The following is a 72,089-nucleotide window of genomic DNA, read 5'->3' on the forward strand; positions in this document are numbered from 1 at the left end:
AGAATATCGAAGTTGTATTCAAATCACATATTAAATCTCTCAGACAAATGTGTGATAAAACTATGTACAATGGATATATGGATGGTGAAACAAAGAATAAATGTTAGGCTGAGATAAATATTATCGATGAAATATAGAAAGATAACTTTAGATGATTTGAACATGTGGAACAAATAAGTGAGGAAAGAAGAGTGAGATAAATTTATGCAACGAATGCAGTTAGAAATAGGAGCAAAAGACTACCGACAAAGATTGGCAAAGTCAAGAATTTCAAATACTTGAAAGTAGTCAAGAGTCGGAATAATTGGTGGGTATGCAAGATGAGATTCATGAAAGAGTTGAAGAATATTTAAAATGAAAGAGTGTTGTGGCGTTCTATTCTCTTTGCCTACCCTTGCGGTGGCGCAATGGTTAGTTAGTTGAAATATCTTAACAGGTATCAAGAGCTACGAAATATGTTTTCATGTTATTAATGTTTACGATTTTAATTTTAATTTAGTCAGTTTCGATAATTGTTAGGTAAAATGTCCAAAATAAAACAAGGTTTGTTGGATTAAACTCTACATTTATTAATATATTATTAGATTAAAACCAATATTTTTAGCTTTTCCACTTTATTTTAATTTGACCAGTGACCGGGTTTCGTCGTTACCGACATCATCAGACTGGTTACCGATATCATCACCAGTCTGATGATGTCGGTAACGACGAAACCCGGTCGCTGGTCAAATAAAAATAAAGTGGAAAAGCTAAAAATATTGGTTTTAATCTAAAAATATATTAAAAATGCAATTCCATCACGAAGTGTCAGTGGATAATATAAATCTATATTTACAATATTTATGTATATTTTAATACGTGACGCGTTTCGTCTTCTTAGGACATTATCAAACACATGAGTGTTTGATAATGTCCTAAGAACACGAAACGCGTCTCGTATAAACATAGACATAGATATATAACCCAACAATTCAATACGGAATTCTACCAACTGTCTGCAGTTACAATATGTAAATAAGTTTCGATAATATTTAATAAATAATATAAGATACATTTACGTCGTAAAAAAATAAAATCTTAAAAATAATTTTAAAATAAGTTTATCTTATTTACGTATTGAATATATATTGCTGGTTCACCTTATGAAAAGTAATAAATAATTTTTAGATTTAAAATATTTATTCACACTAGAAAAAAAACAATTAAAAAAATATCATAAGGAGAATGTAATTTTGATATTATATTTTCCCAACCACTTGCGCATGGCGCGTTAGAGAAATCCCAGACAACCGTTCTCTCCCCGCCTGAATCCGTAACCTACCCGTTAGCAGCTATTCCGTACTCGGTGCCCGCCAGTCGTTACGCGGGCGCCGGCCTGTGATGACGCGTCGCGACGCTCAGTTGCCGCTTTCGCTGTTTCGATATTTTCGCGCCGAAAACATCGTGTCACTTCAGCGTGCTTCAGCTTGATACTTCAACGTACTTTGTTTTTTTTTTCATACCGCTCATATGATACATAACTAAAAAATAGCATTATTTTTTTTACTGAAAAATTATATTTAATTAAAAAAATATTGAAAGTCACAAAAACAAATAATTATATGAAGGGTCTATTTCTAATTTAAACTTAATCTTCTTTTGGTATTTTTAAGAAAAAAAATACATAACAATTATATATCATTAATCAAAAAATTTATGTTTTAAATTAAGGCATTATTTTGTTTCAAGGGTCCTGTAAAGGAATTATTATATTATAATTTCAATATTAAGATAATTTTTGTAAAAAAAATTCTCTCTGATAATTTAAAATTAAAACCTTATAAGTAAGCCTATAAGAGATACGTAGAAGCAATACATAGTTTAAATAAAAAGTAATCATAGTCTCGTGCGAAATAGATACATTTTTATTACCTGTTGTCACGATAGTTTTAAAATAATTGTTACTCGTTCCAGTAAACAAAGATTAACCATAAAATTAACAAAGGAATTTAGTCTTTCGTCATGAAATTAGTTTGATTAATTATATCTACACGTGAATACTAAATATTGAGCCTTGTCAAATATTTTTATGACAATCAGCAACTTTTTTTTCTTTAAAAGTTATTTATTTTTATTTTTTACATTAGTATGATGTTTTTACACCATTAAAATTATTACCTTACTTTTTAGGCCACTTTTTTAACTCAATAAATGTACGATACGTCATTCCAGGGCTCACAAAGAGCTTTAAATTTGCAAAGTTTGTCTTAAGTTGGAAGTATCAACCTCAAAATTCGCTGTAAACTTTTTTCGTTCTTTACAATTCAGAGAAGCGCCACTTGTATAAGAAGCAAATTGAAAAATTGAGTTTGATTAATTGTGTTTGAAAGTTTGAAGGCAGGCTTTAAAATAAGGATATTGTGAAATTTGTGCCAAATATTAAAAAGTTCTTCGGAATATGAGTTAGTGGGACTGTGAAGGGATGAAGAGACTGAAAAGAGGGGTCTGAAGATGTCTCGTTATGTGGTGATTCTCCTTCTTGGAAGCATTTTTACGAAATGTTTTGGTAAGCATTGGTTTTTCGTTATTTAATAAAATAAACACTGGTCTCATTTTTTTAAAAAAAAAAAAAAAACGATATAAAAACTTTTATTTGTTTAAAATGTTTTATTGACATTATGTTTCTTATTCAAATATCAAATATCGACCGTAATATATGTAAATGTCGTCTACTCTATTGTTAATAAACTATGTACATACTGTATATATTAAAAAAAAACAATTATGAAATAAACTCAAAAATTTATTTTATTTGATTGTTTATGTGCTTTGAATACCTTAAAATATCCTTTTCTTAATACCATTAACACATTTTGTCGGTAAAATTTTATATTTATTAGTGGGTTGATTATTTGAGTGCTTAGAATATATAAAAATATATAACTATTCATGTTTACGAATTATATATTCTTACTTGATTTTTTAGAAATACCATTATTCGTTTATGATATATAATTATTTGCCTATCGTCACCGAAAGTTTGTCCAGATAAATATTGATATTTATTGAAAAAAAATGGAAATATATTTTATCCCAAAACATTTTTTGATTTTTCTCTTTTGAAATTATTTTAATGTATAATGTATGTAAGTGTTAATACAAACTCAATTATCACCTATCTAGAAAACATCTGTAGTTTTGTAAACTAGTCGTGTAAAATGAAATAAAATTCAATAAGTGTTCAATTTTTAATAATTTAAACTTGGTTTGCCATTTTTTTGTCTTAATTACAAATGGCGATTATACCCCTTCTAGGGTATATTATCGTGCTTGTATTATAGATATGTAAAAAAAAAACATTTTACAATATTAAATATTTGAAAATACATTTCTTGGTAGTACTGAATTTTTAAATAATAACTGTAGTTTTTTTTTCACAAATATTTTATTTGACCAGTGTTCGGATTTTGTCGTTGCCGACAAATACTGAAAACTCTGGTCATCACTAGTGAAATGAAATATATGGGGAAAAAACTACTGTTTTTTGTTTTATTTTAACAATCTTTTTTTGTTGATGTTGAATAGTTAGATTATTTAAAGGTATTATAATTTGGATATCTTGATATTTACCGAGATAAAAACCTGTCATTGATTAGTTTATATAATAAGTTTTTTTTTCAATTTTATGGCATACACCCACAATTAACAACCACAAAATTAGTTACATTATTTTTGAAAATAATATTTATTTTCACTGAAAGAATCACCAACTGTTTTTTTAATCATTTTAGAAATGTCAGGTTCACCGTCTTAATAGGTTTAAAATTAAACACTTTAAGATATTTGTTTAATTTAAAGTAACAAAATGTGTTTAAAAATGTTTACATATGTTTTTTTTATGATTTTCAAAATGGTCTAAAAAACAACCATGCGAAAAAATGTGCACGAGAAAATAGTAAATTGGCAATAAAAATTGAAGCGTTATAAATTTTCACAGAACACTTTGTCACTGATGTCGGTTTTTATTTGAAATTACCTCTATTCCAAACCCACCTGCTGCTGAAACCTTTCCTTAGTCGTGTTTGAAATGAGATCCTCAGGAGTTTTCCGGCTTTTACACGCTTAATGCACCCCCCTTCCCCGGCTATCCATCCCTTTAGAACGGAACTAGATACCCCACCCGCCACATTACATTTTAAAGCTGTAAACATCGATTTCCGGTTATTTGTTATATCGACAACAAAGGATGTTCGCTTTCCGCGCTTTATTTTCTCCGCTTTCTGGAATTACGGGATGTCTTCTTGAGTCAGTGGTCCAACTGAAAGAAACATTTACGTCTTTGCAATAAACGACTCGCAACTTTTATGTATTTAAGGTAAACACTGCTTTTGTGCAACTAATGAGATAGTATCTTGAAACGGGTTTATTTCCATACAAAATGAGAACTCAGGACGTAAAGATGTTTGAATTCATTTTTTTGTTGACAAAACGATGCAAAATTTGTGTAAATTTTTACCCATTGCGCAATTGAAGATTACATGTGGTACTCTCATTTTTCTTCTGTGACCTCTATCTGCACTAAACTGGTATCTAATATACATGTCGGATCAACACAAGGTTAACTTGATTGTTGAAAACATGAGGGAAATATCTAAGAGAATAGTAAAATATCTTTCAAAAGACACATGGTTCAAATGTTGGATCTCAATTTAAGACATTGCTACTATTTAAGAGAAAAAATGAAGGAACAATATTAGGTAAAAAAAGAAAAGTTAGAAAAATCGTGAAATCTATAAGTAGCTCTTGAGATTACTCGAAAAATAAAAATATTGTAAGTGAACTGTTTTATTTTTTATTATTTATAATCATATAACCACGATATTCTTCGGTGAAATATTTTAGTAATAAATTATCTCTTTAATATTCGAGGACCGAATTGTTTATTTTTAAGAATGGTAAAAGTGCAAACCGTACCATTTTCGAATTAACAAAATAACGTTAATATTTAAAAATTATGTTTCTACATAAAATTAAAATAAATAAATGTCATCGTTGCTTTCATTAAATACAAAACAATTTTTCCCCAACTACGTCTAAGACTTTATATGTGTATGTGTATTATTGAGTGAAGATATTGAGAAAAATATTCTGAACACACCCCATGCCCTCGTGTGGTTTTAGGAGACCTGCTTTACGCTTTCCGTCGACACAGTATTACTTTACATGTAACCTTTTGTGTTATAGTGAGCATAAAGCTCTATTCATGCTTCGTGAATTGAGTTATCAGTTTACATTGTTTCGAGAAGAGCTCGTTTTCAAAACGGTTAACAATTTTCAGGGCTTTCAGTGATGTTTTTCATTGAATTTTGACGGGTTTTAGGGCGAAAATTATTTATCACGTTCAAAATTCATGTCTGTCAGTATTTTGCGAAATCGTTTAAATTATTTTGTTTCGTTCTTAAAAAATATATTGTTTTATAAAACAGGGTGAACAACGTCTGTTTTCAAACTTATAAAATATGTTAAATATCTTCCCACATTTCTTTCGGTAAAAGATTTTTTCGTTGTTCTTTTTTATAATAGTGATAAATACTTACGTAAATCGTTTGCATGATTTTATTTTTATTTGAAATTTATACAAGTCTGGTAAGAACGCTGAAAATATACTCCATTTTTATGAGCACTTCGCAAGAATTACATAAAACCTATAAAGTAATATATTTAAGGCAAAATAATAAAACTCCGCTTTGATTTTATGAATTCATTTTTGTTTAGCTTATTATTTATGTACATATTATGTTTCTGGAAGCTTAATATTTTTAAAAGTATGTTTTTATGATTTTGTAACAAGTTGCTATTTAGGATGAAATAATATTTATATTTCAAGAGGCACTAGTCTCTTGGCTTTAATAAATCAATAAATAAATTGTTATACAAAAATAAGGAAAAGGAATAAAATCACGTTTGTTTTTTTTTTCTCTCCCTCTTTATACTCGTATTTCTTAAAATTTTATGGTTCAAAATTATCGTCAGAGAAATTAGCAAATTTATTTAAACTAACATTTTTTAATGTTTGAAGCACTTGTTTTATTTTGTGCTCGTATGAGAATCAATTTATTCTGTTTTTTTTTATATTTATTCATTTCATTTACGTTATGGTTAAAAATATTTTGATTTTACTTAAATATGAACATACATATATTTATGCATGAATAAATAAGATCCAGTTTATGTTTTTGTACACCTCCATAGTGTATTGCTATCAGGGGATAAAAATTTTTTTTAGGGCTTTTACCCTTGTATTGTAACAATATAACCCTGGACTAGTACAATCGCAGAACTGATCATCTAGGCTTTATAAAAGTAACGATTAACTTAATATTGCATTGAATTGCACTTTGATTCAGCGTATTATAAGGTGTGGATAAAGATAAAAAGGAAATTTGAAAATTATCCGTTACAGCAATCAATTAATCAACACACATATTTTACAAATAAAAAAGAGATTTGAACTTTTAATTTAATACTATTAAAAATGAAATATTTTGTTAGAAACTGCAATTTTTTATAACACGCATTATTTTAAACCAATTTAATAATGAATATTGGTGTTTAACATAAACAATATCGAGTTTCCATAGAACCCACCTGCTTTGGAAGTCATTTTATTTTGAAATACTGCAAACCACATCCATCAGCTTTATTAAAAATAAATAAAGCTTTTCGTGAATACGGGAGTACTTCTACTGACTTGATGTAATCGATTATTCAAAACATTTTGGTTTTGAATATATAACGTTGGTATTTTTATTTTTATTTGCAGATCATAAATAACAAAGGAATATTATGAAGAGTTGCGTGATTGCTGGGTTTTACAACTGAAATTTTAAAAATAACAAAGTAAATTATTGTTTTGTTTTTTGTTGTTGGTAGATATTAACGAAAGGAAATAAAATATTGAAGTCACTTTACCATTTAAAAATTATTTGACTAATATTTAAACAAAACATAAATCAGATTTAATAAAAATTTCTCAAATATTTATGTAACGCTTTTGTTTTCAATTACATTGTAAATTAATTAAAATGATAACATTGTATTTAAATTTGTGTAATTTATACAAAACAAATTACAATGTCTGAAATATATAAGGATATTTTCAATCATATAAATTGTCATTCACTTAAGGTTTAAATACTCGAATATGTTGGAAGAGCATGTTGAAGAAAATTGTTTAGCATCTTCGAACGTTAGTGAATACGACCAACGTAGTGGTTGGGGTATTTGGACGAAACTGTCCAATACCAGTTGATCGCACAAAATGACGATGTTATTGTGATTCAGATGGTTGTGAATCCAAAATTCTGCGGAGGAGTTAAAGTTTTTTTCCCGATAAACCCAACACCTTGAAGCAAGTATAATTGTTTTAAAGGGTCCACTTATGCTCGAATATGTTTGGGTTGTCAAAAGAACCTCGAATCCAATGTGGAGCTAAATAATGCTCGCGATTTATAATTCACGTCCGAATGTGTCAGTTTTTCATTGCTAACAAGTCCAGTTACTTAGCATGTCATGAGTCTGAATAAAATTTCATCACTACCAAATATGATTTTTTTTAAACTCTTTCACTAGTAGATTGTTTTTTATTCCTATGTTCTTAAGTGTCTGAATATATGAATTCAGTCTAAAACTCTTTAATGTCACTAAGCCATCCGATTCTTAGGAAAATTTACAAATATTTTTTAAAGACCCAAATTACAGTTATTTGACCATTGTCTATATTTGACACAAATGGATATGAACCGCAATATTCTGTGATTGAATTCTGTTAGAAACCTAAACTCTGTATTTAGGTCCCCAACTACTAACTTTATGCGTCGCATCTACCTCTAAGGATATTGGCGTTAACTTTATTGGCCAACATATTCGTATTCAAGGAAAGATAGGGGGAGGGGTGGTTTAGTTGTAGTTGGTACTATATGTTCTAACTGATTTCTTGAGTTTAAATTTTTAATGAAAATAACAAAAAAACTTTTTAGATCATTTTCAATTCTTAAATTATTGTGATAATATAATATCGGTGTTTCATAAAATCAATTACAACAGTAGACATTAGATTTATTTGATGCTAGAAATATTAAGTCACAACAATATTAGCTACATATTCGTTAAATCACATTGTAAATCCGTTTCATTTTTGAAATTGTTTAAATAAAATTGTTTATCTCATTATTTTACGTTAAGTTATGTTTTATCTCTTAAAGGTAAAGGATAAATTGCAAAATATTTACGAAATTTCAACCATGTCTTTTGATGTCTAATTGTAAATACACTAATCGGATTGTCGGTTTACAATATTTGTTGAATTTAACATAGAAATGATCTCATATTTTAATTTCCGTTAACATTTAAGCCTTAAATGGCAGTTATAATAAAAGTCGATTTAATCCCAAAAAGCAAAATTACATTTTGACATTCAAGATTATTGCGCATTCTCACAATTTAAGAAACAATTTCAGACAATTGAAAAAAGTCTGAAATCTCTTTCAGTTATCTGACGTCACAATGCCTCTTCCAGTCTACTGCAAATGTCGTCTTTCTTTAATATTTTGGACACAAGTTTCCAACAAAGGAGGATTAAAGGAGACAAAATATTTATTTTTATATCGCGACAACTGCCTCTTCTCGCAGCGGGAGGGAAACTCCGAATCACGAATGTGATTGTATCGGTTTTTCCGACTGAGTGTAATTTTTCTTTGAACCTCTCATTTGTTCCCTTTGACATTTAAAGATTTTATGAATGTGTCATACTTTGAAGAAAACTTTAAGACAATTTCAGTGTTTAAAAATATGAAATACATAATGTTAAATCGATTGAATTTTAACATTTAAATATAATAAAATATTGTATAAGTAGATTGTCTAGTTAATAAACATACGTAAAATTAATTTTGTAACAAAATTTAAAAAAAAAAATTAAAAAAAAATTAAATTACTCATTCACGATTAGCTACACTACTTACTACGAGGGTGTTAAGTTATTATATTAAAATAAATATATCAAGACGAACAACCTTAACCTAACAGAGGAAGCCAAACAAGTAGTCGACAACGGAATCTTGGTACCAACCCTAACGTGTAGAAGTGACATTTAGATTTGGAAAAAAGGAGACTGAAAGACTGAAACTGATAGAAATGCGACGACTCAGACGAATGTGAGGCAAAACGTGAATGAAACGAAAAAATGTAAAGCTGAGATATAAACTATAAATTATGTGTGGAAGGAATGCGCGACGACAGAATATTAAAAAATGAAAAAAAAAATGAAACAAATAAAATTTGAAATTGAGGCAAAAGAAGACCGAAGAAAACTTGCCATGTTCGATTATTTCTAATGCTTGGGCGTGGATAAGTCAGTCAGAATAATCGGCGGATATGTATAAGAATATGCGTGAATGTAAAATAGGCGAGGAATGTTTCCATAGATGGTGTGGTGTAGCGTTCTTTTTTCTTAGCTACGGAAAGCGTCATCATTGTAAGATATTAAGTATTATTTTATTATCATTTATTAAATCTATTTTTTGTCGGTTGTTAATGTTTTATTATAATTTTATTTCATAACCATGGATTATTCTGGATTTTAATACATACTACGTACTACGACTGTATGGTTTACCAACGTTATTAAATATTTCAGATATTTAAAAATCTTGAGGTTTGTTTATTGCTCTTACGAGTATGTTTTAAAAAAAAAAGATCCAATACATATTTTTGTTTAACTTTTTTCTATACATACGAGTATGTTGTCTGTGTCGTAATTTTAATATATTTGAAATCATAAAAATTCTTGACTGCATACTACAGGGTAGTAGATACGGTGTAAGGCTGTACTGTGTAAATTTACTACCAGAGTAAATTTAGCAGCGTTATAGAAACAGTAATATAGTATCGATCCGAAGGTTCCGACTTCAGCACGGAAGACAAATATGCAACTATAATTGCGAGCTACGTGAGCCGGTAAATTTCGCAAATACATACAGGATGATACAATTTAAATTTGAATACTCTTCTGGTTTATCAGACAAAAATATTAAATGTGCGAAAATTTCATTGAAAGTCATTTTGTTAAAAACGAGTAAATATATTATATGAGAAATAGCATCGGAAATTCGAGAAAACTGTTTTTTTACCAAATTTTGAAGTGAATAAAAATATTAAACACTTGGCTATTAAATGTTTAAATCAATTAATAATGTACACATACGAGTAAAAAACATGCTATTACTGATAAAAAATTAAAAGTAAACATAATTTGGCAGAAAGTAAGCATAACATTATATTTGATATAAAGTACAGAATTTTACCATATCGATGAATACACAAATAAAGTATTGTTAATTTGTATCGTGATTTTATGATTTTGTGATAATACTAAAATTAAAATTTTTTGAATAACTCAATGTTTAAAAATATGTAAATTGAATAAAGAATTTCGTTTCATAGTTGACTGTAAATTATTTTTTTCGACAATAAACAGTAACAAATCAAACATTCAAACGGTAAATAATATTTTTTCGGCCCGTCAAATTACATAAGAGGTAGATCTCAAGGAGAAAGACATCATTGATTTTTTGGGAATTGAAATGAAGATGGATTGGTAAGTATTATAATAAAAAAGGAGAATACCAATAGTGACTAAGTCACACTCATTATTAAATATTCGAACTCGTACCAGCTTGTATAAATTCTACACTGTTAATACGACCAAGTCTCTTGAGAAGAATTTTATATATTTATAAACATAAAAGAAAAACTTCATATATTTTTATAAGTTTAAAGGCTTGAACAAAATCCGTTAACGAATGCTGCCATGATTTATCAAAAATATCGCAGTACCGACGAAGTAATTGCATCTTTTTTCTAAACCTTATCCGCACCCAATGGTGCATAGGACACTGCATCGTATTGACCCAGTGTTCTCTTGATCGTTACTTGAAGGAAAGGTGATACATTTGAGCTTCAGGGACTAGTCCAGGGTAATATTAAATAAATGTTGGTGTTAAAAAATCACTTAAATTTATTTTTACCCCCTAGGAATCGAGCCTGGGACCTCCATCGTGGTAGCTAAACACGCTAACCATTACACCACGGAGGCGAAGGATAGAAAATTATTTTATGTTGTTTAATCCAAATCTAAATATCTGTTTTCATTTCATTAAAGAAACATCCTGTGACGCAGCAATCTATCGTAGTACTGCACAAGACCCGTGCAAATGATGATGTTGGCGATTTGTATGCAGTGTAATTTAAAATAAAATTATGCGCCACCTGTGAAACAACTATTCAACTTTACTGCACTTGAAAAAAGCTAAAGTCGTGCTGCGAATGCGAAACACACGAAAGCCTAAAGAAAATTTATTAATGTGTTACTTCACTACGTATTCCGGTACCTGCAGCCGCGTTCTGTAAATAACTCGGAAAGTTGGTGACGTTGAAAGCTAGAAAAGAAGTAGAATGATTTAATATTGTACATGTTTGTATGGTATTTGACACAAGTGTTTATTTTTATACGACACATAAAAAAATTAAATGCTCTTTGATTATATGCAGATTTAAAGTAAATTTATTTGTGATATTATAATGAATTTTAATTCCTACGAAATATGTTTGATTAAATAATTGACTGATAAAATATTTTTACTTATATCTATACAGAATTATATAATCTTTTCATCGAAGGGAATATAGAACTCTTGGCGTTCTAAGGAGGAACAATATGTAGGTAATTGGCTGGCGAACGCTGCAGAATATTTACCGATTCTATATTTTATCATTATTCATAACAATAATGACAATTATAATAAAGATAATTTCCATTCAGTGCATTATACACCCAATGGTGCATAGGGCACTGAATCGTATTGACGCAGTGTTATCTTGATCATTACTTACATGAAAGCAAAGTGATTACTCCTGGGCTTCAAGGACCATTCAACTACGGAGGCGGACATATTGTCAAGCAATCAAAATATGAAATTAAACATACGTTTTGCTTTAATTTTTGAAAGTCGTGTGTATATCGTATTATAAGAATCGTATTTAACAATATTGAATTCATTAAACATTTCCCTAGACCACTTCAGAGTACCTGTAGCGTCAGATATTTATGTGATTTATACTATAATATAATGGAAGATTATATTATTTATTGATTCGGCTTCGTGGAATGACATGTTGAATACTTCATTTAAAATTAAACACTTGTTTAATACCACTTAAAAAGTTTTATTTCACACACGACTAGTTTCGAAAATAAACAGATGTTTTCATCTACAAGTAACAGTAAAATATATATTATAAGTGTTACTTTTCACCTGTATATGAAAACATCAACAACTGTGGTATTTGTAAATGCAATTGTAAAACATGGGTTATAACATTCTTTTCCACATTATTAAGACAATCACATATATCTTTTATAATTCTTCATATTTGTTTTGACTACTGGCGCCAGCTCCAAGACTGATTTGATATCAAAAATCAAAGAGACATAGACGGTTTGAATTATTGATTCTACCTGCATTATGTAGGCAATGACTGTTTCGCATTATTTTCCTACTAAAATAAGCCCGAGTCATGCACATTTCCTCTTCGTTATTAATATTGATGCTCCCATTATAGGGCACTCCTTGTTTGTTTCACATAAATCACTCCGGCCGGATTTTTGTGAAAAGATACCATAATTTCCTCGGTATATTTTTTATATCACCTCAAAGAATCTGGAAAAAAATATTTCCCTTTACTTTGCTGGGCTGTTAATTTTTCCTGTTGTCTGAAATAAAAAGATGTAAAATCGTGCTCTTAAAATTATTATCGAGGATTTTTATTATTTATTGTTAAAAGTTTCATCTTTCTGCTAAAAGTCCATAAAATAGAGCTTTATCTCTTTTAAACAAATTATTGACATTCTGTTTTAAATCTTTTATCTTAAGTTTTAAATAACTGATTTTATTTATCAGTATGGTTTACAAAAAAAAAACAACTTGTAAACATAAAAAAAGTATAAATATCAAAAAGGCTATAAAAAGAATATTAAAAATTCAGAATACTTAACTTGTTTTTAATTTTTAATTTGCCATGACTCAAACATAAAAATGACTCAAATATTTTTTTATAGATTACCATTTATCGAATGAAATTATCCACCAATAAGCACGTGCATAAATTATACAATGAAAAATCAAGTAAAACCACGATTCCTTTGTACCAGCAAAGGGAAGAACCCGACATCCCTCAGAGCCTAGCACGCGGTACACACCCCCAGAAATGGTTCGTTTACTCAGAATCAATCCATATCACCCCCGAAGCCACCTATACCTTACCCCTGGTGTTTCAAAACAGGGTTTACACATCGTCGTGATTGTATTATATTTTGTGTTATATTCAATTATGACATGAACTTTAAATTTAAATACAACTTTATACTTGCATCTCCCACAATCAACGTTTTTTTTTAAATCTCCCACACTTTACGATTTTTAAAAATGATTATTAACGCATACCTAACTCTTGTTTTTAAGTCGAATGTGAATCAAAAAGTAGGTAAATAATAATTTGCATGAAAAGCTTAGAAAAATTAAATTATGTACCCATGTGAGAATATCATTTCAACTCATTTATGCCCTGTTAAAATTTGTTTAAATAAAAAAAATATGAATCTGATTTAAACACAAATAATAATTTTAAACCAGCTATACGTTTTACGAAAAGCTGTTCTCAATGTAAGATTTTGTAATTAAAATCATTAATATTGTATTGTTCTAACATTCTATTCCATCATCGACTGAATAAAATAATAACCTTTCATTAATTTATTTGGCAGTTAATTTGAAGTAATATCTATCCATTTTCAATTCAATGTTTTCTTGGTTAAAACCACTTTTTTCCGATATTTTTAGGAAAAAATTATAAACACTGAGTATACTTTAATTGAAAACTACCATCAGCTTATATAATAGCTAATAATTTCCATCAGCTCTTGATAGTAAATCTTTTCTTTGAATCGCAAATTCACTTGAAAAAAGGCATTAAGATGATGTTGGGATGATATTTCTAATGTCAAGTCAGTGATAGTCATTTTCATTAATTAAACATAATATTACGGTTCTTTTAAATATGTTCAATTCAAGAGATTCCCTTTTTTCGTGTGGCAACCATTTTCTGTGCAAACGCAGGCTGTGTTAGCTTATTCCAGACACGTAACCGTCCACTAAATTAGGTGCAGCTTAGAACCTGGACTAAGGAACCTGCGCAGGATGGGGTGAGAATATGAACATTCAAACGCGGTGAAAATTCTTTGAAAATGCACAGGTCGTTTGATATATTAAAATTGCTTGAATTTAAAAAAAAATCTATTTACCTATGAATCGTTTTAGAGTATTTTATATTTTTATTTTAGATAATTCGTGTATTTTTGTTATAATTTAGTATATTATTACAATTTTTCTATTAAAGTTAAAGTATCTTAAAAAAATATGTTTAAAAAAAAAATAAGCCAAATAAACAGTTTACATTATTTATGCCAATCAGCGAAAGCTTAACTGTCAGTACACAACGGAGTTTTGGTTCCAACCCTAATGTATTAAATTGGAAAAATAAGGACGAAAGTACACCAAATTCAATTGAAATGCTATCTCTCTGATGAATGTGAGTTATGACGGTGTATGTCAATATACAGCATGACGATTTATATGATTATTAATCATGAAAACGATGGTGAATACTATACACTGTATTAACTGACTGCTTACACTATCCCATAACACATTTAAAAACCTGTAAATATGCAGGCCTCCATTTTTTATATTAAAATAACTAATTCATTTGTTTTGAGATTTCAATACACATCATAAAAATTAGCAAATATGTTAAAATGAAGTATTTTTGAATTTAGAAAATGACATTATTGTTATTAAAAGGGCGACATGTATAAACAATGTGTAACTATGTGCATTGAAAAAATGATACATTGTTTTTATTAATTTTAATGAGTTTACCCACTGCAAATATTGTTTCTGGAAATTTTTTATGAGAAAGTATAAAACACATACGGCCAAAAATGTGTAATTTTTCTTTTATTTAAGCTGAATAATGTTCTGAATTTCTCGGCACAATGGATACCACACAAGTTCTCTTCTCAATCTCTAACACGTGGCTTGGTATGACGTGGCTCACTGTAACACCTCATATCGCTGTACGCCACATTTATTCCATACAGGAGTGTTTAAAGAGCCGTCCGCGCGTGAGCCGAGTGGAGACTGCGAGGACTTTAAGTGCATTACATGCCTTGATACTCGCGCAAGTGCCGAACTTTCAGCTTTCAGCAGAGGTTTTCTCAAGATTTCAAGGTGTTTCAAATTAAGATCAAAGAAACCATAAACACCCCCGTAAAACATAGATCAGAATTTAAGAAATCTAAAGCGAATGTGAATTTAAAAGGGTTGTTTTATAATTTTATCATATCCGAGTACATAGTGTTATAAGAGTAGATATAAAATAAACTTAAATTTCTATACCTTAGAAATTTATCTATCAATTGCCATGTTTCAAAAAAACTAACTAACCATCACGCCGCTTCCCATCAGGGGTAGGCAGAGAGAATAGAGCGCCACACCACTCTGTCCTTGCAAACATTCTTCGCCTCTTCCACGTTCATGCATCTCCTCATACATACCCGCCGATTGTTACGACTCCTAACCTGACCACTTTCAAGTATTTGGCATACCTGATCGTGCCATGTTTTTCTCGGTCTTCATCTGCTTCTTTTCCCACTAACATTCGCCTCATAAATTTGTTTTACCGTTCTTTCCTCACTCATTCGTTCTACATGTCCAAACCATCTCAACACACTTTTCTTAATTTTATCGATAATGCTTATCTCAGCTTTGCATTCCTTCCTTATTTCACTATTCGCACATCTATCATACATCGTTTTGTCGCACATTCTTCTGAGACATCGCATTTCGACTGCATTCAGTCTACTTTCATCCTTCTTTTGCCGACTCCATGTTTCACTTCCATACATTAGAGTTGGAACCAGGATTCCGTTGTGCACTGCCAGTTTAGCTTCCGCTGATAGGTTTTTATTTGCTATAACTGATTTCAGTGCACCGTTCACTTTGTTCCCAGCATTCACTTTTCAGTATTTTTCCACGTTTCCAAAAAGATGAATAATTATTTTTATTTTAAGTCAAAGGTTACTTAAAAAATATACCAGAAAAAAAACAAAAAATACAAGAAAACTCAGAAATTAATTTTTCCCAAAAAAAATCTCCCGTTAATTCTACATTTTATATCATGAAACTGATGAAACTGTTATTAAATATTCTTTTATTTTATTTATTGCTCCATTATAAATCTGTCACAAGTGACAATACAAATAAATATTTTGCCGCACATCATGCTAATTGATTTAAATATCATAATTTATTTTGTTTAATTGACTGTATAAATGTATTTTACAAAAGTAACAATAAAAAAATATTCACAGTTATAATTCTTTTGGATATCTTAAATGATATATTGTTTATAAGTACTTTCCCAAATTATGATGGTGATCAAATGAATAAATATTCAGCATAGGTGGACGCTTAGTGTGGCCATTGCATGCCAATAACTCTACATAAATCATTAAAAACATAAACATGCTCGAAATTTTACTCTGAAAAATGGTTTACTTTGTTTGTTTGTAGTAAATTTACAACAAAAAGTAACAAAAAAGGGAAATTTATTCTACATCTATATCTATTTTCATTGTAGAATGCTTTCACTCTGTTAAAGGAATGAACAGAAAGGTTTATGTTTAATCTAATACGTTGCAGCTCTTCAGATTTTAATCATTTAATTGTAAAAGCAAAGAATTGGCTTCGATTCAAGTAGAATCGCTGATGTTTGAGTCGATAAGAGCAAATCTTGGCTGGATGTTGTTATAAAGTAAGTTAAACCGCAGACGTCTGGAACACACATATTGCATTACATACGTGTATAGACATACACATGTGTGCGAGTACGTATTGAACGCAACATGTAAGGACGTTTTTTACTCCATCCCTCATGTGTAGATAATCTTTCAAAGAGATCGAGATATGGGGTATTAAGCTGATTAAATTGAATTTGGTTTATGGTAACGGATAAAAATAATTTATTTTACGGGAAAAAAATATTTACAAAAAAGAGACGCATAATATAATACATACTTAAAACCGAAAGAAGTAATTTTTAAAAATCAGTACAATTTTATTTTGATGTGATTTTTTACTTTGATGTGATTTTGGTGCCTCTAGCTTACAGAGTAACAATATTTAATAACAGCAGTAATATTTTTAGTTTCATCCATGCAACAAAGGGTCATGAACTCATTACCATTTTTTATTAACCTTTTTAAATATGTGACAGAAAAACTATGGATTTTATATATTTATGTAAGCGCAAATCTTTAAAAAAAATACACTTACTTCATAATGTATGTAGAATTAAATTTAATCCATTGTTTTATGCATCATTAGTAGGTACATAAATATAAACTTTTTTTTTCAATATTGACAATACTTTGCTAGGCAAATCAGCTGTTACAACAATAAATAAACTCAGAAAAATCACACATAATGTTTTGATTTATAAAAATAAGAATTTGTGAGTCAAAATGATTTTTAAAAATTATGGGCGTACATAACCTTCGTATTTTCTTGGTTTATTTTGTGTAAAATGTTTGGAATTGTATCCTCTGTGAGTTGGTATATTTTACGGCACACGTGGAGATAACTAATTTGTAATCGATCCCTCGGGATGTGATGTGGGGAGATAGAATGGCGCTTGCAATATGTTGTCGGCGATACAAAAAAAGATTGGAAAAATGATAGGAACAAAACGATGAAAGCTATTTCTCGGAAAAGTTCCAAGATTTTTCGTAAGTGCAAACGTATTGCAAACGACAAACCTAAAATATCAATTTTTCACGTTGAGTTAGGAAACATTTTTCGTTAATAATTTTACTTTCGAAATATAAAAAAAATAAACACCTTAATTAAGAACAAAATTAAAAGCCATTATGGATCTCCAGATTCTAGTACTGGATGTCGTGAAATATTGCGTATGAAAATATTTTCTCTGATAAATCATTGTAAATTTGTACAATAGGATTATTATACATCGATGATACCGTTTTGAATGTATTGAGTAATGAAAGGATATATTTATTATTCTGATTGTGTTACTATTTTTTTCTCATTTATTATTATCTGTTTTAAAAATAACAAATTTTGTAAAAAATTGTCGTTGGGTAGTTGGTGGATGAAAATGACAATGCAATCTTTAACCCATGCAAACCGTGCGTCCCTCACCCCGCCTTTACAAGATTTCTGATTGAGTGTTTGCTTCTCTTAAAAACCGGGTACAAATGTACATACTTATATGCTCGATTATTTGGAGTATTGTGATTGAAACACGAATATTTAAATATATAAAACACATATTTAAGACGCGTTTCGAAAAGTCATTTAACACTTTACAAAGATAAAATAATACATTATTATTTATTAAAATATCTTATATCAATGACACGTCATTGAAATGACGTGTTTTGTATTTTTTTATTTACTTTAAGATTATATTGATATATTAAGTGAATAACAATATTTATATATAAATACATTTTAGATTTGTGCTTAAATTTTCCTACGTATAAGATAATGCTATATCGTGCAATTCTGTGTCTTAGTCTTCAAATTAGTTACAGAGACACAAAATAAACTGTACTGTTTTGAAATATATGTATATATATATTTTTTTAAATATGATTAAACTAATAACAGTGATATCCGTGTAAAATGAATTAAGTAACCACATCCCTACAGTTGTAAATACGGACAAGAATTTTCGGATACATTCCTCTACTTTTCCACATCCATACATTTCAAAATCCATCCACCCCGATTGATCAAAGTCCTGGAATTTTAATTTCAAGTATCTGGTATATTTAGCAATACCATATTGTTTTCAGTATCTATAAGATCAATAAATAACAGATATTGCAGATATAGAGCGCAACTAGAAAATAGATATATACGATATATGTACTAGAATGGCGAAGGCAGTACAATACGTTTACCCTTTATTGTATCATTAAAGTTTCAGTTCAAGTTTTAATATGATTGTTTTACGACTCCACCGATGCCGATGTGCCGTAATGAGAGAACTTCCCCCAGTAAACTTTTATACTTCACACCATATCGTCTTATGCCAGTTGTAAAAATGTTCAAAGTACTTCAGGTCGTAAAGTACGCTAGTGTATTACTCTACATATCGTATTATATTTCTTGGTATGTTTAAAGTTACTCACAAGCACAATAAGTAGAATATAATAATTTAAATAAGTTTATGAAAAGTATCATACGTAAAAAACACGTGATTTGTTTTGTTTCGCAATGTCATTTTACATTAAAAATATATTTTTTTAACCAAAATTACGAATAACATTTTTTCCCTCATTAACGGCCGTAGCCAATTTCTACATAATATATTACATGTTGAATAAAATAATATGATAAAATAAAATGTTTTTTCTTTTTAAGTAGGTATACTTTATGTATATATTGTTGATCTTACTGTCATAAAAAGAAAACAGAAACTGAAATCTCCTTTGTTCCCAAAAGCTTTACGTTCGATTGGGTTGGAAGATGCCTACGGCGTACATCATACACATGTAGGCGTTTCGAAAAGTTTTTAGACGTGACACACCGGAACAAATCGCTTGCTTTGTTACAAACAACGATTTTTATTTGATGTAATACAAAATACCAGGTAGCCACAATGAAAAAAAATTCTCTCTTACTGAGGATCTAACAAAATACATTTTTGTACCCACGAAATCAGGTGACAGTGGTTTTAAAAATAATTAATGATTTATGGAGCGCCATTTCAAGATACCACCATAAAGATCTAAAAACCACTAAAAAAATTATCGTTGTTGCAAATGAGCAATGTAAAATATCTAAAAAACTTAATATATTTTTTCTTGTAACGACATCCTTAAAATTAGGCTTTTCAAAACTTTTTTTCTTTATTTTGTAGTTAAATTTTGACGAAAGTCTTAACAAAATATCATGAAATAAAGTCAAAAGTTACACTAAACACTAAACATCCTGTCATAACTTCGTTCCTTACAATAATTGCAATATTTATTAGAAATTCATTCATATATTTAAATCCTCCTACTCACAAATGAATACTTTTAACACCTCCTCTGCGATGGTGGGTCTGATCAGACCCACCATCGCGGAAAATTATTAATTACTTAATAGGTAATTTTTTTACGTCGTTTTCCTTCAGTGTAATCGTTCTTCAAACAATTACCTACAAATTGAGATATAAACAAAAATTATCGGACGAGATTCGAATGAGTTATTTAAAAAAAAAAAACAAATAAAAGATCAAAAATCATATTGAGTAAGGTCAGTTGTTCGCTATCAATGTGTTAGTGTGCCGTCTGCCGTGCCCTCGAACTCCCCAAAACAAAAGCAAACATTGTCAATCTTTGGCGATTGATTCTGTATATTGTTTTTTTAACATTCGTTTTAAACTGATTTATTTGTTTACTTGTATGAAAAATACTAAGGATCACGTTTAAAAAAGTGTAATTATTACATAAGTTGTTAATATTTTCATAAATTGATTCGGCAGTTACTTTTTGGTAAAATCTAACCATTTTTAATTTAAGTTTTACTTAGAAAATACCACAAATAGTGGTAATATATAGTATATAATAGATTTATGTATATATACAACACCGACATACACAAAGTTACTAACTTCAAAACTTCACAATAAACTGTTTTATGTTTGAACAATTTCTAGTTTTTAAAAAAAAAATCTTTACGACACTTTACCACAATGAATGGCAGGAAAAAAAATAAATATCTCATAACGAGATTGGACGACTTTTGGACAGTTCTAAAATTGAAAGAAAAGTGAGAAAGTAGTGTAGATGACAGTGATTTAGAATTCAAAAACCTTAGATACAGAATTTTAAAGTGAAACAGAAAACTTGGTTTTGTAAGAAATGTCAGTAAGTGATGAAGACATCGATTTTAACAAGAAAAGTAGCGATTGTCTTCTGATTTTTTGATAATAATTTACTTGTCAATATTAAAATTAAATTTGTTACCTATTATGTCTAACGACCTTGTATATAAAAATAATTTATACCCAAAAATTAGTTTTATTTAGTACCGTACAAAATTATATTCATAATTTCTAAGACCCGCAAATCTATGTAAGAAATGGCGAACATTAAATGAATATTTACACCATTTTGGGCAATTCTGTTTATATTTTTCAATGAAAAATTTACCATTTTCTCTGTATTTAAAATAAATTTTAATTGCATTATGGACAAAAATTTATCTTGAATTATGAACTCAAGTCAAAATCCCAGAATCATTTTGTGGTTTTTGGAGCTAACCGCCACGTTTTATATTTGAAGATAACAAATAAAAGTTAAAAATTCTATCTTTTATGATGTTGACTTAAAATATAGTTAAAAAATTAAAAACACAAATTATTTGAATTCAGTAAAAATAAACATGTTTACAACCACTGCTTCATGCCGATCATGCCTCACGCGGATGCGACATGCTACGCGGTGGTAGTTAGCAGCTGCGCTCGGTCGAGTTCGCATGTAAAATGAAGCGCTTGGATAATTTAAATTCAAAACTATCAGAAACTTGAAAATTCTCATACAAAACTTATGACACATTATCCTATTGCTATGTAGCCTATTTTGATTAATATATAAAATATAAAAACCCGACAAAAAACGCCTAAAAGGCGATTTCTGTACTGGGTCAGATCAGACCCACCACCGCTGGGCGCGTTTTGTTTGAGGGCATCGCGCTTTAGGTGTTAATGCAATTTTTCCTAAATGTTTTTGTATTCATTTTGATGATCATAAATATCACTTCTCAGTCATTATTTACAAAGAAAATATGTTTACAAATGAAGAGCAATATAAATCATCATACAAACATATGAAAGCATTATGCATTATTTATTTTAACATTTCATTCTAGCCGTAATCAAACTACTCTTCAAATTGTTTCAATCTCGTGTTCACTTTTTTATTTAAATATGATGTTCACTTTTCTAGTTTTCATCATGGTAAATAGCGTTTTTTTTACATATCATTTGTTGACCAGCCATTATTGTATTCAACTAAGATTTTCGTTATTTTTTTTTTCATCAATATCATCAGTTTAACCCTTATATATTTTTTTACTTTTATTCCCGGAACATCGAGAGTCTGCTGCAAGTGTTACTCCTACGAACTTATTGCACTACCCTTGTATATGTATAAACGAGCATGTTGCACAGAGCTCGTACATGGCACGTATGGCGAACCGTATCCGACAGTTCCGATATTCCGACTGAAAGGTTTCACGAGCGGGAAATCTCCGTGACATGTCAGACATTCAAAAGGAAACGGCTTACGTGGAATAACCTGGACGTTTTCTCCAACATTTTTCATTGCCGACTGCCATAAATGCATTTTTACTTCCTTTTGGTATTTTTTTTAAATTTCTTAAATGTTTTACATAAAAAATCTTATATTTAATTAGACTTCATATACAAAAACATCCTTTTTTGTTTTTGTAATTAGTTTTTTTTATGATATTTTAAAGAATTTATTATTTTTTTGACAGAGATAAAATGTAATAAAGACAGGTCATTTATAATACAAAACTAATAATATCTCATTTGGTAATAGAACGATCACTTTAAACAGTGTGTAACATTTACATTCCTCCTTATTCATCACTAACCAAACAACTCAAATAAAAAAGGTAGTGTATTTTATTCCATATGATAATGTACAAGTAGGTTTTTTTTATTAGGATATACGCCCATAAAATATCTGCAAAATTATTTCCCGAATTATTTTACTTACAAAAAGATACCTATAAATATAATTTTCAATTTAAATCAAAGATGGTGTTGAAAAAATAGCATCCACAAGATGTTCTCAATTGAAGCATAAATAATATATATTCCGAAATTTGAATAGCGTCGTTGTCAATCATAGGTAGAATAGTGAATGTTATACGTGTATTAAGTTATTGAATAATCCAACCTATGACAGTACGTAAGCCCCGTTAATACTCAAGTGGTAAAAAACAAGTGTTACCATTTACATTTAAATCATGTCTTACCACAAAATAAATGCCGAAATAATTAATATGTATACATATATTTTTTTTAATATTTGTGTTTTTATTATTTACACAAATATTTCAGTTTCATACTATTTTTGTGAGCTTAAGCGGCTTATAATTAGAAATAGGTATCAAATTGTGGTAGATTGGGCTCGAACCAAAAAACTTTGTTTTGAATATGGAAAGCGTTAACTTTGTAGACCATATTGACATATTATTTTGAGAAATAAAAAGACTTTATTAGTCATAAATTAAACCCTGAAGAGAGTAACAGGTTGTTGCCGAAACTAGTTGGTTGTTAATAAAGATGTGAGTGGATCAAATAACAAAGTCTTTTTATTTCTCAAAATAATATACAAAAAACTCTGACTTAAGAGTCCGCGACACTAACCACTTAAATGTTTTTTTCTTCAGGATATGAGCCGCTCCCTCCGCGCCTAGTCGAGGAGCCCAAGGACACGGTGGTGGCCCGCCACCAGCCCGCCACGCTGGAGTGCCGCGCCGAGGGCGAGCCGCCGCCCGTCGTGCGCTGGTACAAGGACGGCGCGCCGCTGGCCGCGGGCGGGCCGGGCGGCGCGCGCCGCGTGCTGCTGCCCGCCGGGGGGCTCTTCTTCCTGCGGGCCACGCACGCGCGCAGGGACTCGGACCAGGGCGTCTACTGGTGCGAGGCCTCCAACCGCCTCGGCACGGCGCGCAGCAGGAACGCCACCTTCCAAGTGGCCGGTGAGTCGACTACTACCATCACTACCATGACTAAAGGATGGAACGCCACACTCTTCTGTCCTGACATATCGCTCACTCCTTTCAAGAACGTCATAAATAAAAAAAATCGTCAATTCTCAGTTGTGCGTGTTTTCGGAATGCCCAGAAAATGTACTATATCCCAGCAAAATAGGCACATTTTAAACTTAATATTTACCCGCTACATGGCAGAAAGTGTTGTTTTTTCATTTTGAAGAAAAGGTATTGCTTGATTATTTTTTTATGTAATTTTTTCCATATGAATTCTATTTGACCAGCAACCGTGTTTTGCCGTAACCGACATCATCAGACTGGTGAATTACATAGTTATTTTTTTCTATAAAATACTGAAATTCCACCAAGAACTGTGAATAATGTAAATAAACCTTTAGTCTGCAAAAACCACACAATTGTCAATTTTCTTTATAAATAAGTCCGCCTGTAGTGTAATGCTTAGCACGGTGGCTGCCATACTGGAGGTCCCGGGTTCTATTCCCTGGGCTGGTACCTGAAGCGGAGGCCTGGAGTGAAGGCCTCATGTGTTAACGATCAAGATAACAGTAGATGCAGTACTCTATGCACCATCAGGTGCGGATAAGGGTTTGAAATGAATGAAATATAAATAAGAATGTAAATGTCAGTTTGCTCAAAACCTAAGACCATCAAAAGTAAACCACCGATTGCTTTGAAATTTTGATACAACTATGCATTTAAATACGCGCGTCTTTTTATATACCTACAAGTGTTTGTACCTGTGGCAGATAAAGACATGCTATTTTATTTTAAAAATATTTTACAGACCGCAATGGCAGCGTTATGTGTTGAGTGTAATAGCAATATGTGCAATAGAAAACGTTGCTGTATATTGGAAAATCATTAAGGGGTTTAAAGTTTGAAGTGAAATATATTTAATTGATTTTTTTTTTTTTTAAATAACACAAAGAAGTAATTCTAATAAAATAAAGGCTCATATAGGTAAACGAAGAATAAATTTAATGTCAAAAATAATCATATTAGCTGCCGAAAAAATATGTCTAAGTTTTCCTCCAATATGACTCAGCTAAAGGCAGGACTTCCCTAAGTTGCAAAACGGGTATGGTAAAATGAATGAAGATGACGGCGCGGGAGAACGAGGGGTCTGAAGAAAATTTAAGTCAGGGGGGGGGGGATTTACGAAGCAGCTGGCACGGGTTGTTTTCTTTAGGGTTTGTTCGGAGAAGGATTTCTTATGAACAACTCGTAACTGGGGTCACGTTCACTTGTTATGTTCGACTGTGATATTGCCAACTTTACATTTTAATCTGTTTCAAAGCTTACTAAGTGACATTTTGTGGTATAAATTTCGTGTTATAATTTTAAAACGATCATAATGAAACCTTCCTTACTGTGTTTCCATTATAAAGACGTGTTATAATACTGACTTTAAACAATATTCATTAGATTTTATGTATCCATAATATAATATAATAAGGTCAAGTTTATAAGGCGGGTTTGTGGTCCCGCGAAAGGGTTAAAACTTATATTCAGCCTGGGGCTCGATTTCCTTTACAAAGTTTTTTCCTTATATCCAGTAAGTATTCAAATAAGATAAATAAGTAAAAAATATGTTAAAGCATTTTATAAGCAAAGAAATATACAAGTACTGAAATAACATTTTATATGTAACAACAATTTTTACCTATGGCATCATTTAAATGACCATTTTTTTATTCGTTGACATAATATTTAATTTTATACATGTATGATGATTTACAATAAAATATGTTTTTTTCTTTCGATTTGTATCCAATATGAGAGTATCTCCTACATATATTTGAGTTTAATTTTCACTCTACCACAAATTTATTCTTATTTTCAAACAACCAAACGCTTAGGCCTACGCGATAATAGTATTGAATTTTGTATTTTGTGAAATTTTGAATTTTATTTTGTATAAACTAAATGAACGTTTAATCATTTTACATGTGGTGGAAAAAATCCAAGATAAAGCACTGAACATAAATCTTTTTCAATGATTGTTATTTTAAATTTCATTGCATTTTTTTTATTTTCATATCCATTTTCTAGTAAATTCAGACTTACTTACGTCTTCGATAATAAACATTTATTTAGTGGAACGTTTAAATTTATACTTTTCCAATAATCAGAGTATATTGTTCGCGTAGAACATTTTTCTGGTTAATGTTTTTATTATGAACTCAGAATCGATTCGAGAAGACAATATTTGGGGCGTAATTGCTCGTTAAGTTGATACATATTCTAAATTTACATAAACTTTCTCCAGGAAAGTCAGAGTTTAACGGTTTTTATGGGGGAATGTTTTATATCAGTTTAAGAAAGCAATTTATTTTCTAATCGTATCACGAAATCAAATCGGAAAGGTTTTTACGGAACGTAAAATTCATGCGAAAATTCCAGATGGCAAAAAGTAAAGGTTTTTTTTTTCAATAGCTTTTACGAAAATAATCTATCATCGGATAATGTGCGAGCATTTAACTATACATGGTGTTGAAGTTTCGATCTGCTTTTTAGAGAAGTCATTATCTCATTACTCTTATAGACAAGCTTACATACAAGCTTAGAATACATTAAGCGCAGATCCATTTGGTTTCTATCTTTTGGTGTTGTCTATATGTCCATTGTATTTCCTATCAGCCAAGTATAAAGGGATAATTCGTTCATTGTTGGTTTTTTATCGCTTGTCAAACTGGAAGAATTATTTTTTTATTTACAATAACCATGTTGGCTCAGGATTAAACGACCCTTCTATAATATTACCAAATTTACGATTCTCACTATATCCATGGTCGCTAGGTTGAAATTCTGAAAATACTCGCTTGCAGTCATACCTATACGCGAAGTCATTTTCATGTGTACGTTTTATCATAAGATCACATGACAATGATGCTTGAAAATTATCTATTTTTAAAAACGTTTTTTAACAATCGTAACGTATTATATGTATAACCGTATTCTGTTGTGTTATTTTTATGAGGTTCAAATATTATTTTAAAACACTATAATTTGCACCAATTATGAAAATATAATGAATTATTATTACAAAGATCTTTGTCACGTTACTTATTTTTTCATCAAACATATAATACAAAACAATTATGTGCCCTCACTGAATTTTCTCGTGCCAAATTATTCTTAAGACAGTTATTTTTCTAATTTGAGGGTAGGTGCTCAAACTAATTCTGCCAATTCAGTATTAATATTCTTTAAAACTTAGTTTAAAAAAAAAAAGTAATTTTGGATCGAAATCAAATCATAATTAACGATTTAATTTTTTTATTAAATATTATATACTCCTATTGAAACTCATTAATCAAAAACAAGAGAGTACAAAATGAAATGATTTTCGAATTCATTAGAAAACATTCGTTTACAATTTAAATTGCAAAATCAACCGTAAAAAGTAAAATTATTTTATTAAATTCCATAATTGGATTTCCGTAGCCGGATTGCATAAAGCATTTTTACATGAACCAAAACAATTTATTTTACTGGTCTATTTCTGGTCAGCAAAGGTCGTGTAATTTATTTTAAATTAAACTTAAAACACTCGTTTATTCCATATTGCACGTACACTCAATCTGACTAGCGTTTAATTAACTTTCAAAAGAAAGTTATATTTTAATTCGTATTTGAGTCAGAGTCGCACGAATCGTGTGTCTCAAAGTAGTGTCTCTAGATTCAAACAAACTCAGACATAACCTGATCCTATTTTAAAACGCAGGCGTTTGTTCTTTGAGGCTATTTTTTATCCTTAAATTCTAAATATTTAAATACGGTTTTCGGTTATATAGTTTGTAATATTTTTTCACATTATGTTTGAACATAGAACATCATATTCAACACAGATGTAGAAAAATATGAGGGTCTGGCCATTTACAGGTTTATTTAAGTGACCACTTTACACATGTGTAACATATACCAATTCTACCTATGATTGACCACTTCACAAACAAAAGTCTTGAATCTTCTAGATATATTGATCAAACTCAAACACACAGTGTGCGAGAGTCACTAAAGATGTAAAACATAACGTAAAAAATAACTCGTAATTGGAAGTAATCCCGATTTGTGAACAAATATCTGGACGCACTGTCTATGTGTGTATGTGTATTTATTCTTAATAAAAAGTTTGCGAAGCAATGCAGCACTCACGTACTCATACCTACACATAGTCATGTATATATTATCATTTACCCATAACCCTAATAATATTACAAGTAAACTTGTATATTACGGAGGTTGTACGCATACAAGTAGATTCCAGCCATAAAGACAATGTCCAGAGCTGAGCAAAGTACCTTGAAGGGTTGTTTCAGTGAAAGTTACACGAAGTAAATGGCGCTAAGTGAGAAGGGGTGGCATGTCGCACCTGGGATAAGGGTGTACTATCGATATACCCCCATTCGAGTGTTCTCTTATACCCATTTCGCCCCGCAGATGTTCACTCTACTGACTCTTCAATAAAAGTCTAGATTGTTTTCAAATCATATTAAAAATATATTTTTTAGATAAATAATTGAAATGTCTTTTTATTTGCTTAATTTATTTATCCTCTTCTACGAATTTGTTTGAGTTTCCTCCCATCTTTGAACAAACCAAAAACAGGTTGATAAGATAGTCAAGGTTTGTACCATCTTAAACGTATTAAAAATGAATGGCCACACAGTGCTGTTACAATAGAAAGATAAATAAATGTGTTATTCGTTAAGATGTTAAATCACAGTTGAAATTTGATGGCTCTAGCATTAATTATTAAACATTTTAATTTTTAACTTTTTTAAATGTATAAGTACTATGTAGTTTTAAATTTTGTAAATTATTTCAGGAGTGAAATCTTCCCCCTTTTCCAAAACTAGTGATGACGATTAAAAACCATGAATATATAATTCTTTTAACAAAATTTAAAGAAGAATAGTCTTCTTGATTACTTAATTTTGTCAAAGTGTACTTCCTAATAAATAAATTTTTCTTATTTATTTTTTTTAAATAACGTAAAAAGGTGCTAAAAAGGACGATTTATAGCCCGCTCCATTAACTACATGGACTTTTACAAACCTCTGTCCATACCACACATACACACTCACACATATAATAATTTTATATATATATATATATATATATATATATATATATATATATATATATATATATATATATATATATATATATATATATATATATATATATATATATATATATATATATATATATATATATATATATATATATATATATATATATATATATATATATATATATATATATATATATATATATATATATATATATATATATATATATATATATATATATATATATATATATATATATATATATATATATATATATATATATATATATATAAATATATAAACATATATATATATATATATATATATATATATATATATATATATATATATATATATATATATATATATATATATATAATACTGATCCCTTATCCATACCGAATGGTACATAGGGCACAGTATCATATTGTCAAAATGTCAAATACATCGTATTTTATTATATTAAGGCAAGTGATCAATCCTGCAATTCCGGCAATTATCCATAGTGAAAAAAATCTGACATCTAATTTGACTCTCTTAGGAATCGAATCCAGAACCTCCAGCACTCTTACCACTCTTCTATACATTCGAACAAAAAACCTACCAACATATTGGTACTATTTAATATGCGTTTTTTTCCTCCCTTTATTAATTTCACAACTCTTTTATATTTCATTCAAGATTGTGTTACACCTGGTGTCACAAGAGTATGGGGGTGAATAGTGGAGAGCCATTAGGGATAGGTAAAAGAAGGGGATGAAGAAAAGATAGTAACAGGGATAAAGGATTTATGTGAGTAGTGAGATAGCGCAACTTACTGCACAATTCTCGTTCACACTTGAATTTATCAAGTCTTGTTTTTTTCAGTTGAATAGATTAGAATTATCGAGCACAGTTTGATAACCATTTAGAGTCTAAGAAAAACCTAAGATTATTTTTTTAAGGTAATGGAATACTTTTTATTTTCTTATAAAGACACTAACAAGGGAACTGCAATGTTATATGGTAAGAGTTACAAATGGTACGATGGTAACGTAGAAAATTTATGGCAACAAAAATTTACAATAAAAAAATTAAATAAAAAAACAAATTTTTCCTAATAAATGAACGAACGAACATTCGAAACTTATAAATAACTAATAATCAATATTTAAGGATGGGAAATTATATTTTTAGAAATTCATTAAAAGTTTCCTATGCACACCATATAACATACTCGAATCTCTGTTTCATAACCATTTAACTCAGAATATACATACTACGACTAAATAAATGTAGCTGAAATAAATTATATCGAGCATCTAAAGAAAATACATAAATATTTATATATTTTTGTATGAACGAGCGTAATATTTTTCGATGAAAAAACCCAAAAGCAATCATTTTAGACAATGTTATTGTTCCATACCCAAAGAACGGTAATGCAATTTCCTGTCGCGAGGCAATCAAACCGAAATAATAAGCCATATCCGGAAAATTGATAACGCTTTTCTTCCAATGGCGCTCAGTCGGAAAATATTTACCGGAACACAAAGAATAACACCTGCAGGAGGTTCTACTATCTTCTCGATTCATCTCTTCCATTGCTTGGAGGCTTTTTTTCTTTTTATTCACTCACCTGAAAGCCTCGTTTCAGGGTTATTCTTTTCTCAGGTTGCTAAAGACGTGTACACGTGTGAGTTTTCCGGCATTTCCCACGATAGACCTTTGTGGGGAGTTCTAAGGACTGTCAGGTTATTAATTTGCGCACCGCTGTTCGCAATCCTGGAGAAATATACCTCCGGAGTTGATGGAATTAAAATATACATTCACATAGGGAACGCTTCTTAATCCCGTGCTGGAGGAAACTGAACAATGCTTTCTTCAAACGTATTCACTCGCATTTTATTTTACGACTGCAAGAACGTTTTAATATTTGTTGCACTTATTTATTTCAAAATAGTTACATAAATTTATTTTGTTCAAAAACGTTATATGTACCTTTTCATGTAAGCCTTGACATTAAAAACATATGTAAATACCACAGCCATTACAATTATAAAAAGTAAACAATTTTACAATTTTTAGTAATATTTTTAATGAACGCAGTTTCCATTAAATTATACATTGATTAAATTAATTAATTTGCACACTTTCATTCATTGTATGTGTGTCAAAGAAAGAAAGGTATAAGTCGAAATATACGAGAAAAACTTGTCCTATACTTGACTTGAGCAAAATACATAACAAAGCGTGTTCCTTTATATATGTTTATATTTATATCTGTGATTCCTTAATATAATTTTTTTTTTCTTTTTTTGTTTTATTTTTTATTTTTTATATTTCACATTAAACATATAATATATATATCTAGGAAGCATGTTCACAAGGGATGGAAAAGTGGATAAGGATATTGAGAGAAGAGTAAATGCAGGGAATAGAATAAATGTTGCTTTTAACAGAGTGATTGGGAATAAGAATATGTCCATGGAAGCCAAGCTAGCGGTTCACAACGGCGTGCTAGTACCGACACCAATGTATGGAAGCGAAACATGGAACTGGCAAAGGAAGGATGGAAGCAGAGTGAATGCTGTTTAAATGCGCTCCCTCAGACGAATGTGTGGAAAATCATTGTATGACAGAATTAAAAACGAAGATATAAGAAAGCAATGTAAGGCTGAACGAGGAATAATTGAAAAGATTAGAAAGAGCTCTTTGCGGTGGTATGGACATGTGGAGCGAATGGATGGCGAGAGAATGACTAAGAAAATATATGTGGCGAATGTGAGAGGGAAAACAGAACGTGGGCGACCGAAAAAGACTTGGCACGATCAGATCAATCAGAACCTAAAATCTGGCGGTGTCAAAAGTCTGCGTAATCGGAGGGCATGTATGACTTGATGTATGGATGTGAAGGAGGCGAGGAGTGTATGTCAGGACAGAAGAGTGTGGCGTTCCATCCTCTCTGCCTACCCCTGCGGGGAAACGGCGTGATGGTAGTAGTAGTAGTAGTAGATATTACATCCATATTTTTTTCATTCAATCTAACCATTAATAAATGGTAAAATACAAAGAAGTTTCGAAGGGATCGAACGTCTTTAATTGAGTTATAACAATATGGAATTAAGTATATTACTCATAATTATATTACTTCGAAATTTCTTTTAATTATAATAATAATTGTAAATGATAATGATTTTTTTTGTAAGTATTATTAAAAAATACTTTAAAAAAAGTAGTTTAATGAACCCTCTTTTAAAATCATATTCTGTTTTTGTTTTACATTTATTTACTGTTATAACATAAATATCCGTTATGAAATTTAAAGATATTTTATTTGAATAGTTCTCCGCGAGGACTTTCGTCTGGAGCCAGCCGATACCAGGGGAGCAGCAGGAGACAGCGCTCTCCTCGAGTGCTCCCCACCAAGAGGCGCTCCTGAACCAACTGTTATGTGGAGGAAAAATGGTTTGGTTTTGGACTTGGACGACAACGATCGGTAAGTTATATTATTTAAAAATACCCCTTTCGTAGAAAAAATTGCGATTTATTTTCATTATTTTAAAATATCTGTAGATCTACGTCAAAATTTTCAAGCTCTTATTTTGAAAACTGACATAAAAAAACAAAACCATAAATTTTTCTTGTAAAAAAAAGTTTCTTATGTGTTTCTCAAGAATCATATGCGTAATTTGTCAGCCGAAGAAAACACACAAGTTTTTATTTTCACTTATAGGAGACCCGATATTATCAAAACTATTCATGTTTATGGCAATAAATTCAAAAATAGTCTAATGCAAGTGTTTTATTTTAATATACGATAAATTTTATCACAACATTATTAAACTTTTATTTTAGAATAAAAATTGTGGATGGCGGTAACCTTATAATCCAAGATCTTCGACAGTCTGACGATGGAAGGTATCAATGTCTAGCTAAAAGTATTGTCGGAGTAAGAGAGTCTGCTGTCGCACACTTGAGGGTTCATGGTAATAACATTTAGAAATTTCTTTAATTTGATAAAATGACGTTCTCATATTCTCTCGCTAAATCGTTTTGAATCTATTATATCTGTTATAGTTAAGCCATATCTGATAGCTGGTCCATCGGACGCTGTGGTGCTAGTGGGCGGGAGTGTAACCTTCCAGTGCCGAGTGGGCGGGGACCCTCTCCCTGACGTGCTGTGGAGGAGGGCTGCGGGGGGCGGGAACATGCCCCTGGGAAGGGTTCACATCCTAGAGGATAGAAGCCTGAGGCTCGAGGGTATCGTCCTAGAAGATCAAGGAGAGTATAGCTGCGAGGCTGATAACTCTGTAGGATCGGTCACGGCTACAGGAATTCTCAAAGTTCATTGTAAGTTCATAGAAGTGTGAGAATATTTATTACTTAATGAAAGCTAAAAACTTAAAATTATATTGAAAAATATCGTCACTCTACTTCAAATTATTTTATTATTTTTTAGCACCACCTTACTTAGATGTGAAACCAATTACTCAAAGCGTGGAGATTGGTTCGGAAGCATTTTATGAATGTTTAGCCAATGGCAACCCTAGACCTACATTATTCTGGTCTTTAGAGGGTAATCACTCCCTAATATTTCCCGGTGTTACATGGGAGAGATATAAAGCGTCGATATCAATTGACGGAAAATCTTTGCTAAAACTACAAACAACTCTAAAGGAAGATTCTGGAGCGACGGTGGTATGCTCTGCAGTCAATTCTGCAGGTGCTGTTACCAGTAGAGCAAAGTTGATTGTTACATCGGAAGATGAAAGACCACCTCCCGTTATTATCATAGGACCATCGAATCAAACATTGCCGATAAAGTCCATTGCTGAATTTCACTGCTCCGCAGTTGGAAATCCGGATCCAGTAATATCGTGGTACCATAAATCGATACCGTTACTTCCCTCAAATAAAGTAACGATTGTTAACTCGGGACTTCTAACGATAAAACAACTAGAAAAAGAAGATTCTGGAATTTATTCCTGCGTAGCGTCTAACAAAAATGGAAAATATGTATGGAGCGCATTCCTCAAAGTTGATTCTCCAACAAATCCGAGCGTCAATTTCTTTCGAAGTCCTGATCCCTCAACGCTGCCGGGTCCACCAAGTAGACCACAAGTAAAAAGTCAAACTGAATCTAGTGTCACTATTACATGGACACCAAATAATAAAATGGGATCATCTTCCTTGCTCGGTTACCAAGTGGAAATGTTTGCCAGGGATAATCTTGGCGGTGGAAAATATGACGCCAAATGGAGAATCGTTGCCCATCGCAACCAAGATCCGACTTTTACTCAAAAGAATCTTAGTGTTGGAGGTTCTTATATGTTTCTGGTTAGAACTGAAAATTCACATGGCTTTTCTCCACCAAGTCCTTTATCAGAGACTGTTTTGGGTGTTGGAGATAATGAAGTCTTGCTAGGAGCAGACGAAGGAGAAGGTTCAGCATTAATTGCTGAAGCCCGTGCTAGTTTACAAGGAGATGAAGTTGTTCGACTTAGTGATGTGATTCCAGTTGATTCGTCTACAATCAAGTTGGCTTGGGAGGTTGGTTAATTTTTTAATTGAATTATTTAATTTAACTAACTAACTTACTAGCTAACCATCACGCCGCTTCCCCGCAGGGGTAGGCAGAGAGAATAGAGCGCCACACCACTCTGTCCTTGCAAACATTCTTCGCCTCTTCCACGTTCATGCATCTCCTCATACATACCCGCCAATTGTTACGACTCTTAACCTGACCACTTTCAAGTATTTGGCATACCTGATCGTGCCATGTTTTTCTCGGTCTTCCCCTGCTTCTTTTCCCACTAACATTCGCCTCATAAATTTGTTTTACCGCTCTTTCCTCACTCATTCGTTCTACATGTCCAAACCATCTCAACACACCTTTCTTAATTTTATCGATAATGCTTATCTCAGCTTTGCATTCCTTCCTAATTTCACTATTCGCACATCTATCATACATCGTTTTGTCACACATTCTTCTGAGAGATCGCATTTCGACTGCATTCAGTCTTCTTTCAACCTTCTTTAATTATTTGATTATTTAATTATTTAATTTAACATATTTAAACAATATTTAACAATTGTTTCCTAGTAAGCCTAAGAGGTTTGTATGACTAACCATGAGACCACGAATCAAGATGTGAAAATTGATTAACTTAACTTTATTTACAATGTTTTTTTTCGCTTTCAGGCTCTCAATGCATTCAGCTTGGAAGGGTTTTATATTTATTATAGACCACTTGATAATCCTAATTCTACTATTGGCGAATATTATATGCAAACTGTACTTCATTCTGGTAGCACGTCAGGATTTGCAATATCGGGTCTAAAAACATTTACATCTTACGAGTTTTTTCTGATTCCTTTTTATAAAAATATTGACGGACGACCATCCAACTCACGAATCACTAGAACTGCAGAAGGAAGTAAGAAAACGTTATTGATTACGAAAGTACTTTATACGATATTACTTTAAAATAATTATCATTAATTTCCGGTCCCTATTTTTAGTACCGTCAGAACCACCGAATCAACTCGAAGCCTTTTTACTAAATGCTTCTTCTGTTTACCTGAAGTGGAAACCTCCTCCTCCAGGGAGTCATAATGGAATAATACAATATTATCAGATTATTGTGAAAGAATCTGGAAATGAATCACATGCTGTGTACAATGGATCAGTAGCGGGAGGAAATACTAAAGTAGGAGGACTGGTACCAGGAACATCTTATTGGCTGCAACTTGCTGCAGCCACATATAAAGGCATTGGCCCATACAGTCCTCCAGCAGCCTTAAGACTTCCATTAGCTCCAAGCAATGAAGTTGATGCATCTTCAAAACTGCTGGATCCTCTACATAGGTATATATCATATAGACAAACACCTTTATTTAGCTCTTATAATTGATTGCAAATTGATTTTTCAACTAAATTACCAGTAAATCTCATTTTAATGTTTGTGTTTTCAGAAATACATTACAACAAAACCCTCAGCAAGTTGACGCAGGAGATCTTTTGACAGAAACATGGTTTCTCATTCTTGTCGGTTCTATGATTACAATAATGATCGTTCTTTTTATTGGAACATTTGCTATTAGAAGAAGACTTCTACTTTCGAAGAAAGGGGGTCTGCCAAATTTGTATGGTAAGATAGTTACACATTTAACTACTATTTATTCCGATTCCCCCTAATTTATTCCTAAAATTTATAATTTAATTTTGATGTTTTCAGATACTCGATGTATTGGTTCTAATCTTATAACGCAATTAAATATTAAAGGAACTCCAGGTTTACCGAGCAACCTCACAACTTCGTATAACCAAAACAGTGTAACTAAAACAGACTCTCTGATGTGGATGGATACTCGTCAAGACAACTGGAGACAGTCAAATAAAGTGCTCCATGGAATGACGGAATACAATCAAGGCAGTGGACAAGGGATCTTGCCAGAGTATGACAAAATTAATGGACAAAATATGCCAGACTATGCGGAAGTTGATGCTGCCATGATATGTTACCGTAAAAGTAGTCTGGATGATGCTAGAATCAGCCCTGCGGCCTATGCTTCTGTTCCAGTTGTTTCAAATGATAAACAACTTGCGGGCACCTTGGTGAGTTCTTAGTTTTCAGTAATTTTTTATATTATAGTTTTAGAATTTGTGATAAATTAGTTTACCGATAAATTTAATACCGAAATTTTTACTCACAGGGTTGGATGAAAATGTGCACTGGAAGCAGGAATAAGGTAAATGAAGAACCGGAAGAGGAGGTCTATCCGGCAAGCAATGGTGGTTACTTTAACAGAAATGTCTACTCTGATACGTATTTTTCATCCGGACGTTCAGATATGTTCAAATTTGACAACGTATCTTTAGATATTCCCAACCAATCATCTTCAACTGTCAATTGCAACGTAGCTAACGGAGGAAGATCAGTCAAAGAAAGAACCTATTCTCAACCTCAAACTCCTTGTAGCACTATCCGAAGAAGTCATCGGCTTCAAATTATCAGATCACAAAACAACGATAAAGGGATTTTATGTACCGACTCCCCAAAACTACAAACTAATAATACATATCACGAAATGAGAACTCAAGAGAATCCGACGTTTTCGCTTTTTGATGACCAGAACTGCAGACTTTCTGATATGCCTGATGATGATAAAGAATTTGTTGGCCATGTACAGCCGATGAAGTTAATCAGCAATCAGTATTCTCGACCTACCATCACGAGAGCATCTCCAACGGGAAAAACGAACTTATCAAGTTTTTCGACAATGAAGAATCCTAGCCAAGCTAAACCAGAGTATCACTCCTCTACTAGAAGTGAACCTGGTAATCATTAACCGTCATACTAAATCAAATGTCTTATATTTTCCTAATGACAAATATCAAAATTTACTCTAGTTCAACAAGTTCTCGGTTGTCTACTACTCTAAGATGATAATTCTTCAATATCTTTATTCTTCTATTCTCGTGTAAATTGGTTTCAAAATAGGTACATAATAATTAAAAGGTATTGTTAATATTTAAATGATAATGTAAAAACGAGAAGAGATAAATTTGCGCTGAAGTGTAAATAGTCCTATTTATTTTGAAATATTTGTTCAGCTTAAATTAATTAAACTAAGTGTAAAAATTACATAATTATATCGACGTATACCTAAGATAATACATGTGATACAATAATATATAAAGACTAAATTAGTGGATATTAATTTCATATTACCTACATGATCGGGGAAGAAAATGCTGTCGCGCAATAAATACAATTACGTACATATTATTATATGCTCAATATGGGTGTGATTTCGAAAAAGATGTATTGGTTTAAGATTTTATACACTATTGTAAATATTATTATTTGATATTGGTGTTTGCTAAATTTGATTTTTTCAACGTACGGAGTGTGAATTGAGCTGTTACATGTACATGAAATTGTAAATTGAAGTAGAAAAATAAATTCCTTCAAAAATACTGGTTTTCATTTTAATTTCCCCAATGATATATATAAAAATTAATTATCAATCCAAAATGACTTATGCGTTTCAATTTGTTTACAAAGTTAATCAAAAGGGTGATCAATTTCAAAGTAACATAATGTCGTTGAAATAATTCAATTAAGTATTAACATTTTAAACGGGCATTGCTCCCTTTGAGGTTTTCTTTTAAATTATCAATAAAGAAAACGAAGTTTAATGAGATGGGAATATAGACGTCTAACCTGACACTTGAATCCTTTACAACTAACTTGGTTTACAATTTTAAAAGTTGAATATAACAAGTCCCAAACGGTAATAATGGTGTGGAATGCATAAAAAACGTGTCGCAATAGATTTAAAGAATTGAACTTTTGAAGTTTTAACAAACCTTCCTGAAATGTATGTAAGATTATCTTCCCGATTTATTGAATATACCTCAACACATCCCTGTAAAAAAATCAATCTAAATATGTTTATTAAGACCAGTTAATTATAATATTTTTTTAGTTTATTTTAATTTTTGTGTACAAATACTGAATTTGCTCTAAATAAAAGTAATTCAAACCAAAGATTTGTATGATATCTCAATATAAAAGAAGAAACCTCTTGAGATGGGAACATGGAAGCCTGGGCTTTTAAAATTCATAAAATTTTTACTTTATTCAGCCAATAACAGGTCGTAAGCCTTAATTGAAATACCAACAAAAAAATCTTGATTTTTATAGTATAATATACCATTTTTTAGTATTATCAAACAAAGACAAAAATTATGATAAAATCATCAAATGACTCATATTATTATGAGACCCATAAAAACACGATAGGATAATAACTTTGAAATTTTCAAGCCCTTTATTATTTTATCGAAAATATTTATGAAATTGCAAGAAAATGGTAATTCTATTAGGGGGTAAAGACGATGTTATAATAAACAATTCAGCCCTAAGACAGGAAGCGTCTCCTTCCGCCCTCCTTTTACCTCTAAAACCTTTATTGATAGGGGTAAGTGAATACATTTAACGTTCTTTGCTTTTAAAAACAACAATAAAAACTTTTTTGTTAAACTTCTTCAAATAAGAAAGCGTATAAAATATGAAGTACCCGAGATTATTTTACTAAGAAATAAATAATATATGAAGCCATCAAAAAAAAGAAAGGAAAAATGAAAAGTTTATAGGGGCGATATTAAATGGAATAATGTGCAAAAAAATTTATACTTTATTTCAAAGCCTGTTTTCAAAATTAAATTTATAATTTTCTTTATATAAGCACTTGGTTAATCGATGTATGACAGAATTAAATTTGAAGGTAATAGAATGGAAAGTAAGGCTGATTTAGGAATTATTAAAAAGATTAAGAGATTTTCTTAGGGCCAGTTTGGACTTGCAGAGAGAATAGATCGGTGATTTTCTGCAAATATGAATGAGAGAAAATAATGAAAATGGGCTCGAAAAATTCGATACGAATTTTTTTAAACCTGAAATCTGGTAGTGTCAAAAACCTTCATAACCGGTGGGCAAGTATATAAGGAGGTAGCGAGGAGTGTATATATATCAGGACAAACGAGTGTGACGTTAAACCCTCTCTCTCTATCCCTTCAAACTGTATGTGAGGTTACATGAGGTTGCATACTTGTACTCGTACTAGCGTGTGTAAGTAGTACACTATTAATTATGACTCGGTTACGAAAAATTTTAACTGGTGTAAAACATTTTTTTCCAAAGTTATTTATAATAACAGTCAAAACATCGTCGAAAAATTATTAGTAGATTTATTTATTGATGCCAGATTTCTGATTTACAAAAACTTGCTCAACTCAACCAAAGATGGTACCGAGAGCTCGCATGCGAATGAAGGTATCAATTGAAGGATATGTATTTAACTTAAGTACACATCGAAAATTGAATAGTGTAGTTGACAAAGATGGTTAAATGGTGAATGTTACACGTGCAAAAAAAATCACTTAAACCAACATATGATATGTCGTATGCCTTGTAAATATACAGATTCCCAAAATTTATCTTTTCAATTTATTTTAAGATGTCACTATAAATAACTGCAAAGTGAATAAACCCAAATTTCAGAGGAAAGATTTGGACACTTAAAATATTTCGAAAGAACACCTGTTAAAGGTAGGTATAACATAACGTATCAGATACAAAGAATAAAAAATATATGCAAAAGTGTCAAATATAAATATTGAGAAATATTTGCGATACTAAATTCAGGTTTGCACTTGCATATTGTGAAAAATAAATGTGTTTATAATATTGAACACCTAGACATTTAACAACGATATATATATATCAATTGTAACTTGTATTGAAAACACTATACATTTATAGTGATTTAAAAACAAAGTTACATTTTAATTATAAAATGGAAATTCACAAAGTTAGTGCTTGAAATATAAATTATGTTTAACAAGAACTTTTATTTTTGAATTTGTTTCTCAAATGTGGCGAAAGAGAAAGTTGAATATCCTGATTTAATTTAATCGAAATATGAATAATTGGCATCTAAAAACCAAAATGTTTATTTTATATGAAATATAAATAAATGTATTCAAATTTTATATTATTTTAAGGCCCATTGCAAGCCAAAATTTTAGAATACTATTCTCGAATCACCTAATAAGAACCTTGAATAACCACCCTTAAACCCTTCACTCACCCCTTTGGGGTCACATCCATCCCTGAAGGACTTACGATAATAAAAGGCTCGCCTTTTTGCCGCCATCCTCCGTTCCGGATATTTCAATAGCCTCAACGGCAGCAGATTAATTTCGTTAATAATATTATATTTAATATACCATTTTCCTGGAAAGGCTTATGAACGTTCATCAGGGAAATCTTATTGTACACGATTCTGTGAGACGATGGATTTGAATTTAATTTTTGGCTCTTCTTTGGCTTATTAAATAGCTCGATGTAATACCTGTCTTTCTTTTGTTTCGACCACCGTTTGATTTTAGAAAACCAACATTGCGTTATATTGTAGTGAACAGGGAAATTTTGGAACAGTTAGATGGATGATTTCGTATATTTGGAAATTATGTTTTCTTTGAAATGGAACCGAGATAATGATGAACTGAAATCAGATAAAGGTTGAAAAAAATGTGTTGGGTGGTCCATGGTTAATAATAATAATAATAATAATAACCATATCCGCTCCCTAGGTGGAGCATATGGAGTCCACAAACTGTCTCCAGGCTTTTCTGTCGGCTGCCAGCTCCCTTGCATCCTCCCAAGTCAGATCCGCGTCGCGAAGTTCTGACGAAAACTGCCGACGAATTGTCAGCAATGGTCGTCCTGGGCGGCGCGAACCTGATGCCTTGTATGCCTCGCTTGCTTGCCTCTTTTACAAGGCATCAGGTCCATGGTTAGTTAAGCCAAAGTGTCTCTTGAGTTAGAGTGTCTGCATTCGAGACCACTCTACCACAATTTGATACCTATTTTAATAATGAGCTACTTAGGCTCACATAAATAGTTGGAAATTGAAGTATTTTTGTAAATAATTAAAAACACAAATATTCTCCTTTTATTAGAAAAAAAGGACAGTGAATGCTGGGAACAGAGTGAAAAGTGCACTGAAATTATTTATACAAATTAATAAAATGAAATTAGTTATCAAATAAAAACCAACAGGCGAAAGCTAAACTGGCGGTGCACAACGGAGTCCTGGTTTCAATCCTAATGTTTGTTAATAAAGTATGGTGTTAAAATAAAAATGATAATGAAAGTACTCTTAATTCAGTCAAAATCATAAATGTGCGACAATACGAAATATTATAGATTTTTACACAAACTTATATCTACATTAAAAAAAAAAACATGAATTTAAAAATTAGACAGTTTTAAAATACCACTATTTGAATTTATTTAAGTTAAGATGATAGGTTTTGAGAATTACAGATATTCTCATCAATAGGTATAAACTAATATTGTTGAGAACGTTTGTAGTTTTTGAACTAACCTAGTTATGTTAACATTTAAATACTTAAAAAGTTGTATAATACAAGTTTTTTTTTATATGTTTTAAATCGTCATGTTAAAATGTTAAAATTAAATTAATTAATTAATCTTTTTCTACAAAGTTAAAGCCAAATCAATACATAAAATATTTAATGGTGTTTTGTTACTTTGTTGTTAAAAGTGACAAACCTTTCCCTTTATGTCTTTAAAATACGCACAAATTTATCGTTTCATATTTGCCACGATATTCGCCTTTCTATTTTATATGTCAATTATTCATATATGGTACATATTATTTGAGTTTCATCACATTGTATATTTAAATGTATTCTGAAAATTAATTAAATAAAATGAATTGGGCTGACGATGTCAATTACACTCGAATCTCGCGTACGTTTAGCTGATAAATGGAAGTCAGCAGTTCGGATATGTAGGCAGTTAATTATCGTAGAATCCTAAGCGAGCCATATAATTTATGTACGAGTATGTATTAATTAATTGAATGCTATTCGGATGAACGCTTCTTAACCTGCCTGCGTACTAGAATGTATGTAAATGTCACATTCAGACGTAGAGACACATATACGTTAACATGATGGCACGCAATGAATATAATCTATGGAGACATCAAATCAGTGACATGATACGAATTCGAATTGCGAAAACTTGTAATTTAAAAATAAATTACTAACCTATTTTTATGTACTAAAAAAAGGCTAGATCATTATTGTGACATGTAAAAAAATTGTGCACAATATTTTGAATGTGTCCAAATTTTTGTTGAGAAATTACTAACTGTACTCCAAATCGCAAGCTTTTGTTTTTATATTTAAAATGTTCAAATTAAATTTTGAAAAGTGATTTCGATTTCAATCTTAGCAATGATGTAGGAGTGTTTTGAGAAGATGATATGGTATTGGGATGCAACTAATAATTTTTCAACAAAGGTTTGGACTCTAAATAGTCTAAATTAGCACAATTCAATTGATAATGACACATTCAAGTAATTCCTCGTATATAAAATTATTTGACAAAATGCATTATTAAATATTTTTGTCGACTTACATGTATTGTAAACCATGATATCGCCCATAAAATTTGTACCGATTTTTTTTTGTGTAGTGTCAATCGCAACGTTGTTAAGGAATGGTAAAAGTTATATAGCTCTCAATACTGTACTGAATAATAATTCAATAAGTACTGAAATATTTTTATATTTATTTTATCTAGTAAAAATATAAAAACGACATGTTTTTTCTAAATACAGTTAAATGTCCCCTTAATTGAAATTTGAATTATCTAGGGACATAACACTAATAACTTTTTTGCTATAGACAAAAAAAATTCACATAATTTTTGATAAATAAAATAAATACCTTCATAATGTTCTGACGTAAGTTATTCATAAAATCTTATTGGTCTTTCTAAAAGTTAAGTTTCACATGATGCATCATATTGAATTATTTATTACTCATTTCTTGAAATATCTCCGTTAAACAGCAAGATTTTTTTTAAATAGAAAGGATAGATTATATTTTATTTATTATCATTTAAGATTCAGACAATAAGAAATTTAAAGAATAAGAGTTTTAAAGTATTGTTTTTTTTTATTAAAATCCAGAAAAGGGTTATAAATGAATTATTCAGGCTCGTAAAATTTCTATGAAATAGGTAGTATAATATTCACTTCAATTCCCAGGAGCACATAAGGTTTCAAATACAATAGTGTGCCGTTTTATACTGGTAAGAGGTAATGAGAACGTGTACAGAATGCGGTCAGGGCTAATCTGTAACACTTGACTCGGGGGGCAGTGCAGTGGATACAGGGAAGTCTCCGGTCTAAGTGTACCGCCGCGCCTTGCTGGGACCCTGGGACTCGACTTTATGGAAATTATACACTACACAGTGCGGCTGTGGTTATTGCGTTCTGCTTTCTGCATTGCAATGGATGCATCCCAACTGAAAAGGGCAATATTGATATGAATCCTACGGTACGAATTTTTTAATATTAAATATTTTCACCTTTTTTCAATTTTATTTTGCTTTCTCATTATTTTGAAGAGTAAAAATTCAAACATTCTAAATATCTTAGTAAAATAGTGAGATGTTTTTTGTATAAAATCTTTAAAAACGTTATTTTTTAAGTAATTAAATTAAATACATATTTATATGTACATTCTTCTATTGTAACTCCTATCCACACCCAATGGTGCATAGGGCACTGCATCGTATTGACACAGTGTTATCTTGATTGTTACTTAAATGAAAGCAAGGTAATCAGGGACCAGTCTATGGTTAATTAAATAAATACTAGAGTGTAAAATCACTGTCTTCATACCAAGTGCCATTCGTTTTTATACGAAAATAAATATAAGTCTTAACATCCTGGGGCTTACAACTTGGTATTTGACTGGCTTGAGTAATCACTTTTAACACTATAGTGACGTTCACCATTCTGACTATTCTCAAACGGCAGTATAAGTAGCTGAAATGTTTATAATTTATGTTCATTTACTTAAATTGTGATAATACAAAATATACTGATGTAAAATAATTTTGTGGTAGTACAAAAACATACGGTGGATGATAGTGTAAACCGGGCGTAAATCAAATTTTACGCATTTTCCATTAGCTGGGCTGGACGTAAATCAATCAATTTGCTTTCGGGGTGAATTACCAAAACGATCCACCACCCTCGCAGCCTACAGCGCCCGGAGGCCTCCGGCACGAACCACGTGATCAACAGGAGCTCCAATTTGATTGTGTGGTATTTTTGTTATGTCCTGCCACTGCAGCCATGTGATGATGCCCGCTACAGGTCTATGGAAAAGCCTTTATTAATTATGATGCACTGTGTAGTTGACACAAAGCTAAAAGCCACTTTCAGCGGCGCACCTTTATTCACGGACTAGATTGGAATCAGCGAGGTTTCTAAACATGTTTTCATGTCCTGCCTCCCTTCAAATGTACTTTTTTTTTTTCATACAACTTTAACTGGATTATAAATTTCATTAAAAAATAATTTTTATATGTATTATATCGTTATGTTTCAAAAAAAAACTTTTATGTAAAAATAGTCATCGATTCTCATTTATTTAAAGAAAATTTATATACGAATTAGGAAAGCGCAAATTATAGAGATTTCAAAAGGTCTTTGATTTTTTTTTTGTGAAAGCAACCAAAATCACCATAATATAAGAAAATAAACAACCTTTTAAAATAAATTAAGAAGGTAAATAAATAACAACAAGTAAAAAATATGAATATCACATTCAATTACAATGTGATTAATTAAACAAGCAATTTTTTCATTTATTTTTTAGATAGATAGCTTCGAATTCGCTGAAGCCAAAACAGGTTATATAAATCTCCATGTAGTCACAATTTTTTTAAAGAAAAAAATTACAAGTTAATATGTATTACAAAATGGTATTGCACACAAATAGTAATGCCGTAGTATTGTTGTATTATTACAAAATTTGAACCCTAAGAAATTTGAGTGAGTGGTAACATAACCACAATCACGACTTTATATCTACGGTAGCAGATAGCATAATTTTATTAAACTAACTTTGAATTTTGGAATGTTTATAATTCTTTTTTGTACTAAAAAAACTTTAATTTTATTACTGTTTATATTATATAATAATCCAATCTACCTTAAATGACTGAAAACAGCTCACATTGCTAATCTTTGAACCATTTTCCTCCAGCTATGCACAGTTTTATAGAAATTTTCCACGTCAATTCTGTACCAAAAATCAAGATACTATACAATTTTTTCCACTGATTTAAAAAAAGGCTTAAGTGTCATTCTTGCATCGTAGGCGAAATACAGTTTGACGTTTTGAGGATTCCGTCATTCAATTTGGACTTTGTTACTATGGCGTTGATTCCTCTAATGGAATACAATGCACTAGTACTGGTATTGTATGAAATACAATGAGATGCATAATACTACATATATTTGTATACCAGCAACTCTGATGTATTACACTGATATATTCATGTGAAAACCATGTTCACGTGAAAAATGCACGTAAGTATATGTGAACATATACATATACAGGGTATATAACAGAATGTGTTTATTTGCGGAAAATGTGGTAAATATGTACGTTGTAGAGATGCAGGGTTTACTAATTGAATGAAAAATCACTCAATTAGTATTTCACAATACCTTCATAATAATAATTTGATTACATTTTCAGGAATGTAACGCACAATTAAAAGGTCTAATATATTTAGAATAGTTTGTATAATTCAATGACACCTCTCCAAACTGTAGAATGAATACTACACATATCCTATGCATAATTTAAATCGTTTCAGAATTTTCAAAACTTAATTCTGTAGTTTCATAATACATAATCACTTTTAATGTGCATAGAAATTTGCAATATAAAAAATGGTTCTATTTTTTTAAAGTATTTATTCAGACAGTGAATTTTTTCACCCAAAAATTATATACTATTACATACTATCAGTGTTCAACTGAGTCGTATCATCTTTATTTTGTTTAAAAGAGGTGTAATTAATTAACAAACGTGTTTAATCATGAAATTTGAATTTTTTAAATATGTTTGAGGAGATGCATGAACATGTAAAATGCGAAGATTGCAAAGACATATTTTCGATGCATTCTATTCTCTCTGTTTTCCCCTACAGGAAAGCAGCATGATGGTTAGTTTTTAAAAATAACAATTTGTAAAAAAATATTATTTTCAAACAAGTGTTCTATGTGTCTATTTCTATAATTATGTCTAGCATATTTATTTCGTTATTTTATTTGCACTTCGAAAAGAATTGGTTCATTGCATTGTTGATTATTTCGGATGTATACAAAATAACAGGAACATCTCAACAGGAGTGGCATTATTTCCCGCTTGGCCAGTGAATAAACCCTTGTTTGAAATAGGACGTCCATTGTCAAAAGAATTGTGACATTTCTCATTTTGTGTGCTGCGGAGGACCCTTCTTTATCCCAAATGTATACACAGACGTCAAAGAGAAAATTGCTTTTGATAAACCATAACTCGAGTTGGTTTTTATTGAGATTTTATTTGTATTATATAATATCCTTTGCTGCGAAACAAGCGATCCTTGTAAATATTTTATTGAAAATTGGCCGAAGGATTTGGGTCGATTAATGATTCTAGAGAATGCGTTTATTTTTGTGACAGCCATTTCGTATTCCGATGGCATTATTGAAAACTAATAAATTAACCGTCACGTGGCTTCCCGGCAGGGGAAGCAGAGAAAAGAAAACCCCACAACACTCTGCATTTGCAAAGATTATTCACCTCTTTTACATTAATGCATCTCCTTACACATACCTACATATAACTTCTACCACCGGCTCCTGACCTGAACACAATATTTGACAAACTTGAATTCGTCTATTTTTCTTGGCCTTTTTCTACCCTTGTTTCTAACTTAATAAGCCTATTTTTTTACTGCTCTTTCCTCACTCATTCGTTCCACATTTTCAAACCATCTTCCCTTAACATTCCTTTCTTAATTGCTTCGATAATTCTAATTAACTATTTCACCATTCAAACATCGATTATGCATCGTTTTGCCTCCACTCGTTTAAAAGATCGCATTTGGACTGCAATCAGTCTACCAAAGCATTGTTTATATATATATATATATATATATATATATATGTATACATATATATATATATATATATATATATATATATATATATATATATATATATATATATATATATATATATATATATATATATATATATATATATATATATATATATATACATATATATATATAAATATATATATGGATATATATATATATATATATATATATATATATATATATATATATATATATATATATATTATATATATATATATATATATATATATATATATATATATATATATATATATATATATATATATATATATATATATATATATATATATATATATATATATATATATATATATATATATATCATATCTAAAAAAATACATTTTACCCTTAGGGAAGAAGGTGCAGTACGTGTGGTAGTGTACATTTGTCATGCCAACACAGGACACTTAACCCACAAAACGACACGAAAAAAAAATCACCCCAACTTTCGGCCAGCGCGTGGTAAAATAAGAAAATAAAACACCGTTATATTTTCTGGGCTGAATTGTGCATTTTCATTTGCATTTAAGGGGAAGCTGAACCTGTTTAGAATCAATACTGGTACGTAGGAGTACGTAGATAAGGGTGGTATCGCTAGAACGACAAATTCCAAAACTTTTCAGCCGCTAAATTAGTTCCGTTCGGTAAACCAACCCCTTAGGGTTTACCAATACAGATTTGCAGACTGCTCAAATGACCGGTGATCATTGGTTTATTTGAAAAACGGTAACATTTTTAAAAAAATTTGGAGCGTTCCAATAGGTTTATAGGGTAACACCAATAGTTTTATAGTAAAATACCCCAGTATCTTTTTCTTGAGATATTTAGGTGTGATAACCGTCTCTGTGACTGACGCTAAGAGTATCATTTGTTTAACTGCGCTCATGTGATGGTAAATGTAGTACGTCGATGTGTGACAGATACCACCAGGACGTCGATCCCAAAAGGAAGTTAACGTTTTAATTACTCAGAGTGGATAATTTTAACTTCACAAATTCTTAGTTAGTAATAATAATAAAAACAATATTTTTATTTATTTGTATTATCACCTCAAAGACGCTGTGAAAAAACCTAAATGTCAGTAGAAATTAACATCAAGAAGAAAGGCTTAGATATTTAACGTAAATGATGATATTCATTAAGAAAATAAGGATGTCAGCAATGTTTAGGATACTTGGCGTTGCATATTAGTGCTTGCACAAACCTTAGTTACATACTAAGAACCAGAACTCAAATCTATCAATCGAAGAATTAAATTTAAAAAATGTCTCCAAAAAAAAGAAAAATTAAGATTCAACTCTTGATAATACGTCATGTTATAAAATGCGTATTCATTATATCGTGGTAGGTAATTCTATATATTTTTGTTTGTTCGGATAGTTTTAGACACTAACATGTAGCCAAAACAAGTATAAACATAAATAATAATTTGTCCTTTATGTAAATAACATATAACGCTGTGTAGTTACGTAGAAGGAGATGTAGCTACAGCGATTCATTTATTTACAGAGCTGTCGGAAGTCTGCAGTAAGTGAAATGTATGATCAGTTGGTAAACACAGCCCGCAGAGGCAAATGTTGTGCTCCGGGCCTCTATAACTACTCTATACTCCATATTCACTACCCACCTAGACTAACCTAATCGCATGCACTATGTGCACTCCAAACATATGCATACTGGGAATACTGTGAAAAAATTTCACCTAAAATAACTAAGTCTTGAACATGTTTAAAGGGAGAAAAGTCTTTCAATAAAAATTGAAAGACTTTTTTCCCTTTAAAATTGACAGATTTTAAATTATTGAACTTTTAGAAAAACGTGTATTAAAAATATTTTTTTTATGTAATAGTTTTTTTCTTAACCATTTTTTTAAACTTTAAACATACTTCATATCTTTTATGCCTTTTCGGTAATGTTTTTTTCCAAATTTTGCATTAAACTTTGTTCTGTTTTGTTTATTTTATACTTTTGTACTTCCTTTTTTGTGGTAATTTTTTCTATACTCCAAATTCACATTTTGCACGTTGCACAAATATTGTAAAATGGCAATTTTTAACTATAAGTTAATTTAAACTTAAGAAAAATATTGAAACCTATTTATAAAGAAAAAAATTGTTTATTTGTAAAAAAACAGTAGGTATACAAAATCACAGTTTAAATTTACAATAATGAGTACTCATAGGGATTTCCCGTGTCAAGGGCATATTTTATAATTATTATTTAGCGAATATTTGCTAGTAATATGTTTTTACTTAACAAGAGTCGTGCAGTCTTGCATGATATGGCTGAATGACATACTCAACTTTGTACTCGTATCTACCCGAATCCATTATTCGATTTTATATAGCTCTTGTACATATTTTTTTCGTTGTTGAATAAGTTGGTCAATAATGGGAGCAGCAAGAAAACTATACATAAATGTATACTTATTTATTTTGTATATATTGAATATATTATAATTACAATAAAATATTAAGTTTTGTTTGAATACGCACGACACGATGTTTTCATCAATAAATGAAAATCAAAACTGTGTAATGAAATAAAACTCATTAAGTGGTATTATACAAGTGTTTTATGTATAAAAAAAACATCAATATGTCATTCCACAAAGTTAATGCAATCAATAAATAATATAATTCAATTCATTTGCTGGTGATTTCTACTTTTAACATATCCTATGCTAGTTACGATGTTCCCATCCAAAAAACAGACTTAGCTCTTGTATTTGTTTTATACGTGTTTATACTTGATCTTGTGTTTCTATGAATGTTTACATAAATTTAAAATATCGTAAATATTCGCAGTGAAATTAGAGTAGAAATGCTGAAATTCTTGTAAACCTAGAATACCTAACAGCAGAATGGTGTTTTATTTCTGAGAATGTGGGTTAGTATGGCCAACGCATTAAAATTGCTCCGCATTAAAGTGTAGAGTGGATAAGGATAATCGCTTATTAGCGCTACTCTCGGCTAGAAGCTCGCAGTAAAGTGCTACCATTCGTCTTCATAAAGCTCTGCGTTCCCAGAACAGGAGGATCTAGTGTAATAGTAGATGTAATAGATTTTTCAAAGCTAGTACTTAGCCCCAGAGACCTGAAAAAATAATGTACAAAGTGAAACATTATTATCATTTTAACCTCACCAAGATTTATTGCGTACTTGCAAACATATTTCACCATTTGCAGGTTTTTAATACTTTATGCATGTAAATAAAAATGTACAACTGTTTTATTAACAAATTTTCTATGGACAAGACGTTAATACATTTTTATCGGTTCGAATTATACGTAACGTATAAAACGGATTTAAAATAGTATAAACATAACAAAAAGCAAGCAAAAAGACATCGTTGTTATATCACTCTCCTTAAATCTATTATCGTTCCGTAAATTTACACCATTATTATCATAAGTTTTGCGCGTATTTGATAATTTTGAGAATTAAAACAATAGTTTTTCAAAATGGTTACTTTAAAATTAAATACGGCAAAATTATTTTTATTTAAATAAAAGTGTTTCTTTCGTAATTTCTACTTTGGATCGCTTGGATTTTTCTGTGCGTAATGAAATTCATTGTTTGGATATTTATAAGTTCGTTGGTAATTTACTTAAAATGGTGATATTGACTAAATAAGGATTGGATACAGAGTGTTAGGATTGATCTTAATTGGTAAAGAATACAGGTAAAATATGAACTGGCGATACAAAACGTGGTTAGAATTTACCTTTACTTATGAGTTATCATAATACTGTTTTATAAATTACCATCAGGATAACAATGCATTTTATGATGATACACCATTAAAAGGCAGAGGAAGAAGGTTTTTAAGATATAATGCCAAACCCGTATATCTTTGCAAATGCGAAAATATTGTTTTTTGCTAATTGTACACTAACATTTGAATATCTTTTGTACCATGCAAGCCTTGTTTCTTTATTTCCTTAGCCTCTTATCCAATATTTTCATTTTAAATGTATTTTAAACATATTTATTCGTTTGTTTCTCCCACATTTCCAAAGCATTCCAACATGTTTTGTTAATGCTTATTTTATGTCTTTATTTTTACCCAAAGGATTGTACGACTCCATTTTATACCTTGCTTAACACCAAAATTATTGAATGTATGATACAATACCGTTTCCAATTTCCATCTCCTTTAGTCATCAAAGTCAACATACGAGGAATAAGCAGATACTCGTGTATAGATTATACCTCCCAAATTAAAGCTGATTATATAAGCTCCACGTCATTAATAGACTCAAGTATGTACCACAAAAGGACCCATTCCAGGAATTCCGTATCCTAGAAGGTTATACGACAACCCGGAAGCAGGATACGGGTCACCGGATAAGGAAATGCCACAAGCTTTGTCATGCCTCACATCTCGCTTCTTTTAACTACTCCTAGATTTGCCACCTTTTCTAGATTTGCAATAGGTAAAATAAATTTAGAAAAAATAGAACAAACATGGTTTAAAAATTAATCAATCTTGAGTTTAAAAAATACATCAGTTTTATTACTATTTTTTTCTTGTAAAAAAATGCTTACAATTATTTTATTTGCAAATCTTGAATGTTGTCAACTAAGCAGCCGGAATAATCAGCAGGTATGTATGAAGAGATATATAAATATTGAAGAGGCGAAGATTGTTTGTAAGTACAAAGTACCTGTGAAAATGGCGTGATGGTAAGTTGGTTAATTACTTTTTTATTTAATTCTCTTAGAAAAACATTGTTTTATATTAAATTGTTACGGCTTTTTAAATGTATAATATGATGAAATGAGCAAAAAAAAATTAACGAAAAAGGAAAAGAAATCCATGGAATTTAGATTGAAAATTCTCATTTAATCAATTGTACTGCGGCAAAAAAATTCAAAAAAAGTTTCTTAAATGCCATGAAAACTATTCATTAATATTTGAAAGTATGTACCATTTATTTTGAAGATATCCTTATATTGTTTGGATGAACGATGAAATGATATTACGAAAATTAAAAGCTTACGTTGAAAACTCCTCAAAACATAAACAACTCTGTTTTTAGATAGCCACATACCGATTAGATTCAGTAGCGTCAACAAGATGAAATGTTTAGAAAAATAAATTTATTTTGTGGAAAGATTTATTAGTTTTCTTTTGCAAAGTATGTCGTCACTTCCAATAAGGAAATATATTGAGAGTTGTACTTCTGTAGGTGGCGTATGACGAAGGATATTGAAATATTATACTCTTTCGTTTACAGCAGATGTACTGGTTATATAATATAAATACATACTTCTAGGGATTTGTGGACTGAAAGAGAATATATATTTTTTAAATGACTTGAATATTTTATTATTTGTAATAAGTAGCAAAATCTATCGCAGAATGATATGAATTTTCTTATTTTCTCTTTTATATTCTTATTAAATAATTTAAGAAAATGGCGATAGTTACAACCTGAATAATTTTTTACAAATCTGAAATTTCCATTCAAGAAATTATTCCTAATCTTTTAAATATATATATATATATATACAGTATATATATATATATATATATATATATATATATATATATATATATATATATATATATATATATATATATATATATATATATATATATATATATATATATATATATATATATATATTTATATATATATATATATATATATATATAATATATATATGTGTATGTGTGTGTGTGTGTGTGTGTGTGTGTGTGTGTGTGTGTGTGTGGTATAGAGAGAGGTTAGTAAAAGTGCATATAGTTAATGGAGCGGGCTGTAAATCGAAGGGAAGGCAGGATGCTAGTTACGCTACAGGGTAGACAGGTGTACCACCCCGTGACGTCACAATGCAATTCAGGGATTTCCAAATATATGTTTTTCTAAATCTGCGGAGTAAAATATGAATAACACGATCATATTCCTTTCTTTGTTTTATTTCCCTAACTTAATTTATTTTTTTGTATTCTGGAACTTTATAAGATGGTTGAATTAATTTTAATTACAAACTTATTTTTAAAATGTGTTAAACATAAAATTTTAAGACTTGGACACCCAAAATATTGTGAAAAATAACTGGTCAAAACATAAGTTTAATAAAAACTATAAATGTTATATTTTTGGCATTTCCAAGTATGTAAAATAATTCGGGAAGAATCTTACATACATCTCATGAAAGTCAGTGCTTATAATTTTTTTTAACTTAATTCAACCATAGGTGGTGCCAAAGATAATAAAAGTAGCATGAAGGTGTCATATGAAGTACAAATATTTATTATTTCCAAAACTTTAGTATTGTGGATGTCAATCGTGTGTAGGATGGTGAATGTAACATATGGATAAAGTGATCACTAAAAGCACCACTTAATAATAGGTTGTAAGCTTTTTGAATGCCCAGAATTTCATATACTTTTTTATCCATATTGAAGTATCAATAAAATGTTTATAGTTATCATGTTACTGGCACATTTTTCAAATTATTTTTAGTAATGTTGTTTTGAATAAACAATCTTTCTCTCACGGTCATTCTTAGTCATCCGTAAAACCCTTTATAAATCAAAATAGGTATAAATTGTAATTGTTAAAAAAAAATATTATGAATATATCAGTATTGAAATATCAGTGTTGATATTTTTGTATCTATTTACACATACAATTAATTTCATAGTGGAGCCATTTCACTTTATTCCAAAAACTTCCTAATTATAAGTACCTTCTTGATAAAATGCGAGTGTTTGTACGTAAAGAAATGTTTCTCCATTTAAAAATATGCAATGGTTTTATATCCCTGCCTAAGTGGATATAACCCCGTTAGTCAGGGGTAGTCAAGTGGGATTTATGGCCATTGTTATTCCAGCTTTGACTTCCTAAGATTTATTATGGTTAATTCTTTTTGAATTTAAAGCAGAAATGAAAAAAAAACACATTTGATTAATCAATCTCTATTCTTGATTTATTGCATCATCGTGAGCCATTCGGCTAAAATTTCTTTATTTGTTTTCCTTTTATAATAAACTTGACTTGATTTTTCAACAACATCAAAAATTGTCTTGCATATGATAAACATATGCATCTGTTTTCATAAAGCATGAACTTATTTATTTCATTTATTTTTTAACAGAATTGTATTATTCTGAAAATGTATAGTTCTCAAAACTAGTCGAGTATATGTATAAAGATTATATTGTAAAATAATGAACTAATAATCATAAAATAGTATTTTAATTCACATTTTTTTAAATCTCAATATGGACAATGAAGAATATGGAAGTCTGGGCAATTAATAGGCTAACGACCGTCATAGGCTAATTTAAGTGATCACGTGTGTAATATTCATTAATTTTACTCATGATTGACAACCACACTACTTAGCTTTCGGAACTCCTAGATATATTGAGTTGTGTAATCATAGGAAGAATTGGTGAATGTTACACGTGTGTAATGGTCGTAAGCCCTGTAAATGCCCAGATTTCCATATTCTTTTTCATCTATGTTGAGACATCAAAAAAATGTATGAAATGAATCCTAAGCGGAGATAATCCAGATTTGTTTACAAGTATTCATATTCAAAATGATGTAAATAATATTTTACTGTTTAATACTTAACTGATATGTGGTCTTTTCCAAGATTTTATATTTTAATTACCATGTATTCTACAATGTTAATATCAAATATACGATTTTATAAAACAAGTTGATGTTTTCCTTGTTTTTCTTAAAAATGTCCTGTTAAAGTAGTTTATATGGAGTGTTGTAATTCGATTAACCGTCTTACGCTTAAATGGGCGTAAAAGTACAAATCAAACTACTTACGTCATACACATTTAAAAAAATGAGGCAGGTGATTTAAATTTCGATGGGGAATAATTAACAAATTAAATTTATAACTCGTTGTCGACAAAGCTCCGTTCTCACCCTCGATTTATGTACGTTCAGGTACCCGCCCTGAAACTAATCTCTGCAATAAATGTCGCTAACGTGAAAAGGTCATAAAACACTGGGGTTGACTTTATTCTCATTTAACTACCCCTAATCATGACCCCCGTTAGCGGCTAAACCTTCAAATACTTTGCCCAGAGTAATGCGGTTTAATTTACCTTTCTCATTATTCAATTTATAACTCCACCTGAGTGTCGGAGAAGTAAAACTGGTTAAACACGGTCCACCTCTTTAGTGTAGTAGTTTGCGCGTTTGGATACTATGGAACCTCTTCCCGAGTTCGATTATACGCGGGGTCAAAATAATTATAAGTATTTTTCACTATGATATTCATTTAATATTACCATGAATTGGTACCTGAATCCCAGGATCAATCTGCTTTTCTTCATATATTTTATTTAATGGTCAATATAACACTGTTTCAAAGCAATAAAATGACATATGCACTATTGGGTACGGATAAGGTTGTTGAAAGAAATCATGGGTGGTGTTATTCATCGATTATAGCATTTTTTCAAATGAAATTATTTATTTTAATTAAAAATGTTGCGCATTTAAGATAAAACATAATTAAGGAAGTTAGTATTGAAATATGACCATTTTTATTTGATGTATCAAACATAAATTTAAATTTAAAGTTATGCGCTTAATAAATTATTTCAAAGAAATAATATTAAATTTGGACAACACAACGTAACTAGGTTTTTTTTATTTAAATATTCTCCGGTGCATATTCGCTCCTCTTCAAGTTATTAACAATTTAATAACGAACTTAATTTAACTAATCTAACTGACTCTTATCCGCGCCAAATGGTGCATATGGCAATGCATACTGGGACCTCTAGTATACTAGTCTAGAGCACTTACCTTTTCAATACGGAGTAATATGTTATTTAAATTATTTTTAAGAAGATCTTTTGCAAACAGATTTTCAAATACCATCCAGTTTATTTTATTGTACTTTTCCATATGCACATTATTAAAATTATTATAATGACCTTAAACTTATATATGGATAATATATACGTTTGAGAACATATACGTTTATTTTTCATGCATATTTTATGTATAAAAAATAAAATGTTTCTTATCTTTGAAACAGAAAGATTGACATCATATCAGATGGGATTGCGAACCATTTTATCATTCCGACATAAAGTTCGTGCTGTGTTTAGTTCTCGGCTCCGATGCTCGTTCGTATCGCCTCGGGCGAGGACTTCCAGAAGCACATAATACAAGTGACATATGACGCAGTTTTACCAGGAGAATAAGATATACAAGGAGATATTAAAGAACATTATTTATCTTATACTCCTTACTCTTCTACTCTACGAGCTATTACGCACGTTTGAATTTGGTCGTACGCAAATTAAATCGAAACATGCTAAAATGTTCATCGTTTTCTTGTTTTGTATTGTTGTTTAATTATGTTTCTTACATTTTCAGTTGCTTGGCATTGTTACACATGAGAGTACATTTCAAAACAAAACCGGAGAATAAAACTGCTAAATAATATATCAATAACAATACAGTAAAAGTCAATATAATATTGCTTAAATTATCTCAACCTTTGCATTTTGTAAGTACAAACAAATAAAAAATGTTTTACTTTCACATTATTTTTCTTCCCACTCCAAATTCGGAAATGGACGTCTCAGAAACCTTGTCAGGTGTATTGCAATTATCATTATAATCACGTGTAATCATATATTATATACATGAGGTCGTTCTTTGCATAAAAAATATTTCATTTTAAAACTCAGCACCAACATATAAAATATATATTAAGTTTAAAGAAACGAGTATGTTAAATATGTGATTTAAAAAGCAGAAAAACATTGATAAACCTTAAATCTAGAAATTAATCTGTTTTTATTATCATAAACCTATTAAAAAATATGTGTTTATTTCGTGTTACTTCAAATCTCCAATATTAACTCAACTGTTTTGAGATGAAATGATGTAAGCAATGTTTGAATTTTCTTAAATTTCATATTGGCGACGAAAAATAAGACGTGCACGATAACTCTTTATGCTTGAGAAATTCAAATGTACGCCATTAGTTTGACAGACGTCTAATTTATTTAACCATGACGCGCGGATTAACTTTGCGATAAACGTTAATCATGTACAAATTCTGTTTGCTAAATTGAGTTGAAACTGACATGCGTGAGTGGTTGGCTGGGTACATTATATGGAAGCTAAAGTATTTACAACTTTGAGTACACTTTGAGAAGCTTTAATGATTTTGACACAATACTTAGCGCGCTGGTTTGCTTATTTCATATTAATTAATGTCGCTTCACATATACACAAAACCTTCGGAACTTTTAAAAATTATTTACTTCAATTTTTTTTTAAATTTTGCCTTAAAAGCTGTGACGTAGAAATTTACTGTTTTTTTATTGAAAAAAAAAGTTTGAATGTTTTTCAAATGTCATAGAAATGAAATTTTCATACTATTTTTTTTTAATATTACCTTTTTTGTACACAGATTTTGTAAATTATTTATGTGCCTTTGTAGATGTAACAGTACTTACTATTGTCATGTCGAGTACCTACCAAGTAGAATTCAGCTTGAAAGAATTCAACAGTACTTTTTGGATAATATTTGAATACCTATCATGGCTGCCTGAGATTGTGAGCAAAATTTCGGTACTCAAAAAATTAATAAGCAGTTTTAGTTATAAAATGATTAATTTTTACTGTAATTGTAAAACATATTTGTGCATATTTTTTTTTACATTACTCTATGGTTATTTTTAAGCAATGTTTGTTAAGAAATATTTTTCGAATTCTTTATTAAAGTTTTTTACTAAATTTTCTTGGTGAAACTGCATAATAACAAAAATAACTTATTGGTTTTACCAATTTTATTTTATTTGACCAGTCACCGGATTTCGACATTACCAACATTATCAGACTGGTGATGTTGATAACGACGAAAAGATTTATCATATTATTTGTAATAGTTGGCATGGGTTGGCATTGAATAAAAAGTTATTTTATAAAAACTTTATTACGATGCAGACAAAAATATATGAAATGCAGAGGTAATAAATTGTTTGACATAATATATTTAAAGTGGATCAAACATGTAACAAAATGGAAAAAGAGCGCTGTCTATTTTTTGTTAGGTACTGCTTTAGACATTGCCTTCTGCTTATATTAAAAATATTTTTATTTCATTTAGGAATCCAATATATGTTTGGTAGAATTCAATTTGAAAATTAAACATTCCGGCAGATTTTAGTAAAAATATAACCCAGTTTGGCAGCAAAAGGCTTTCCCAAAAATTGTGGAATTTAATTATACTCGGAGATGTACGAAGGCCATTTCCGGCACTGGTCCAAAATCAAAATGTTGAAAACAAATTTAATTCAATGGTTTACGGTTGAACTTTTTTTAATAAACTTAAGGTGCTCTTAAAATTAATGAAATTATATAATTCAGAAATGAATAAATTTAAAAACATGATATTCAAAGCTTTTACTTTTTTTTAAATGTAAATAATATTAGTATATAACCACTCACCGAAAGCTTTTAATTATTAAACCATAAGGTTCCGTATATTTATGACAATTTTGAAAATTTTTTCAACGTTGTATACATAAATAATTTTAAATACTATTTAAACTATTTTCACATACTTTATTTATTTTTTTAGGTTGTATTAGAAAAATTGTCGTAAGAGTCAGATACGTTTACTCATAAATTAAATCAATTATAAGTAAAATTATTGGTATAATGTAAATATCATCTGTGATATAACATGAGATGTGGTAAAAATAAATAAAAAGTTTAAGAGATTAGTACCTCTCATTACAGATTTTTTTTCAATAACTGAAATAGGAGAAAAAAAAACAAAATGCAGTAAATAAAAACAGATTTTTCCGTTCGAATGATTTTTTTACGGTTCCTCTTTTTTATTGTTTTAAAAGAGGTTTGAAAGTTCAGGCAAAGAGTCGAATAAAATCACATAAATCCTTTTAAAACATCTTCATACAAACAAAAATTTACGTGAATAAAATCAAACAAATATAACCCTGCATAGGTAGGCATTATTACATAAGATCATTAGAACTATAAACCTATCCGGATCGTTGGATAAAGGTTGTTTAATGGCACCTTAGGACTCTTTTTACCCTTTCTGTGGATTGATAGCTGCGTAAAGTCAAGCTATTAAGGCTTATCAGCGCATAGTATAAATTAAACTATGGCCTCCTACATTAAAAGGATAAAAATAAAATATCTAAAAGATTTAAATACATATTGATTGAAACGTTTATTTCGCCACTGATAACTGAAAAATATTTTTTTATAACATACAAAAAACTAACTAACTAACTAACTAACTAACCATCACGCCGCTTCCCCGCAGGGGTAGGCAGAGATAATAGAACGCCACACTACTCCGTCTTTGCACACATTCTTCGCCTCTTCCACGTTCATGCATTTCCTCATAACCTGACCACTTTCAAGTATTTGCCAAAGCATACCTGATTGTGCCAAGTTTTTCTCGGTCTTCCTCTGCTCCTTTTTCCAATTACATTCGCCTCATAAATTTGTTTTACCGTTCTTTCCTCACCCATTCGTTTTACATGTCTAAAATATATCAACACACCTTTCTTAATTTTATCGATAATCCTTATCTCAGCTTTGCATTCCTTCCTTATTTCACTATTCGAACATCGACTCGTATCATACACCGTTTTGTCGCGCATTTTTCTGAGAGAAAAAGGTACACAATATATATTTTTTTAACATATAACATGTATTATCTTTTGTTTGTTTGGTAATAAAATAAAAATTCAAATATCCGATTGTTTGGCTGAATTTTAAAATGTTATCAATCCCAATTTTGGCAATTTATAAATCATTTTTTTACCAAAATGTATAATAATTTTAAATCAATTGAATTTGCAATTACGTAGAGTAACTACGTAAAATAATCACGTATAAACAAATCCGTATTTCTACATCCACGAATGTTGTTGATTGATTTATATTGAAGCCAAATCTCATTTTATATTTTCAAACGCATCAATGATTGAAAATATCAATATTCATACTACAAATGAAACCTTATTTTCTTGATTAAAAAGAACATATTTGCTGATACAAAATAGTATTTCGAAGCTATCATAAAAGCGGACATATAGAAATACTCGCAACAAATTGTTTGGCCTGAAGCCAATAACAGGGCGACTGTGTGGCAGGGCGACTTTATATGAAAATAATCCCAAATATACCCACTGTAAATACATTCAGGATCAGGATTGCTATTTAAACAGAAATAAACATATTTATCAGATAAAACAACCCTTTTATGAAAGCAAAAGATTTAGAGAGTAGGAAATAAAGTACGCCAAACGACAATAGAGTTTTTCTTGCAAATAAAATATAATACGTACCTTTTGAAGGCATTGAAAATTTTGATCCCTTTTAAGGGACATTTTATTTGTTCGACCCGCACAGCTACGAGCTTTTCCCCTTAAAACTTTTCATTCTTTATATTATCAATTTCACTTAAGAATCAATCTCAAACATTTTCCCTTATTTCTTACGTCTGAGATCAATGTTGAAAGATATGAGAATAATAATGATTTTTCGAAAGATAATTCGAATAATTTTTCAAAACGTTAGCATTTGTGTTTTAATATGAAAGTTTAAAAAAGAAAAAATATATTAAATATAACTGTTTTTTATTTAATTTTTAGAATGTAACGTTAAGAAGAAAATTTATTATTCCACTCGCAATTTCTATTCTTGAAGTCTAAAGCGACGGAAAGTTCTTCAATCTCTTTCCGAAAACTTACAAACGTATCACTGAAAATGCATAACCTGCCAAAGCATGGCAGATTTATGGCTCAGACGTTTTCCCATAAGGTTTACTGGTTACCGCCATCTTGCGATAGTCTTTTGAATTCCTGACAGTTGTTTTATCTTCCGTGCTAGCACAGCAGTATACGATTCATAAAAATATTTGTAAACAAAATTTTATTTCCATTTTACATCAAATTTCATAAAAAAATATAAATAGTATTGAAAGAAAAGTAGATATTAGTTTTTTAATACTCTGAAATTATAATACAATACTAAGAATTAAAATAAAGGTGACTTTTCGATTTTGTAATAAACCTATGTATATTATTTTTTCGTGTTTGTAATGCTTCTGTTTTTTTTATTATTTTGAAACAAAAACGTTGTATATTCGTAAATCCTTTTAACATCATCTTGATGATCAATGCCAATATTGTCAACAAAAAAAAATATAAGCAATAAATAGAAATTAGTTCATATATTATATATTTCATTTATGAAGACATTAAAAACCAAAGAAGATTAAAATCATACATTTAAAAAGTCAAACGTTTAGAAATCCAGTACGATTAATTGACATTCAAACCAACATTTTCTTGTTTCGAGTAAAATAAGTAAATCCATGGAAAAACCAATTCAGAAGTTACCTTTGATTTAGTAAAATTGTAAACGAATTATTTTATGCAGGCTGAATACATTTTCAACTTTGGAGTTAAAGTTTCATGACAGCAGAGCCTCCCTTAATCAGACAAAGTATTCACAGAGGCACCTGGATCTTCTTATTGCCGGATGAACATCTGTTTTATGTCCCATGACCGTTCCTCCCTTGCTTCTACAAATAAAATCTTATTGTTACCAGGGCGCGGTGTCTTTTTTTACGATCGAGCTTTAATTACCTTTTATGCAAATCGGGGTGGAAAATGAGAAGTTAGTTCTAAAGTCTCGTGTACCTCCCTTTCGAAGGGAGCAAGAAAGAATCGCGATTTGCAAACAAGATGCTCTTAACAAAAATAACTGAAAACTTTTTAGTGATATAGAGCCCGGTTTAATATAGAAAAAAATAAATTGAAATGGACCTCGTTTGTGATTTAACTACGAACAGCGAAGTCTTTATCAATATTAATGAATAATTATCACTTCATGTTTCATTCACAATATTCAAAGTTTTTTGAAATTTTGTATTATAACAAAATATTTTTTTAATCATTTGTTGATCCATAAATCTTACCAATGATTTAAGAATTCATTTATGAAAAAAATCGACTACTTAAAATAAGAAAGTTGAATTCCAATCCTCTTTTTTTAAACAATATTCCCTTTTCTCAATTTATTTTACATAAATAGTTAATTCTATTTTTAAATTGAAATTTCCATTAAAATTTTAATGAAGTTCATATAATCGTTATTTTCTATTCTTATGTTTTATAATTAGGATAGTATAAAACATAAGAATAACAGATAAAAAAAAACGCAAAACGCCTTTAAGACAATATTTAGTGTGTACTAAATGGCACTTTACAAATTAAACAAAAAAATTATATCGCGACACTTTTCTTATACCCGTAGGTGTTTTTTTGTTTTAAAAGTAAGCATTTCTTTTCTTTTGTTTAACCTCGAATATTAAACGTGAAGAATCACAGCTATAAAACATAAATAAAAATATTTTAAACGTATAATATTCAAGTCGTTATGCCCACAAGGGTACTTTAACTCCGTAATTCGGAATACTATTATATGTCCGTCCGCGTTGAAAAGCATTATAATGAAAACGTAAACGAAAAGCCTGAAAAATATTTCGATTCTAAATTTTCTTTTTCAGCGTTCTGCGAACCGTTAAAGACCATACATCTAGTACAAAATTTTGAACATCGAAAACATATCTCTTGGTTTTTCTGTGTTGTGTGGTACGTTTATTTATTTCGTCTGCCATGCCTTTTATTACCTCATCTTTGTAAACCTCTCGTATTATTATTTTTCTATTCAAAAAGCACACGGGGCCTGCTGTTTTTCAATTTTATGTTCGAGAGAAGTACATACGAATTGTATATACCGCAAACATTTATGTAAATACGACAGCGGAATTGGTTGAATGATCATTCGTTTCTGGAATAACGAAGTGAACATTTACGGGATAGGTATTTAAGGTGAATAAATTTTTCCCAAAGGCGAAAATTTCACAAAGAAAATTTCTTCTATCTACCCTTATCGTGAAAATATTATTAAATACAAAACTATTTTTAATAAGAACATTTTCATAATCTTTGAAAATAAAACTGCGTTATCTGTGTGGGCCCAAGCAAACATTTTATTTATTTCTTTGCAACATTTTTGGCGTCTCCAAATCCTTCCTAGTTCACGAATCTGGGTTTCCAGGAGGGACAAATAAAACTTTTCAAAATTGAGTGGTATTTTTTTTTAATTTTTTTATTTTAATTCTTAAAAATAACCTTGTATAAAAAAATCACAAGTCTTGTTAGATATCGGTTTCAAGTCGTATGTAAATGGAAGCTTGGATATTAAATAAATGCAATTTTATCCTTATACGAAGTTTAAAATGCAAATGTAATTTGGTAAACATCACACGGGTGTACTTTGTGATCATTTAAGATTGCTAATGACGCATCCAAAGTAAACAAAAGCAATAATTAAAATTATCTCTTTGAATCGCTCGTTAATGTTTATTGTTAGTAGTATAATTGATAAGGCGTTTATTTTAAGCTCTGAATGAGATAGAGATGCCGCATTATATAATATTTTTACAATTTCAAGACAAAACTCTGTTTATTCTATGCTACAAATTTAGTTAATTTTAAATTCTACTGCAAATTTTTTATTTCAATTAAGTAAAGATTTAAATATAAATATTTTTTCTAAATAACTTGTCTTTCTTTATACCAGGTCCGACCCACGAATTAGGTATTCACAGCGCCCTAATTAATCCCGCGCTCATCTCCCAACCGCGTCATTTAGAAGTGTTAAATTTTGCGTGCGATGTCTCGTACTCTTCTGCCTGCTCTTCTGTGCTCCTCGCCTCTCCGGGATGGAATGGACGACGAGTCATTAGAGGAATGATATACACTTTGCTTTATACGTTACTTTATACAGTTTAACTTACTTACGTTTACAGTGCCATTTATAAACGCTACATACCTTCGTATTCATGGTCCTCGGGAAATGTAATACTGACTACCCTAATGAGAGATCGTGTTTTAAAATTAAAATTTACTATTAAATCCAGAAATGAGCGCCTACACCTTAAATAATTTTTTTTTAAAACGTTTTTCCCAAGAAACGACATTAAAAGTAAAATTTTAGTATTGCTGTTAAGAGTACTTGTATGTAAACCAGAGTCCCCCAGCCATTGCTTCTTCTTCTTCTCCTTTAAATTTTACAATATCCTTGACCCCAAAATTCTTAACTGTATCCTATCCCTTGCTTTGATATAATTTTTTAACTCAACTTAATTAAATGTTGATGTCAATCATTGATATAATAGAGAAATATAAACGCATTGTATGAAGTTATTACTCAAATTACTGATTGCAAAATACTAAGACATCTATTTTGTTCAAATCCATTACTTTTTTAACTCTGTATATCAGTAAACTAGAAAAATATTTTTATAAAAGTAAATATTGAAAAACTGGCTAAGTTAGACCCTTAGCTACTACAAATTGATTATTTTTTGGAGAGAATAAATATTTTTTTTATCATTTTATGCAGCACCAAAAAATCACCTAAAAAATTAAAAATCTCAAAAAAGACCAAGATCAAGATATGAACTTTGTAAAAAAATACTTGTACGAAAATTTTCAGTATGCACTACAAGTACAATAATGAAACATGAAACAAACATTTTTTCTGTCTTTTGTAAAGCAAGTTTCACAATAAAAAAAATCGTTAAATAATTTTACACAAAAAACCCACATAATGAACTATTGAAAATATTTGTTCACAACTTTCAGCGCTAAATGTATTCAGTAAAATGCATATTTGTACAATCTGTCAATGATTAGTACATTTCATTTATTCAGCCCCTGTCCGGCCCTGTGAATCCGTCTGCAGGCCCGGCGCAGATTATAGCTGCGCCGCAAACAAAATAAGCTTTGCTAAATTAACCGTAGTGAAAGCCCCTTATGAATATTCATACTTGGACTCCGTTGTGAACCTGCTCAGGGGAGGTTGCTGCAAATGAAAACTACCCTCCCCAAGATAAAAAATAGAGCCTTACTCTGAAAAAGCTGACAGAAGCTGTGACACTAATCGAGACGAGCTTTTTTGTTAGCGGAGTGTAGATTAATACGAGAAAAATACGCTGCTATAAGAAAATGAAAAACATACAATATTACGCTTTACCAAATAATAATGAAAATGTGTTCGTATATTTGTACCAATAACTAATGTAAATATGTCTGCCAAAATTTATACCAACACAAGTAAAAGGTTTTCTGACAAAATGTTTTATTAAAATGACAGTTCAATGTATACTTTTTACCCCCATTCTAAAATGTATAAATACGCTATTGTATCAAAAGTTGTATAAAAGGGTGTTTTTTTATACTTTAAATTTTGATATATTAAATTTTTATTTTGGCCCACAATACTTTTCTTCAGATAAATCAGGAATGAATTTATGAATTTATTTACGAGTTTGTTTATTGATGCATAATCCATACTAATTATATTTAATTATATAATTATATTTGTATATAAAGGCTGGAAGAACGAAACCCCAATATATATATATATATTTTTTCAGATATTCATATTTACTTTTGAAATTCAGTGATTTATCTATTCTAAGATATAAACATTTTAAAATCCTAATTAACTCATTAAAAACTCAACAATCGCAAAGATTTAAAACTCTTCAATATATAAAAAAATTTAAACTGATGAATATTTCAATTTAAAACATATTTAATACTAAAAAAACGTAAAAAAGCAAAATCATTCAGAAAAAATATATTAATGCCAACAGAAAATGACAGTGTCTGAAGAGGCGATTGCTCTGATTGTATATCTATTGCCAACCTAACCGGTCACCGATAAGTCTATTTCTGACCGATAAGTCTATTTCACATACCGTTAAGTTGACCTAAAAGGTTTTTTTTTTAGTTGCCAGAAAGATTTAAATGGAAGGCTTCCGGCATCTTTGGACCAAAGGTTAAATGGAAATTTTAGCACAGCCTAAATTGTCTGGAATTCAAAATAATATATGTTAGCTATTTCCACAAAAAATACACAATTTTAATAATGGGCAAAGCCTGAAAGAGCTCCGGTTATATAATCAATATAATTAAAGACATCGTTGTGTTACTGAATATTAAAGATTATGATTGATCAAACTGTGAGTATTATTTTTCTTTTGATCCATATTTGCTCACAATAGAATAAAAAGCTCTAGACCTTACTCTACCAGGAATAACTTAATAAAAGGTAAGCGGTCATGCACTCAAAGTATAAATCAAAATAACTCATTTATTAAACAAATACTTTTCTTTCAACCCTTACCCACACCCAATGGTGCATAGGGCACTACATCGTATTGACGCAGTGTTATGAAGATAAGGTGATGACTCTTTCCCTTTAAGAACCAATTCAAGGTAATATTTAAAAAAATATATTGTATTTGAGTGTAAAATCACCAATATTCATTTTTACACCAACTAAGAATCGAACCCGGAACCTCCAGGACGGTAGCTAAACACGCTAACCATTACAGCACTGAGGCGGATAGAAAATAAATATTAATGTGAAAAATTAAATCTAGAGTAAAAAGCCATCTTCAATTGAAAATTAATAATAATATGCTTTTAAAACTGAGAATATAAATAAATTATTCGAAATAATCACCCACGAAAATTATAAAAATAAATCAGTCGTGATAAACGAAGAGTTTACTACAATACAGTTGTATTTCGTATTGAATAGGGTAATACCCTATATTTACTGTGTCATCCGCAATGAATTGACGTAGAATATATTCCTCCCCTTATTTGAGTAGTCTATAGATGGGCTGACACCTTTTTTTCGATTTTTCCATTCACCCCACGCGAGCTCAGCGCATCTGGTCGAAGATTTTTTAATAGGGACCCTAACGCGCGTACATTATCGTTGTTATTTTCGAATCCCTTTTTTGTCATTGGCCAGATTATAAGTCATGTAAATTTTTATTGTCCGCGATAAAAAGGTCCCTTTTATTAAAATAAATATATGGTTGATAATAGCTAGTTTTAAATGCTTACATGCGTACCTCTTCATATGTATAAAGTTTTTTTGTTAGTACATAATATTTAAAAAATCTTATCAATAATGGGCGTTTTTTAGGTATTTTTCAAGTACTAGTTTTTAAATGTTACAAATAGTAATGATATTATATTTATTAATAAACTTCCGGAAAACTTAAAATCTATAAAAAATTATCTTAAAACTAAAATTAAAAAATATTTAAGACTCACCCCTTCCTTGACTCCATACCAAAGAATGTTTATTTTTAATTTTTAATTTACCTTGTTAATTTTTTATTTTTAATTTTAATTTACTTTGTTTTAATTTACTTAGTTTATAAAAAAAATAAAAAAAAAATGTGAAACGAACTCCCTCTCTAAACACAAGTATTTACTTTATTAGAGAGGTAGAAACGTTATATATAAGATTTTCTGTATATTTACCTATTTTGTATTTCAAAAATGTATTTTTGTAAAAAAAAAAAAAAATTAATGAATATATTAGAAGTACTGAAATGGAAATATTTTATATGGAATATCAATTATATGTTTATCAACAAATGGTGTACTTCTCTTGGTATAAAAAAAAATGTTTATCTCTGTTGATGCACTTTATGTAAAAAAAATACTATTTTTAACAACACATATATAATTTCTTGAAAAGAACTAAATAAAACATACATTTGTGATATTTAAAAATTGAATTACGCAACGGGTTGCTTATTGTCACCAAGGGTACGTAATACGTTATGGTAAATAGGCTCTACCGAATAATACATGTGTAGAGAGATAAACTACCCCTAGCCATAAGGGAAGGGGTGCTAATGGCCAGCTATAACTTGTGATTGTTTTGTTAATTAATGCCATGGAGAGGTAATCGCGACTGCAATCCGAAAGCTTGTATATCTATCTGTCTGTGTTGACTTAATTTTATTGGTTAAATTAGAGCGGCTGGAAATGTCGTGGTATATCTTAAACGTTATTTTGAAGGTGTAAAAACTGAAATCCTGATCGCAACAGCAAGTGACTGTTGTTCATATTTATGAGTGTTTTACATAGTTTTAAATATTTTGTAGAAATTCATGAAATAAGACTTTGTTATGGAAGTTTTAAATTTAAAAAAAAATGAAATCATCACCTTTTTACAATTTTACTGAAGCTTTCTTGAGAAAATATCTTATGAAAATTATTTCTTCGATCCATGGAAAAATCCAAAAAAACAATCATTCAAGTTGGTTGTTTCTGTTCTAATTCTTAAAAGGAATATGTTTGGTATGATTACATGAAAAATGGATACAGATGATTGAAATAAAAAAGTTGAAGTTAAAGCACTCTATACTGATATTTTTAATGGAAATAATAAGTTAAAAGAAATAATGGATTAAAAGAAAAAAAAAGCATTAATATCTTGGGCACTTGCGATTGAATACCAGTACTCCTTTTTATTATTTCTCGAAAAGATCAGTATTTACGGGAAATTTAAAACTTACGTTTTATTTTCGTTAACGTTTGATTTTTGTTTTATAAAACTCCATTTGTTTTCTAGTTATTTGAATTGAAACTTTTTACAAAACACAATTAATTTATTGAATTTAAATAAACAGTCTTTGCTTCAAAAATCTAGTGAATGGAATGTTTTCATCATTTTCAACGAGACCACTAACGGAGCCCTTATTATTCATTTCACAATGTTGTGTGGTGGCTCGCTGGCTATCTCTACACTGCGCACGCTTTACGTAGTAGAGTCACGGACTGAATGGGTTAATGAAATAAAAGAATCACCGTAGGCCCTTTGTATACGACCAGATCGCTGACCCCTTCAAGTCCTTTGCTTGAAACGAAAACACACATTTTCGTTTAATGAAAGCAGAATTCAACCGAAATGGGAAGAAATTCCATTAAAATGTATTCAGCTGATGAAGCTTTCATGTACTCTTATTGTCGGCAGAGCAAATTTACTCTATTATATTAGAACATTTATATGAAAACCCTAAGTTATAGTTATGTCAACAATAGATTAAAGTGAGCTCGATATATATAATACAATACTACTTTTGTATACTTATTTTACTGACTTATTTCTAATTAATTTTTTACACAAGCAAATTTATATTTTAGTATGTTAACTAATATTTAACAATTTTGTCATTTAACCTAACACATTTAATGACTATAATATATCATAAATTATTAATATTAATATTTAACTTTATAACAGTGTTGCTTTCAAATTACCAATTAAATGATTTATTGGTCATGTTTGTGTAGCAAATATGAAAACGTTTAAGAATAACAATAACAAAACAAACATGTAACTTTTTTTGTACATAACCAATTGAAAAATACTAAATTTTAAGTGACTTTTGTTAATGAATAAAATCATTTTTGCAATCTTAAGATAAATTTGATACCGAATGGTGCAGAGGGCACTTCACCGTATTGCCGTAGTGTTATCTCAATCGTTACATATACGAAGACAGGCTGATCAATGGAGCGCTGGAAATAGTGATGGAGGAGAAAATTTTGATTTACTATATTGTTTTATTTATTTACTACGATATCTCAATGATGAAGAAGAATAAGGAAGTTTGTGTCTATGGATTACTTTACACAAGTATAGTATTCACCAATTCTACCCATGATTAACAACCACACAACTCAATTTCTTAAAATTTCTAAAAAATAGATGTCTTTAGTGAAATTCTAGTGATTCAAGCATTATGTTTCGAAATTGAACTATATATATATATATATATATATATATATATATATATATATATATATATATATATATATATATATATATATATATATATATATATATATATATATATATATATATATATATATATATATATATATATATATATATATATATATATATATATATATATATATATATATATATATATATATATATATATATATATATATATATATATATATATATATATATATATATATATATATATATATATATATATATATATATATATATATATATATATATATATATATATATATATATATATATATATATATATATATATATATATGTATATATTTATATATATATATATATATATATATATATATATAAATATAGTTATATATATATATATATATATATATATATATATATATATATATATATATATATATATATATATATATATATATATATATATATATATATATATATATACAATATATACATTATATGTTTCAATTTGGAAACGTAGTGCTTGAATCACTAGAATTTCACTAGAGACATATATATGTGAGATAAATGAAGTTTTTATGTTGAGATATTAAAATATAATATGAAAAATGACTCCTTTAATTGGAGATAATCCTGATTTGTAAACAAGTATTTCAATACACTCAAAATGTTATGAATCATTTGCCAATATAACATGCGGGTCAAAGAAATGTTGATTCTGCAGAAAATCAAACAACAGCCAAATTTTCTAACCACTGTACTGCGGAATCGGAGACAATTCACATTAAAATAATATATCGTAACATTTGTCGAATATTTCTTTGGGATATAATTATTTTTATACATACCCATTTAGTATCACGATGCTATAAAATGAAATTGTTTTCGGCTCGAAATGAAGATATCCAATACATACATTTCGAATAACTGTTCCACCCTCGTTTTCAACCCCTGTTTAGCGATTCGGTACACGGGTACAGAGTACAGCCAGCAAATTGTGACCAGTCTTTAACAACATGCCGAAATAAACACGAATACCGGTGACACCCATACAACACCATACAATAACGGGACACCCTCCATTTAATTAATTAGAGAAAAATATTTATGACAAAATAATTAATAATTCATTTCATACCTTCATTGCTACGTACGTAAAGTGTGTGCAGTGTGCATTTAATATATTTTTTAATGTTTTATTTTATTTTATATATGTCAAAATTATTGATAACGAGTTAATATAAGGTATTTTTGTTCGCTTCCATAGTATATTAGTCAGCGCGTTAGGGTACCGTGCTGGAGGCCCCGGGTTTGATTCCCCTAATGAGTCAAAATTGATGTTTGTGGTTTTTTACTTTAATATTTATTCATGAGAACTATGCACACCTAAATTTCTGTGCTGATCGCATTGCAATGTTCACTCGTCAATGTTTCGTACTACATCGTAATGTCAAATCTAGACCACTTGAAATTTTTAGTTCAAATATTTTATGGCTGGAACTGGACCAAAAAAAAGGTGAAAAAAGGTTAAGTTAGAAAAGATTTTAAATATGGCATATGACCATTTAAGACTTTCAAAGCATATATACTAGTGCTTTTCGTCAAAACCAATAAGTCTCACAACATTGTATAAATTTATTTAAATTCAAATTCAACCCTATTTAATGTGATAAGTATACGTACACTTATATATTTCATT

At 30.0% G+C, this 72,089-nt stretch overlaps 1 protein-coding gene across 2 annotated transcripts; it reads left to right on the forward strand.

The window, feature by feature from the left end:
• The first annotated feature begins 1,354 nt into the window (after positions 1 to 1,354).
• LOC148309919 (roundabout homolog 2-like) lies at positions 1,355 to 38,040 on the forward strand. 2 transcript variants are annotated; one of them, XM_088259275.1, is made up of 12 exons: positions 1,355 to 1,479; positions 2,308 to 2,545; positions 23,658 to 23,966; positions 32,402 to 32,555; positions 32,915 to 33,045; positions 33,137 to 33,409; positions 33,519 to 34,609; positions 35,262 to 35,496; positions 35,582 to 35,927; positions 36,035 to 36,210; positions 36,298 to 36,677; positions 36,776 to 38,040. In XM_088259275.1, the coding sequence occupies exons 2-12, from the start codon at positions 2,491 to 2,493 to the stop codon at positions 37,409 to 37,411; spliced, it is 3,786 nt and encodes a 1,261-aa protein (XP_088115401.1). In that variant the 5' UTR covers positions 1,355 to 1,479; positions 2,308 to 2,490; the 3' UTR covers positions 37,412 to 38,040. The 2 variants fall into 2 exon arrangements, with proteins under 2 accessions (XP_088115401.1, XP_088115402.1); XM_088259276.1 differs by having other exon boundaries at positions 2,370 to 2,545; positions 36,776 to 37,549.
• The last annotated feature ends 34,049 nt before the right edge of the window (positions 38,041 to 72,089 follow it).

The sequence above is a fragment of the Brachycentrus maculatus genome, unplaced genomic scaffold, assembly GCF_059751285.1.
Source record: "Brachycentrus maculatus isolate JH-2025_06_01 unplaced genomic scaffold, ASM5975128v1 h1tg000115l, whole genome shotgun sequence".
NCBI classification, from domain to species: Eukaryota; Metazoa; Arthropoda; class Insecta; order Trichoptera; family Brachycentridae; genus Brachycentrus; species Brachycentrus maculatus.

Bases quoted from the DNA above. Each gene is read 5' to 3' on its own strand.
- LOC148309919 (XM_088259275.1), top strand. From the start codon at position 2,491: ATGTCTCGTTATGTGGTGATTCTCCTTCTTGGAAGCATTTTTACGAAA. The intron at 23,967-32,401 runs GTGAGTCGACTA...TTATTTGAATAG, and splicing joins CGCCACCTTCCAAGTGGCCG to TTCTCCGCGAGGACTTTCGT. The intron at 33,410-33,518 runs GTAAGTTCATAG...ATTATTTTTTAG, and splicing joins AGGAATTCTCAAAGTTCATT to CACCACCTTACTTAGATGTG.